General features: G+C 47.3%; 25 protein-coding genes across 25 annotated transcripts in view; 13 read left to right on the top strand and 12 right to left on the bottom strand.

The window, feature by feature from the left end:
* Positions 1-563, top strand: part of EDB91DRAFT_1087646 (uncharacterized protein) — a gene marked incomplete at both ends in the record, with an annotated part of 575 nt that extends 12 nt beyond the window's left edge. The window contains 3 exons of the mRNA XM_041316259.1: positions 1-151; positions 206-232; positions 352-563. The exon at positions 1-151 is cut by the window's left edge and continues 12 nt beyond it. Of these exons, the coding sequence (XP_041170276.1) occupies positions 1-151; positions 206-232; positions 352-563 (390 nt within the window). The remainder of the gene's footprint in view (positions 152-205; positions 233-351) is intronic.
* A 2,495-nt stretch (positions 564-3,058) lies between these two features.
* On the top strand, positions 3,059-3,352 carry EDB91DRAFT_1063078 (uncharacterized protein; the record flags this gene model as incomplete). Its single annotated transcript, XM_041314585.1, has 1 exon — positions 3,059-3,352. A coding segment is annotated over one exon (294 nt), but the record flags the coding sequence as incomplete, so codon positions are not given.
* Positions 3,353-5,940: 2,588 nt separating this feature from the next.
* EDB91DRAFT_1087644 (uncharacterized protein) lies at positions 5,941-7,298 on the bottom strand (the record flags this gene model as incomplete). The annotated part of the gene is made up of 6 exons (XM_041316258.1): positions 5,941-6,049; positions 6,328-6,411; positions 6,529-6,668; positions 6,756-6,842; positions 6,900-7,001; positions 7,059-7,298. The coding sequence occupies 6 exons, from the start codon at positions 7,296-7,298 to the stop codon at positions 5,941-5,943; spliced, it is 762 nt and encodes a 253-aa protein (XP_041170274.1).
* A 7,835-nt stretch (positions 7,299-15,133) lies between these two features.
* Positions 15,134-15,697, top strand: EDB91DRAFT_1255453 (uncharacterized protein; the record flags this gene model as incomplete). Its single annotated transcript, XM_041323990.1, has 1 exon — positions 15,134-15,697. One exon carries the CDS (start codon positions 15,134-15,136, stop codon positions 15,695-15,697), a length of 564 nt encoding a protein of 187 aa, XP_041170273.1.
* A 1,892-nt stretch (positions 15,698-17,589) lies between these two features.
* EDB91DRAFT_1087642 (uncharacterized protein) lies at positions 17,590-18,503 on the top strand (the record flags this gene model as incomplete). Its single annotated transcript, XM_041316257.1, has 2 exons — positions 17,590-17,717; positions 18,179-18,503. 2 exons carry the CDS (start codon positions 17,590-17,592, stop codon positions 18,501-18,503), a joined length of 453 nt encoding a protein of 150 aa, XP_041170272.1.
* Positions 18,504-19,614: 1,111 nt separating this feature from the next.
* EDB91DRAFT_1255451 (uncharacterized protein) lies at positions 19,615-20,919 on the top strand (the record flags this gene model as incomplete). Its single annotated transcript, XM_041323989.1, has 1 exon — positions 19,615-20,919. The coding sequence occupies one exon, from the start codon at positions 19,615-19,617 to the stop codon at positions 20,917-20,919; it is 1,305 nt and encodes a 434-aa protein (XP_041170271.1).
* A 2,802-nt stretch (positions 20,920-23,721) lies between these two features.
* Positions 23,722-23,895, bottom strand: EDB91DRAFT_1019865 (uncharacterized protein; the record flags this gene model as incomplete). Its single annotated transcript, XM_041312547.1, has 1 exon — positions 23,722-23,895. A coding segment is annotated over one exon (174 nt), but the record flags the coding sequence as incomplete, so codon positions are not given.
* A 3-nt stretch (positions 23,896-23,898) lies between these two features.
* EDB91DRAFT_1240016 (uncharacterized protein) lies at positions 23,899-24,825 on the bottom strand (the record flags this gene model as incomplete). Its single annotated transcript, XM_041321945.1, has 5 exons — positions 23,899-23,963; positions 24,018-24,098; positions 24,148-24,334; positions 24,388-24,602; positions 24,651-24,825. 5 exons carry the CDS (start codon positions 24,823-24,825, stop codon positions 23,899-23,901), a joined length of 723 nt encoding a protein of 240 aa, XP_041170269.1.
* Positions 24,826-26,243: 1,418 nt separating this feature from the next.
* EDB91DRAFT_1255449 (uncharacterized protein) lies at positions 26,244-26,987 on the bottom strand (the record flags this gene model as incomplete). The annotated part of the gene is made up of 3 exons (XM_041323988.1): positions 26,244-26,569; positions 26,624-26,861; positions 26,916-26,987. The coding sequence occupies 3 exons, from the start codon at positions 26,985-26,987 to the stop codon at positions 26,244-26,246; spliced, it is 636 nt and encodes a 211-aa protein (XP_041170268.1).
* Positions 26,988-28,017: 1,030 nt separating this feature from the next.
* EDB91DRAFT_1240015 (uncharacterized protein) lies at positions 28,018-30,256 on the bottom strand (the record flags this gene model as incomplete). The annotated part of the gene is made up of 9 exons (XM_041321944.1): positions 28,018-28,058; positions 28,106-28,443; positions 28,495-28,714; positions 28,761-28,868; positions 29,070-29,134; positions 29,186-29,303; positions 29,427-29,523; positions 29,784-29,804; positions 30,050-30,256. 9 exons carry the CDS (start codon positions 30,254-30,256, stop codon positions 28,018-28,020), a joined length of 1,215 nt encoding a protein of 404 aa, XP_041170267.1.
* Positions 30,257-33,040: 2,784 nt separating this feature from the next.
* EDB91DRAFT_1255446 (uncharacterized protein) lies at positions 33,041-33,782 on the top strand (the record flags this gene model as incomplete). Its single annotated transcript, XM_041323987.1, has 4 exons — positions 33,041-33,214; positions 33,270-33,326; positions 33,376-33,441; positions 33,495-33,782. The coding sequence occupies 4 exons, from the start codon at positions 33,041-33,043 to the stop codon at positions 33,780-33,782; spliced, it is 585 nt and encodes a 194-aa protein (XP_041170266.1).
* A 1,239-nt stretch (positions 33,783-35,021) lies between these two features.
* On the bottom strand, positions 35,022-35,778 carry EDB91DRAFT_1255445 (uncharacterized protein; the record flags this gene model as incomplete). Its single annotated transcript, XM_041323986.1, has 3 exons — positions 35,022-35,231; positions 35,279-35,575; positions 35,629-35,778. The coding sequence occupies 3 exons, from the start codon at positions 35,776-35,778 to the stop codon at positions 35,022-35,024; spliced, it is 657 nt and encodes a 218-aa protein (XP_041170265.1).
* Positions 35,779-37,006: 1,228 nt separating this feature from the next.
* Positions 37,007-40,092, bottom strand: EDB91DRAFT_1087637 (uncharacterized protein; the record flags this gene model as incomplete). Its single annotated transcript, XM_041316256.1, has 7 exons — positions 37,007-37,272; positions 37,327-37,726; positions 37,757-38,440; positions 38,562-38,775; positions 39,015-39,137; positions 39,189-39,367; positions 39,424-40,092. The coding sequence occupies 7 exons, from the start codon at positions 40,090-40,092 to the stop codon at positions 37,007-37,009; spliced, it is 2,535 nt and encodes an 844-aa protein (XP_041170264.1).
* Positions 40,093-40,633: 541 nt separating this feature from the next.
* EDB91DRAFT_1087636 (uncharacterized protein) lies at positions 40,634-42,273 on the top strand (the record flags this gene model as incomplete). The annotated part of the gene is made up of 5 exons (XM_041316255.1): positions 40,634-40,861; positions 40,927-41,345; positions 41,401-41,504; positions 41,560-41,733; positions 41,786-42,273. 5 exons carry the CDS (start codon positions 40,634-40,636, stop codon positions 42,271-42,273), a joined length of 1,413 nt encoding a protein of 470 aa, XP_041170263.1.
* A 921-nt stretch (positions 42,274-43,194) lies between these two features.
* EDB91DRAFT_1255441 (uncharacterized protein) lies at positions 43,195-44,080 on the bottom strand (the record flags this gene model as incomplete). The annotated part of the gene is made up of 5 exons (XM_041323985.1): positions 43,195-43,427; positions 43,480-43,590; positions 43,641-43,796; positions 43,847-43,930; positions 43,984-44,080. 5 exons carry the CDS (start codon positions 44,078-44,080, stop codon positions 43,195-43,197), a joined length of 681 nt encoding a protein of 226 aa, XP_041170262.1.
* A 206-nt stretch (positions 44,081-44,286) lies between these two features.
* Positions 44,287-46,779, top strand: EDB91DRAFT_1087634 (uncharacterized protein; the record flags this gene model as incomplete). Its single annotated transcript, XM_041316254.1, has 9 exons — positions 44,287-44,424; positions 44,475-44,542; positions 44,623-45,007; positions 45,055-45,147; positions 45,199-45,212; positions 45,235-45,418; positions 45,727-45,850; positions 45,899-46,459; positions 46,610-46,779. 9 exons carry the CDS (start codon positions 44,287-44,289, stop codon positions 46,777-46,779), a joined length of 1,737 nt encoding a protein of 578 aa, XP_041170261.1.
* A 4,375-nt stretch (positions 46,780-51,154) lies between these two features.
* EDB91DRAFT_1240013 (glycosyl transferase family 90-domain-containing protein) lies at positions 51,155-51,911 on the top strand (the record flags this gene model as incomplete). The annotated part of the gene is made up of 4 exons (XM_041321943.1): positions 51,155-51,286; positions 51,404-51,489; positions 51,590-51,793; positions 51,848-51,911. The coding sequence occupies 4 exons, from the start codon at positions 51,155-51,157 to the stop codon at positions 51,909-51,911; spliced, it is 486 nt and encodes a 161-aa protein (XP_041170260.1).
* A 136-nt stretch (positions 51,912-52,047) lies between these two features.
* Positions 52,048-52,430, top strand: EDB91DRAFT_1171642 (uncharacterized protein). The gene has a single exon (XM_041320226.1). The coding sequence runs from the start codon at positions 52,230-52,232 to the stop codon at positions 52,410-52,412; it is 183 nt and encodes a 60-aa protein (XP_041170259.1). The 5' UTR covers positions 52,048-52,229; the 3' UTR covers positions 52,413-52,430.
* A 925-nt stretch (positions 52,431-53,355) lies between these two features.
* Positions 53,356-53,852, bottom strand: EDB91DRAFT_1171637 (uncharacterized protein; the record flags this gene model as incomplete). The annotated part of the gene is made up of 3 exons (XM_041320225.1): positions 53,356-53,449; positions 53,534-53,752; positions 53,820-53,852. Coding segments are annotated over 3 exons (296 nt in total), but the record flags the coding sequence as incomplete, so codon positions are not given.
* Positions 53,853-54,492: 640 nt separating this feature from the next.
* Positions 54,493-55,157, top strand: EDB91DRAFT_154600 (uncharacterized protein). Its single transcript, XM_041326259.1, has one exon. It carries the CDS (start codon positions 54,597-54,599, stop codon positions 55,089-55,091), a length of 495 nt encoding a protein of 164 aa, XP_041170257.1. The 5' UTR covers positions 54,493-54,596; the 3' UTR covers positions 55,092-55,157.
* A 911-nt stretch (positions 55,158-56,068) lies between these two features.
* Positions 56,069-56,764, bottom strand: EDB91DRAFT_154497 (uncharacterized protein). Its single transcript, XM_041326258.1, has 4 exons — positions 56,678-56,764; positions 56,595-56,622; positions 56,486-56,543; positions 56,069-56,432 (listed from the first exon to the last, which is right to left on the bottom strand). Exons 2-4 carry the CDS (start codon positions 56,610-56,612, stop codon positions 56,185-56,187), a joined length of 324 nt encoding a protein of 107 aa, XP_041170256.1. The 5' UTR covers positions 56,613-56,622; positions 56,678-56,764; the 3' UTR covers positions 56,069-56,184.
* A 97-nt stretch (positions 56,765-56,861) lies between these two features.
* EDB91DRAFT_1063083 (glycosyl transferase family 90-domain-containing protein) lies at positions 56,862-59,262 on the top strand (the record flags this gene model as incomplete). The annotated part of the gene is made up of 6 exons (XM_041314586.1): positions 56,862-57,349; positions 57,517-57,896; positions 57,950-58,638; positions 58,756-58,841; positions 58,941-59,144; positions 59,199-59,262. The coding sequence occupies 6 exons, from the start codon at positions 56,862-56,864 to the stop codon at positions 59,260-59,262; spliced, it is 1,911 nt and encodes a 636-aa protein (XP_041170255.1).
* Positions 59,263-59,398: 136 nt separating this feature from the next.
* On the top strand, positions 59,399-61,081 carry EDB91DRAFT_1171608 (uncharacterized protein). Its single transcript, XM_041320224.1, has 2 exons — positions 59,399-59,630; positions 60,925-61,081. Exons 1-2 carry the CDS (start codon positions 59,581-59,583, stop codon positions 61,055-61,057), a joined length of 183 nt encoding a protein of 60 aa, XP_041170254.1. The 5' UTR covers positions 59,399-59,580; the 3' UTR covers positions 61,058-61,081.
* Positions 61,082-62,096: 1,015 nt separating this feature from the next.
* Positions 62,097-62,632, bottom strand: EDB91DRAFT_1171602 (uncharacterized protein; the record flags this gene model as incomplete). Its single annotated transcript, XM_041320223.1, has 4 exons — positions 62,097-62,279; positions 62,334-62,355; positions 62,424-62,545; positions 62,600-62,632. Coding segments are annotated over 4 exons (329 nt in total), but the record flags the coding sequence as incomplete, so codon positions are not given.
* Positions 62,633-65,557: 2,925 nt separating this feature from the next.
* EDB91DRAFT_154203 (uncharacterized protein) lies at positions 65,558-65,920 on the bottom strand. Its single transcript, XM_041326257.1, has one exon. It carries the CDS (start codon positions 65,848-65,850, stop codon positions 65,638-65,640), a length of 213 nt encoding a protein of 70 aa, XP_041170252.1. The 5' UTR covers positions 65,851-65,920; the 3' UTR covers positions 65,558-65,637.
* Between the last annotated feature and the right edge of the window lie 652 nt (positions 65,921-66,572).

Below are 66,572 nucleotides of genomic sequence, written 5' to 3'. Positions count from 1 at the left end.
CAGGCTGTGTCTCTGAATGCGAGTATATACAACAAGACACGGAAGCAGATGGTGAAGCTTGGCCCAGGGCAACTCCAGCTTCAAAAGTACCAGCCCCTCCTGCAGGAGCAGTTGAAAGTGAGCACTGCAGTCAGTGATCCAAATGCCCAAGGTCAGCAGAATGAGTCCCTCGCCTGGTTCTGGTCTCTTGACATTGATTTATCAGGGCCAAGTGAGTCATGGAATGACGAATGTGAGTTTGGGTATCCATTCCAAATGCAATGATAATTTGACCCAACCAATCTGAAGTTTACTGAGTTCATTTGCTTCAGGCAAAGGCCCTGAGGGATTGATGGATTGAAGAACTTACAGTGGTGGAATGGGAGATGGACTGGACATACAACTTCTTCCTGCAAAAAGCAGCTCAATGGGATAAACATATGAGGGAGTCATTGGAGAACCAGCTTTGGGGTCATACATGTTATGTGGCAAGACAATCTCGAATGGTCTCATTACTTGCACAGGATGCACAGGCCGCTTTTCAGGATCTTACAAAGATGCCAATAGATACCGCAGATGAATAAATATTGACCCCCAAGGATGTCCAGCATCCCTCTGGACAATGTGAATCATTGTGTGGCTTGGCGTTTGGTTGTGTCATGGGAATGATGTCGGAGTTTCAAAATGACATCCATTGATCAGCTGCTCATACATCTACACCCTGATCCACTGTCATTATCATTGACACTCATATTTCTACTCCCTGAACAACTTTTATACTCATTTCCATTGATCTACTGTTCCATTAAACATGCCTGACTCACATCAAACTTCTGCATCATCTCCTCCCAGTGATCTTCAACATCTTGAATATCATCCGATCAGTCTCAGCACAGCAGATATTGCAGCAACATTGTAGATGGCTGCATCCCGCATCCGAGCCTGCATAGCTCAATGTCAGAGGGAGGCAGCTGACATGGACTTGTCTTCCTCTTGAATTGCTGATTTCAAAACCAGGCTTCAGTGGGAGATCTTGGTAAGTCAATGGTGGCTACATTGTAGTCTTTGCTGACATCACCCACAGACCTTTGTGACCCCGATCCTGCATTACTCAGCTGCTTGGAACATCATCTCAGTTATGCCGATCCTGGTGGCTCATATGCTGCTGTTGATTCCCCAGCAAACCTGGACCAAGGTTCTGGACTATGTCTTTGTAGACCACCTTGCTTGGCTTCATGATTGCACAGATCCCGGCGATCCCTCACACATCATATCCAACTATGACACTCCATGGTGGATGCAGCAAACCACAATTCCGACCGAACCATGGCGATGGAACAGGGTGATGGAGTGCTGTGGATTTCACTATGAGCATTGGCTGGTAAGCACCGAGTACAATTTCTGTGACAGTTGATGACTCAAGACATCCAGGGTGGTGTTAAGGATGATGGTCTGATTCTTCCCAAGAGGGTGGATCAAACCTCAGTTCCATCGCTGATGGGACTTTGGTGGATTTGAGAATGCTTGCTGACATTGATCGAGGAGCAGCGGGAGGGCATCCGAGATAAGATGGGTGAGATCAAATTATACACTGGTATGCTGACCTGATTGCAGAAAGCCAGGGAGGTGTGCAACACTGAAATGCAGGGTTGATTATGAGCATGTCAATATGTATATACTGTAGACACTTTCAAATGTACAGAATTACTGTATCCAGCAGATGGTGTGGGCACCAAGGACCCACGTCAATATGTATATCCTGTAGATACTTTCGCATGTAGGACTGAGCCTTCAGTGGGGTTCACTGAGCACCGAGCACCAATGGCCCATGGTCCTAGGTGGTCAGGACACCAAATGTCCACGTGCTCAATACTCGGTGCTTGGTACCCGGTGCTCAGTATTTGGTAGTCAATCCTGACAGCTCATCTGTCAATCCTTTGTGCTCGGTAGTCGGCAGTCGGTCCCTGCTCAGTATCCAGCACTGAGATACTGAATACTCGGTCCTGATGCCTTGGTACTCAGTACCCACTGAATACATGGTACTCGGTCCCAATTCAATACTTGATACACTGGTATTTGGTCCTCAGTCCTCCATCCCAAGATGATGCATCATGTCCACCCTATCTGATCCTCACAATCTCTGACCAGCCACATCTGACATCCGCCTTAACACCGAAGTGTTGCCATCATCCAGTACTCACCATTGGGTTTCCCACCATCAAATACATCCCTCCACCATGAATGTGTCCTCAGACTCCAAGATTGAGATATCCTTCTGGATTGCTTGGGCCCTTACTGTCGCTCATGAGGCGAGTGAATATACAGAACAGAAATTCAATGTGGACAAGACAGGAGGGGACCTGGTCATACCTTCTCCTCACCTAGACACAGATCTGGTGATGGATTGTGATTGATTGGTTGATTGCCTCATCAAAGCATATCACAATCCCAGTGAGTCGGAATGCCAATTTGGATCTTCCATTTGATCATTTAAATGCCTTGATCACAGTTCAGATGCAGATTAATATTGTGAGATACAGCAAATTGATATCCCCGAAGGACACTGGACATAATGAAGAGAGAGAGAAGATGTTGCTTGACAGGTCTCCTCCTGGCAATGAGGGTACTATGTTCATCGACGTACCCACCACAGTCCTTGACGTCACCGGTGCTATCCTCATATGGTATCTCCCAGGTGCACTGACTGACACAACCCAGGCATTTTGTCTCCCTTATTGCCCAATGGTTACAGGATACTGAATATATTACAGGAAGAAATTTGGAAGGCCACCCAATTGCTGACTCCCACACTCAAAAAGATTGTAAAAGTCGCTGGCAGTTGGTGGACTAATGAAGAGTGGTTCGGTGAAGGCTCCAGGAATGGTGACATCACTGCCATATGCATCAATATATCCCCAACTTGGTTTCAACAGGGGCATGAGGTGTGATGCAATGACATGCCGATGTTCTTCAGTATTTAAATTCACCAATCCTGTAGACCATCTCAGACCCAGAGGTATCCGCATCATTGAAGGGTCCACACTCCGAGGAAATTCTCAAAGCTATTGTGAGGCTGGCAGCTATTGCATCAGCTGCACTCAGGGTCATGCATCCTCGACAGTACTGGGCAGGCATGCAAGCCTTTTCAAGCCTCAGTGAGTCAGCTGAAACCAAGAATCTTCCGAACATGTCAGAGACCCTCAAGCTCTGGGCCTCCATCTTCAATACCCTCTCTGTCATTTCTAATTGGCAAACCCCATATCATAGAGACCACTTATCATCTCCCGAGTGGTTTGACATTCTCACAACTGTGGGGAATTATTCTAATGCTCGCATGAGCATGCCAAGCCTTCAGCTGGAGTTCATGAAGTAGCAGGGGATCGGGTTGCTTGGGCATGGTATATGTGGGATTCTGTCCATATTTATGCAGGTGTTCCTTCATGTGGATGGGCCATGATGGATTCAGTAAAGATTCCATTTGGTGAAACATCTAACAGGCCAGGTCATTAGTATATTCATGAATCCCATCCCTCCACAGAAGCGATTGAGCACCAAGCACACAATATTGAGTGTCACATATCAAATATCAACCACCCAGTATTGAGCATTGAGTGCCAAGCATCAGGTAGTAAAATTTCAGTATGGAGAACCAAGGACCAAATTTTGAGCACTGGGTCCTGTGGATCAGGTAGTGAGCATTGAGTATCAAGCACTGAGCACCCCACAGCAAGTCAGTCCTGAGTCCCAAGTCAGTCCCAGGTCCCAGGTCATGATCATGCACCACTAACCACTCAGTCCTAACTACTGAGCACCAAGTACCATATTGTAGCCCATTGGTCTATACACTCAACACTTCCATCAGCCCATCCGTCTATAAAATGTGCAGTTCCGTGGGCCCATCCATTTATATAATTTAAAGCTTCATCAGCCCATCTGTGGATACAATTTGCAGTTTCACTGGCCCATCCATCTATATAATCCACAGGTCCATTGGCCTGTCCATCTATATAATCTAAAGTTCCATGGGCCCATCCATGTACACAATCTACAATTCCATGGGCCCATCCTTGTATACAATTTACACTCTCACCGGCCCATCCATCTATATAATCTACAGTTCCATCAGCCCATCTGTGTATACAATCTACACTTCCATCGGCCCATCTGTGCACACAATCTACAGTTTCATCAGCTCATCTGTCTATATGATTGACAGTTTCATTGGCCCATCCGTCCACACAATTGACAGTTCTATCAGCCCATTCATTGGTATAATCTACAGTTCCATCAGCTGTTCTGTTTATATAATCGACAGTTCTATTGGCCCATCCATTTGTATAATCTACAGATCCATCAGCCCACTAGTCTACATCATTCAAATATCTTGGCCCTCCTATCTCTATCAAATCCCTTACACATAGTGGCTACATTGGCCCATCCATTACCATTGAGTGTTGTTAGGTACCATGCCGGCTCAGGAGGCAGAGGGGTCTGGGCTTGGCTTCAGCTCTTGTGCTGCGCCCTTAGCTGAGTATGTGCCCTGAATTTGGAGCAGGTCCGACGCTGTCCGACGATAGGACAAGTGGTCCACTTTGGTCTGCTTTGAGGGTCGGGAAGTAAGAGCTACTAGCGGCGAGCTGACTAGGAGCGGAGCAGAGAAGGCGGGGAGTGATACGGAGGGTGGATAGGAGTAGGGGGAAGGTTTGGTAGGAGCAGGGAAGGCGGAGGATAATGCGGAGGATGGGGAGAGGGATAAGGGGAATATTGGTAGGGGCAGAGAATTGAGGGGAGCACTTAGAGCACGGCTCTAAGTTAGAGTGGAGGGTCAGAGGGTCGGAGGTGACAACAAGTTGAGACTTGTGTCTAGAGGAGGCAAGGTCCTACTGAGAATTCTCACAGGAGGTAACTGTGAGAAGACAAGTAATATTAAGACTGAGGAAAATATCTAAGTACATGATATGTTATATACTTCTATGTATGAGGCAGTGACCAGGATAACTATGTTGTAAAGCTATGTACCAAGGATATAATTTGTAAGTACTTACACAGGTGAAGACACAAGTCGGAGCGGATATCAATATGTACGCGTCGGATCAGTGATTGAGTGGTAATAGGAATTACTGGTGATCCGGAAGTAAGGGTCCATGTACCGAAGGGGAAAGTATATATCTAAAAGGGGAAAGAGGTCCAGTTGAATGGAGATGTTATGGAAGGGGACCGGTTGAGCGGTTGAGCGGAAACGTAGGAGCGGATGCAGATGATGATCGGACGGAGCAGAGGATGGGTGGAGCGGAGGTGATTGGAAAGTGGAGTGGATATTGATATTAGAGCAGTCGGATCAGGTATATGACACTTACCCCCCGACCCACCAAGCGGACCAAAGTGGTCTGCCTGTCCTATCATCAGACCTGCTCCAAATTTGGGGCACATACTTGGCTAAGGGTGCAGCACAAGAGCTGAAGCCAAGCCCTGACCCCTCTGCTTCTCCGTCTGAGCACAGTCTCTAACAGTATATTAAGACTTCCTCTTAGCCGAAGTATACTAATAAGAAATAACCCCTATCCCCAATAACAAAACATATGTCTGACATGACAACCACCACCGGGCCGCACCACCCAGAATTCCCTCCGTGATGCAGGACTCCTGCCCTCGAGGTGAAGTCCTTCCGACATTGTCACTACCTTCACCAGTTTTTCCCACTGCCGTACTGCCAGTACACATGGCTCCGCCTGGAGCTATTCTGACCTCATCAACCACCCACACCCCAGCACTCCCACCCACACTCACGTCTCCGACAATCAATCCACAGCAGATGACTGCAACCAGACCCCAAACACCCCTAGAGTGCCAGGAGGTTCAGGTGGGTCTGTCGGGTCTGGAGGCCCCAGCAGCTCAGGAGGCCCTGGCAGTCCAGGCAGTCCCCCATCAGACAATGAAGGAGGAGAACCAGATGACGAACCCTCAGGGGGCTCCAATGACGGTGAGTACCAGGGCAATGATGCCCGCGACCTCATTTTCCTCTGCCTTTTGCAGGCAATAAACAACCTCACCCGCAGCTCTCAATGCCGCTCTGCCCCCGAGGAATCCAAGTCAAGGGTTTGCAAGCCCGATACATTCGACAGCTCCGCACCTTCCTTGTCCAGTGCAAGCTCAACTTCCAGAGCCACCCCCACGCTTACTGCTCTGACCAAACAAAGGTCACCTTTGTTCAGTCTTACCTCAAGGGCATGGCCTTGGAATGGTTTGAGCCTGACCTTCTTTCCAACTCCCCCAGAGACTGCCCAAACTGGATGGACAATTACTCCGCCTTCATGTTAGAGTTACAGCCGCTTCTGCTTCCACTCCCACATCTCCTGGATCTCCATGTCCAATCCCACTGCCTCCTCTGCACTCTCTGCGCCAAAGTCACCCCTGCAGCTCCCGCTCCCCTTGCTTGTGGAATTGAAGTGTCTCAGGAGCAGCGCCTGCAAGTGCCCCTGCCCCTCCATAAATTTCTCCATGGTGGAAACTCCCCACTCCATCGCAGCTCAACTCCCCTCAACCACCCACACGCTCTGCTCCAACATCAGGATGCTCCACTCCAGGAATGCATTGGTCCGACTCAACTCGAGGACAATATTGTTGGCAACTTGTACCAAGGCCTGGTTGTCGTATTGGTACTCCTCCTTGTCCTCGCCAGGCATGGTGCCCTGCCCAGAGGATGTGCACCCCATCGGACTTGGGCTCACCTGCCTCTGCTTTCCCTTCCCTCATGGAGAAGGAGTTCCCATGCGCACCCGCTTCTTGCCCTGAGGAACCACGCCAGACTCACCCATCGGATCACACTGCTTCTTCTTGGTACTACAGGAGTCACAAGTGCTGTGCTTCTCCAAGATGGGATAATTCAGCATGAATCAACCAGTCAGAAAAGAAAAACTCACCTTGCCGTCCACCACCTTACCCCAAGTACATTCCGCCCTGGAGGCAAAGCACCACTGGCAGTCAGTGGGCACTTTTCCGACAGGGGCCATTGAGGGAGTACCCTTCAGAACGTCAATCAATAACAAAATAAAAATAAAATAAAAAACTAAACCACTCACCACTGCGCTCACACTCGTTACCTCCTGCAGTACACAGCAGTTCTCTGCAACCTTCTGCCACAGCTCTGCCTGCCACCTCTTCTCCATCTCCTCCTGCATCCTCCACTCTTCCTCCACACGCTGGCGCGCAGCCTCAGCCTCCTCCTCCACAGCCTGTCTCTCCAGCACCATGAGCTGGGCCACCATTTCCTCCGCGAGCTCACAGGTCAACTTCTTGTCTCCGGATGCGTTCTTGGACATAGTGATAGAGTTGAGGGTATTGATACCAGGAAAATGGGAAGTGGGGTTCAGAAAATTTTCCTTACCATTTTTTATACTAGTGCAATTTTCTCAGAACTCTTCTCATCACCTTGTGTTCCAGTTCTTTGGTCCTCTTGGCCTCGAGGGCTCAGCCCTAAGGGGGGGATACTGTCATATACCTGATCCAACCACTCCAACAATGTTAATATCTGCTCCGCCCGACCTCATACTTTCCCCACTTTCCTACCACCTCCACTCCATCCGCCCTCTGCTCCTCCCAGTCGGCTCCCGCATCCACTCCTATGGCTTCACTCGACCACCTTGTCAGTTTCCTTCCACATCATTTCCACTCTACTGTAAACTCCTTCCCCATTTAGGTATACACTTTCCCCATTTGCACATAACACTTACTTCCCAGATCACCAGTACTTTCTATAACCACTTGACTAACTGATCCGATGCGTACATATTGATATCCACTCCAACTTATGTTTTTCACCTGTGTCTACTTACAAATTATGCTCAGTACATAGCCTCATACCAAGGACTAGCTAGTCACTGCCTATATAAAAACATATCCTGTACTTAGCTACCCCCCAGTCTTAATATTACTTGTCTTCCTGCTGTCTCTACTAGTGGGAATTGTCCATAGGACTTTGCTCCCTCTCTGGACACAGGTTTATTTTGTCGTCACCTCCAACCCTCCGCTCCAACATAGAGCCACACTCTAAGTATTCACTCTTACCTCTCCAACCCCACCAATCAATCCCCTTACTCCCCTCCATCCCAATAAACTTCCTCCACCTCCCCCGCTCCGCTCCTAGTCGGATTACCGCTAGTAGCACTTACCTCCTGAACCACCAAGCGGACCAAAGTGGTCTGCCTGTCCTATCATCGGACATTGTCAGACCCACTCCAAATTTGGCGCACGTACTCGGTTAAGGGCACAGCAAAAGAGCTGAAGCCAAGCCCCAACCCCTCCGCTTCTCCGTCCAAGCATGGTCTCTAACACTTACCAACTTCTACCTGCCGTCACATATTTTTTAACCTTCAACCAACCCATTTCCTCTGCTTGACTCTTTCAAAAAATTATATATAACCCTTCAACAAATTGGTCTGGCCCACCACGTTACTCGAACAAACCAAATACACACATAATGACTTCGACTTCTACCTATAATCTCCAATCATGAACATGCACTAGAGCCAGCTCTGTTGGCACACCTGCAGAAGAAAAGAATTTTAAGGTAAGTAATGAGTTCGGCAATCTTGTCCTTAACCTACTATCTAGCATGAAGACCCCGGTGGAGGGCCCAAGCCTAAAGGCTGTGCTGCCCAACTCTGGGGTACCCCCCTTGTCCTCAGTGGGGTGGTCCATGTAAAGTGAGACTGGAAGAGAGACCTTATTCATACCTAAATCCATCTGCTTGTATAGCGACGTGGTTAGTGTGTGTAGCCCCAGGAACAACCATTTGGTTGACCAGGAGAATAACATAGCTGTAGATGCTGTGATAAGCGTAGAACTCGCAGATGGCAATGAGACTAGCTCACCTGCTGAAAAAACGAACAGGAATATGATGTTTGAGACTGCTAACGAAAGAAGTGAGCAGTCCAGTGAAGCTGAGAGTGGTGATGACCACACATGGACCACGGTCCATTGCAAGAGAAAGCCAGGGGCAAAAACACCTGAATCTCTGACCAGTGAACAGAAGAAGGTAATTAGCGAAGCTGAACGAAGACTCACAAAATCAGAATGTTAGAGACTAGAAAAACGAAGAGGCAGTATTAATCAGAATACTACCAGCCCCGAGACCTCAGATGCAGAGTCAAGGGGAGAAGGACCCTCAAAGGGAAAGGGGGTGAACCCTCAGAACTGGGGCGCTATTACCTTGGAAGAGGAGATAGATATAGAGGAGCAAAGGGCGGCTCTAGCATCCTATAAGCTAGCAAAAGGAATGAGAAGGCAGTCCACAACTGTGTCAGACGCAGGCAGAGGAACTGAGACATGCTGGAGAACCACATCAGGGGAAACAACTGGGGGACACCTTTGTTCAAGTGGCCGAAAGGAAGAAGGCCATTGAAGCCGCAGTTGCTAAAGCAGAAGATCGGCTGCTCAAAGAATATGAGAAAAGGATCAAAGAACTTATGAAAAGTAAGAATCAGGCTGAAAAGCCCTATAAGAGGACTTGCCTAGCGGACCCTGTCAAATGGTTAGTAGACAAGGTGGTCAACCCTGCATCAAACAAATGCGAAAGGAGACAAACCCCCCAGGCGATGGAACCAGTTCACCAGGTGGCGCCTAAGTCTTACATAGGTCAGGCTCTGGGGAGAATTGGGAATAGAGATGGAGGAAGCCCAGATCCCTCCAATTCTGAAACAGAAACCTCGTCAAACAGCTTGGATGACTCAAGCACAGACAGTAGCTCAGCCAGTGGCAATGCTACAAGGAAGAGGGATAGGAAAAAATTGAAGAAAAGAAGACCCAAATGGAAGAGTGAGACTACCCTGAAGCCCATCCCACCTACATCATATGATGGCACCATAGACTCTAGGGTGTTCCATAGGTTCATCACTGAAGGAACAGCCTATGTGGAAGATAGTAAGGTGAAGTCGAAAAAGTGTGTCTTTGTGCTTTTGCACTATCTAAAAGGCAAAGTGCATGAGTTTTACATACAGGAGGTGTTGGGGGACCCTTACCATTGGCAGCTTCAGGAATTCTCTACTGAAATGTTCAATTATTGTTTTCCCATAAATTTCAGGACAAAACAAAGAGAGAAGTTGAAATGCTGCTTTCAAAATGACAAACCCGTATGAGACTACATATATGAACTCAACGAGCTCTGGAATATGATTGGGGACATTGACGATTGAGACTGGGTGACTTGTCTATGGACTGGGCTGAACACTGAGATTCAGCAGGAACTCTGGAAAAAGGAGTTAAATCCGGAAATATTTACCTTTAAGGAGGTCCAGGCCACAGCAGAAATCATTGAGATAGCTCACTCTGTCCCTCAAGAAAGAGACAGAGATAGACAAATCAGTCGGGAGGAAAAAACATCCATAACAGTAGGATCCAATGCCGTCACTCCTGTGAGACCCACGTTCAAAGCTAAGAGCAATGGACCTGCAGGGTCGTCTAGAAGACCAAGGGAAAGGCAAGTGAATTGCCTGGATAATAACAGGACCCATAAGCCCAATGGAGGGGGTTTCGACAGAGGAGCTGGCAAGAATGTCAATAGACCAGGAGATGCCTTGAGCCCAGCAGAGCGGGACCATCGCTGGGCAGAGGGCAGATGCTTTATTTGTGGGGAACTAGGACATGTCTCATGACAGTGCCCCAAGAATATACATGTCAAATCGGATGTACCTAACAGACCCCCTGGAATACCCAGCTTTTGGGTTCACATTGCCCAGAGCAATGAAGAGCGAATGAGGAGACTATCAGAAATAACAGAACCTGCCAAGGGGGCTTACCTAGAGGCAGTTGGGATTTTTTCTAGAGGAAACCACTGTTGAAACGATTAGAAAACCCCTAGGGAATGTCAGCCTGTCATACACATTTCAAGACCCTCTGGCCAGGCGGGCAGGGGAACTGTTGGCTGGGATTCAGTATCCTGGGGATCTTAAGGGTGAAGACCAGCAAATACCTTGGGATGACCCAGATTGATTTTGTGTCTGGAATCAGGGAGACGACAAGTATCAGATTGTTGATCACCTGCTCCCAGGAGGCTCAGGGGGCTTCATCGTTCGAAGAACCCAGTTGGAGAACCCTGACTTCTGTATCAACAAAGCATACTGGATATACCAAGGAGTGAGCTTGGGTCATAACAAATGGCAGATGGAGACCAGGGAACGGAAACATACTATCAGAAAACCCCCCATGGGGGACCCCATCAGTGAAAAGGTGATACGATGGCTAGATATGTTCAGCCAACCAACAGAAGATGAATGGAGAAGTTTACCATCACAATGATTCTCCTGTACCCAATTGAAGGGAGGAGATTATGAGGTAGTAGATGCCGCACTTTCATTTCAAGTACAGATAACATGAGGGATGGTCCATCAGAAGAAATGGAACCCTGATCATTGGTATAAATGTCAAGTGTGGTGGGTGGCCCTGCAGCTAAACGATGAGCTGGTGGAGTTTGATTGGTGTCATATCCCATACCTCTGGATCCGGAATTCTGGATCTCCCCCTCTAAAGCCTGGTTCTCCATCCTGTTATTTCGCCTGGCGCTCCACTCTCATCTCTGGACTCACCCCTATCTCCTTTTAGAATAGCTATTGCTCCAGCTACTGGTTATGTCCTTTCCGCTATGCTTACTGATCTATCCATTCTTACTTCATCTCCAACTTCACTGCTTTGATCTGTTATACACTTACTAATAGACTTTCCACATGCTTCGTACATAGCCCTTATTTTGCTGACTGATCTACTTACATGGTACCTACAGTATCTAAACTCCTGTAGTACTCCGGTACTCCTTAGTTTGAATATCATCTTAGTTCTGCTCATTTCTGCTCCTCCGGACTTGAGTCTCACCTCTTGTCTACCTCTGAGTCTTAGGGTTAAACCTTAGGACTAAATCTCCGGCTCTACCTTAGGGTAGTCTAAACTCTGTTCCATTTCTACTCCGGACTTGTCTGTAGTAGCCTTACTCTGTTCTCTCATAATCTTCCAGAGTTCTGCCAAACTCCCCTGATGTCTGACCTCCAGACTTCCCCAGACTTCCGTCGGACTTCCCCTCTGCCCCTCGGAAATTAAGGGCACATACTTGGGTAAGGGGTGCAGCGCATGAGCTGAAGCCGAAGCCCTTTGAGTAGTCTTTCCCTTGAGCACGACCTTAACAATTGGGGCCGATATATGGGACTTACTGGGATGTTTGACCCATTAATGGAACCCCAGCAGACGTTGAGTTGAGCACTGGGAGGAATACTCGACTGCAGAGAGCCAGTGTGAGCGTGCAAGATGATAGATGAATATCAGCTGTGGGAAGGTGTTAGCATTAATGGAGTGCAGGTGCCACAGGGTACCTACCCATCTCTGCAGTGAAATTCCACTACAACGTGAGATTTGGCACAGGCAATACCAAAGCCCGTCATGATAGTGGTGCACATCAACAGATGTCCAGTGTGTGCACTGATTGATACGGGGTCATTAGCTGACCAAACCATCATTGATCTATGAGAGCATAATAAAAATACACGGAAGCTGACATCACCTTTACCTGACATGGAGGGGATATTGCAACATGTGGCTCAGAAACCATATCAATTGTTGATGGATGGGCAGGACACCTATGAACAAATCAGAGTGATACCAGAGCATGTGCCACAGACGGCAATGACAACGCCTGATGGTAACATGGTCAGTCACGTGTTGCAACAAGGTGATTGCAATGCACCAGCAACGTACCAAGTGGTAATGAATCATATATTCAGGGAATATATTGGGATCTTTATGGACGTCTACCTTGACAACATAATAATTTATTCGGACTCGCTGGAGGAACATATTTAACACGTATAGAAGGTGGTGCAAATCCTTGAGTGTGAACAGCTTTTTTTGAGTGAAAAGAAACTGAAATTTCTAGAGCCAGTGATGAGGATCCTGTTGATGGACAATAAGAGTTTGATTTATATTCTAAATCAAAAGAATCTGTCTGGACATCAGGCATGGTGGATGGAGAAGCTGGGTGAATATGATTTTACAGTAGAGTATGTGCCTAGGGTGCACAATGTTCTGCCCAATGCATTGTCCAGGATGTATGACTTTGATGCTGTGGGGATGGTGCATGCTGTCAGCAAATATGTAATGTTCAATGAAAACATGCCACCTACTGACACTTCAGACTTGGTCAGTATGCCAGTCTTGGTGGGCATTGAGGCTGGGACGTCGGGTCCTCAGCGCAGCGCCCATGTTTTGGAATGATGGGGCCATGTGCATCAGGAACCCGTACCTCAGGGTCAGGAACCAGGAGCTGTGGGGATGCCTATGGTGATACTAGCTCCGGGGGTCCTTTCACCTGCTGCACTGGCAGTGGGGTTGGGAGACCCTATGGTGGTAGCGCCTGGTAGGACGGAGTCAAGTGCGGAATTCGCTAGGCTAATGTGTGGACACTTCATGCTGAAGGGCCCAAGGGCAGTTGCAGTGCCACCCCTTACCTCGCAAATGGAGGGGGGGGGGGGTACCAAGCACAGAACCTGAACCTGTAACAAAAGCAGTCAGCAGCAATATGGCAATTGAAGGAATAGCTCACCCAGAAGTAATTCCCGTGACCTACCCACATGAAACAGAATTACTGGAAAATATGAGACACCAGTATGAGGGCGATGTAATGTTCAACAAAGTACTTACCTCTCCCAAAGAGTACCATAACTTTGAAGTAAAAGACAGTTTAATTAGAGTTAAACTGAACGATAGGAAGCCTTTGTGCATACCTGATATCAAGGTTGGTGACCGACAACTCATTGAGGTCATAATCAATCAAGTGCACTCTTTAATGGCCCACCTGGGGTCTGATAAATCCCTATTGTACCTAAGGGAACATGTTTGGTGGAAAACCATGGTACCCGATGTACAAGCCTTTTGTCAGTCCTGTTGAACGTGCCAATGCAGCAAACTGTCAAACCAACGACCATACGGGTTGTTAAACCCATTGAAAGTCCCATCATATCCATGGGAAGCAATAGGGGTTGACTTCATGGAGCCCTTACCTACCTTGTACAATCACAATGGCAAATATGACTCTATAACCGTCATAATTGACTTGTTAACTGCCATGGTTCACTTAGTACCAAGCAGAACCACTTACACTGCTAAGGAAATAGCTGAACTGATGTTCGTGGAAGTATATAAGTATCATGGACTGCCAAAAGCCATAGTCAGCAATTGGGACATACTGTTTACAAGTAATTTTTGGACTCACTTTAACCAGCTCATAGGAGTGACACTGAAGATGTCAAGTGCTTATCACTCACAAACAGATGGGGCAACCGAATGCGCTAATCGAACCATTGGGCAGATGTTGAGATCTTGCATTACCCCTAATCAGAAGGACTGGGTGTCAAGACTTCCCGCTATCAAGTTTGCAATCAATCTCACAAAGTCTGATTCTACAAACATACCTCTATTTGTAGCGAATTACAGACAACTACCTAGAGCCATGATATGGAAAACGGCAGGGTCAGATGAGTACCCAGGAGTAAGGGTATTTGCTCAATGAATGAAGATGGCCACCATGGCCGCCCATGACACCATCTTGGGAGCAAGAGTAAAGCAAACCTTTGATGTGAATAAATGCAGAAGGATATGCCCATTAGTGCTGGGTGATCTCATATATGTATTGACCAAGAACATATCTTTACCCAAAGGGACCGCCTGGAAACTAGAACCCAAATACATTGGTCCTTACCAAATCATCAAAGACTATTGTAATAACACGTTCAAACTTGAACTCCCTTCTCAGCTTAAACAACGGGGTACACCCCATTTTACACTCATCATACCTCAGGATTCATGTTCCTAACAATGATTGATTGTTCCCTGGATGAATGGAAAATCAAGTGGCCAAATTTGAAGATGGCGAGTCAGAATGGGCGATCAATAGAATCCTGTCTCACTCCAGAACCCGCAGTGACGCCCAGTTTGAAATACTCTGGAAAACTGGAGATATTACTTGGTTACCCTATGAACAGATAGCTGAGTTGGAGGCACTAAAGGATTATTTTAGCTTACTCGGGGTCAATAATGTTTCAGATCTTCGGGAAGGGAGTGGGGTCATTCTGTAGAAGAACCCCAGGTGTTGTTAGGGCACCTCTCATTTGACGTCAACATGTATAAAACCCACATCGACAAACCTCCCTCATCATTTCCCCCATTCACTCCTTCCACTATGTTCGGCCTCATTATATCACCTCGCATCCTCCTCATCACAGCTATCATGGTACCACTACTCACTTGTGTCAGCAACTGTCACTTCATCCTTCCCAATGTGCTCGCAGAGGGAGATTTGATGGTTGTAATTGACCTCCTCCACGTGTACCTCAAATACAATGCTCATTTAAGGGCTGGCACTGCTGTGGATTGTGCTATGCCCACAGGGTATGGAGAGTTTGCCCTGGCATTCAACACCATGCAATCTCTTGCCTCTGGTACCTCACAATTCACAGAGGAAAGGACCCACAGCCCTGAAATCACTGGCCCATCACCATCCTTCACCGACTTAGTCAGGGACAACATACCTGCAGAGCCCAACAATCACCCTACTCCTCAGCTTCCTGAGGGCAGACGCTGGATTAACCCCCAGCACATCAAACTCCTAGAAGAAGTGTTGTGGCAGAACCTTGAGACTACCAAGAGAAAGCATGAGTGGCGCAAGTGCACTATCACCAAGTGAAAGGGCAAATGTACCCGTCCAAGCTTCAGCTCCGGGGACAAGTATAACAAATACCTAAGGTTTAAAAGTCCAGTTGTGCAACCAGTCAAAGACTGCAGACCAAACTGTACCGCAACTTTTTAAGACCAAATTTTTGGTCTTGGTTTCCCTTTATTTGACATCTTGCAGTTGCCGGTTGCCTTGTTTGACCTCTAACATCAAACCGATGAAAAGTCAACCACAACCGGTCTATACCAGGACCGGTTGCATGAAACACAAATATTTACCCATGCAAATGAACATGACTTGGATAGTACAGACTACTACAAAATGGTCTCGACTTCGCCAGCTTCATTCTCCCACTGCACCATGCCCTCATCCACAAGAAGGAAATCTTTGTACTCATATAGCAAAACTTCCTCAATAATACCTGAGTTTGCTTGAGCAGAGTCAGCAAGAGACTTGCGCCATGAGAATTTGAGCATCTGTAATTTTTCAAAGTGTTCAGCACCGAGACAGGAGCAATGGTCAGTGGTGGTCTCTGCACCACCTGAAAAAAGTTGTTTGCAGGGTACAGATAATTTCCAGCTTTGTCTGGTGCTATAAAGAGTGGGTGACACAATCTGAGGTGTTGGGCTGGTCTGAGCATTAGCTCAGGGTGGGACGCAAGCAGGTGGAGCTGCTGGGAGGGCGGGAAAACCTGCTTACAAGTTTGATCGTGTTACAACTAGGATAGTTCTTCTTCTGCATTCCAATAAAGGATGATCAAGGCTGAAGCATATCATGAGTTCTAAGATCAAGGGTTCTGGCTAGTTGAGTGTCAAGGGCTCACTAGATCAAGTATTCAGGCTAGTCTGCTGAAAGGCAGCTAGATCAGTGAACTCGAAGTATCAGGAGAGAACCTAGTAGATTCAAGTTAAGGAATACAAGTACAGGAAGCATGATATATATATGTAACAAGAAGGTAGTTTAGGGCCGGTCTGTAGGTAGATGACCCTATCAAGAAAGGTAAGTGAGAATAGGAAGACGATATCAGCCAATCAGAAAAGGAGATGAGAAATGGTATGATGTTGGATCAACCAATTAGGGAATAGTATGAGTAATCATCTGTGTAAGCATAATGAGTAAGCATATAGGTAAGTGTTCATGTGTTGGACGTGTTTATAAGCAGTCATGAGACTCAATGAGTAAGTAAAGAAAGAAAGAGAAAAGAAAATATAGCGCCATTGTAACAGATCGTGCATTGACTCTTGAGTGACAGGCCAAGGTAATCGATAAACTGACATTTGACAATTATATCCCATTGACAACGAGATTAAAACAAAGCAAGAGACTATAGTTCATAATTAAGGGGAGTGGTGGGTGGGAGCAAAGAACGATAGTAAGTACAAGTGAGGATGCACAAGCTATGCCAAACACAATGCTGGTGGATGAACGAAAAATGAATGAAGAAGAAAATTGCACATCCGCTCAGCTGGATGTGTGGTGCTGGGATACTCTGGCAGGCTATGTAACCCGGCACCTGTACATCGCCTGCAAACATGTTGTATAGTAGTTACCGATTTTGCCCTATGTAGACTTCTGGAGCGGTCCTAACCAGTCCTAACCAGTCATACACAGTTATGGACCGGTTGCATCTGCAACCGGTCGGCAACTGACTGCGAACCTCATTGCTACCATGCTCGACCGGTTTCTAAGAGTTCGGTCCAGGTTGCAGTATGCAGTACAAGGTTGAGTTTATGCAGACCGGTTTGGGTCCGGTCTTTTGAAAATTGGTCAAAAGACCAGACTTAACCGGACTTTTTAAACCCTACAAATACCCATACAACCACGGGGAAGGACCCAGTTTCAGTGGGACCAACAGCTCATCCACTCGGACATCCTCCATCCAGACTCCAACTCCTCTGGCCCACATGGAGATCAATGACAAGGAAGATGCCACCTCTGTTGGGGTTCCTGTGCCTAAGGTTTACAACACCAGCAGCAAGGAAACCCTAAGAGCCCTAAGAAGAAGTAAGGGCATTGCATGCCCTGGAGGGGGGTATGTGGTGCTTGCTCCCTAACAACGAAGGACCACCCAGACTTGAGGGATTGATAGAGTTAAGAGACGACCAAGTCTTGGGGCCCGAGCATCGCTGTTTCAAGTGATTGTGCTTTTCTATTTTACCTATCTATTTGTTATCTATTATATCATAAGCTTCATACATCGCGATAGTATTTAGAGTCGTGAAAACTGTACTGAAAGCTACTTAGTATTCTTCCAATCTATCCGGACTGGTATCTGGTTACTTGCGATAGAGTCTCTGAGTTGTGCCATCATCTAAAGTCTTACCAACTTCTACCTGCTGTCACACAAGCTCAGCTGCCTTTCTTCCCTGTTTCTGCCTTGCTTCGGGTACCTTTCCTGCTGCATTTTTTTCTCCTACTCGCTTCATCATCTCCGTGTCAAACTGTCCATTGTAAGGGCCCAAAATGTTGTGTAAACTGACAGTGGTTTTACAGGTGGGCCTATGTCAAAAAACACAATGTCCAGCTACTGGATGAATATGACCAGATCCACCTCAATTTCACACCATTCTGGGGTATAGACCCCATGCCCTTGGAGACAATCCAATGTGATTGGGAGGCACATGTCCACTCATACACCCTTGCTAAATCTAGTCTGCTTGGGCCCTTGCACATTGGAAATGAGACACTACCTGAAGATGAGGCTGCAAGGGATCATTTACTTATTGGCGCCAACCAGCTGATCAATCTCTTGGTTGAGGTCGAAGATGATCCACCAGATATAGGTAGAAGGATGTATCTTTATGGCTCATTATCCTAAAAGTCCGATACATCTTATTCTGTAGTTATCCACTATATTCCAATATGTCATATCCCATACCTCCGGATCCGGAATTCCGAATCTACTTCATTAAAGTCCAGTCCTCCGTCTTACTATTCCGCCCAGGCACTCCACCTTCATCTCCACACTCACCCCTAACTCCTTTTAGATTAGCTATTGCTCTGGTAACTGGTTATGTCCTATTCCGCTATGCTTACTGATCCATCCATTCTTACTTCATTTCCGACTTCACTGCTTTGATCCGTTACACTTACTAATAGACTGTCATATACAGGATCTGAGCACCTCCAATACCACCCATGAACATCCCCACCCCTGGTCCGACCCCCTGTTTCCCCGTCCGCTTCATTCCTCCTTCCCCAACAATGCACGAAGTGCATCTCAGCAGGATTAGCCCTGCTACCTCTGCCCGACTCCATTCCGCTTTTCTGACATTACCCCTATGTCCTCCAACCCCATACCCCTTCCATCCAACCCTATCTGGGGTTCCACTCCTCCGCCCTATTGGTCCACCCAACCCTACTCCTACTCCCTCCGCTTTTCCGACCTGTTTGGTTCCTTCAGTTCCGCTTGTGTTGTCCCACCCGACTATTAATCCGTCCGACCGCCTCACTGGTCCACCCCTAGACTAGGAACCACTCAACTGGTCCTAAGATAGGCCTCATTCAAATACACGTAGATCACATGACTTTTCATGACATTTGCGTTACAATGCCTAAGGATATTTGTAGAAACACTTTTAAGAGAATCCATTCCATCAGATTGTGCGCATGTATGGTGCGGGCAATCTGATGGAACAGAATTCCTTATTTTGCATTTGTGAATGAGTAGTAGTCTTTACAGTGATTGAGGTACTGCTGCCTTGTTACATTGTGGCTGTACAGTGTGACAGCGATGTCAATGCACCAATAACTCGGCATCGCCAAAACCATTATGCCTCGCAAAAGGTCTTCTCGAATTGCAAATTTGAAAGCCTACAATTACAGCAGCCAGAAGAAGAGAAAGTTAAGCCACACAAGTGATGAGAATGTAAGGAAACATCAATTTTTATTGTGCTGGCTGGAGTACTAAGACTAAAATTAAACTAAAGATGGCACCCTTCTCTGAAGCCTACCCTACAAATCCACCACTCTCACACACTGCAAATGGTCCCTTAGCATCAATTAACAATGTAATGGAGTCATGTCTTGCTGGGCCTGAGGACAAGGATGACACATCTCATGATTTTGAGGATGATGAAGAAGTGGACAAAGATGGACTTCCATGGACCCATACCCCAGTCCTCGCTGGCCAATTTATACCTCCCCCAACTGTTGATGAAGCTAGACTTGCATTAGTTGATCTTAAATTGACCCTCCGGCCTCCCCGTCCCACGGGAGGGTACAAGGATCCTAAGCTTGATTTACTTCTTCGCAGTCGTCTTGAAAAAATGCGAATGTTTCTGTGGAACTACACAGATCCAGCCAATAAGTACCCTGGCTGGATGGCAGCCTCGTTGAAAACTGCACATGCTTACAAGAAGGGACCGTGGTTAGCTGGCCGTCTTCGTGAGTGGGTCCGAGCTTATTGCAAGGACAGAAGGGACCTTCCAATGAATGTATATGGGACGTGGAACTCATCCATACTGGAAGATGAAGACTTTTCACAGGAACTACTGCTACATCTACAGGGCATTGGGAAGTATGTTAGAGCAATGGACATAGTGGAATACCTTGATCAAGTGGAGGTAAAATCATGGTTAAAACTAACTAAAACCATATCCCTTGCGACAGCACAGCGCTGGATGAAGCACATCGGATACAGGTGGTCAAAGACTCCGACAGGCCAGTCCATTGATGGACATGAGAGGGTTGATGTGGTGCACTATCGACAAGCAGTCTTCCTCCCCATTTGGGCCGAGTTGCTGTCTCACACACAAATTTATGCGACTGATGGCAATGAGTGCCCTGTCCACCCAGAACTTGAAGGTACCTGCAAAGTCATCATCTGGAATCATGACGAGTCCACCTATTATGCCAACGACTGTCGAAAAATCAGATGGGTTCACAAAAGTAAAACAGCCATACCTCACACCGAAGGAGAGGGTGCCTCGCTGATGGTCGCCGACATGATTAGCCCCGATTATGGATGGCTACATTCTCCCGATGGAACCGAGTCCACGCAGGTCCTGTTTAAGGCCGGAAAGGCATGCGAGGGGTATTTCACATGCGAGGATATCATCAAGCAGGCTTCCAATGCCATTGATATCCTTGAGCGACACTATCCTGATGAGGACCACATTATCGTATTTGACAATGCATTGATGCACCTGAAGCGTGCGGACGATGCACTGTCTGCACGGCATATGCCTAAATTTTCCCCAAGGGATGGGGACAAGTGGGACGGTACAGATTAGGGCGACGGACGGCGGCCCAAAAATTGGGGCGTGGAGGTGAATATAGTTGGCGAAAATGGAAAGGCTGTGCATGGCGCAGATGGTGCGCTGTTGAAAAAAAAGGTTCCGATGGGTGATGGCAAGTTTGCAGATGGATCGCCGCAGTCACTGTATTATCCGGAGGGCCACAAGTGTGCTGGAGTGTTTAAAGGGATGGGAGTGATACTTGAAGAGCAAGGCTATGAGGGGGCACTGAAAATTCTGGCAGAATGCCCAAAATTTCGGTGCGAGAAGGGAGCCACACGTTGCTGCTGTCGAAGAATGCTCTACAATGAGCCTGACTTTGTTGGTGTCAAGTCACTGCTCAAGTCAGCTTGTGAAGCCCGTGGCTTTCATACAATTTTCTTTCCTAAATTTCACTGTGAGCTGAATTTTATCGAGCAATGTTGGGGCTACTCAAAACGGATCTATTGCAAACTTCCCGCGTCGTCGAAAGAAGCCGATCTCGAACAGAATGTCCTTCAGTCTTTGGACTCAGTTCCACTGCTTGCCATTTGCTGGTGAGTCCCTATTTGTGAATCTTGATTCCAAGATGCAGCAGTGTGCTGACACTATGCGACACCAGTTTTTCCACTCGCTCGTTGAGATTCATGGACGCCTATAGAAAAGGACTCGATGGTAGGCAAGCAGCATGGGCCTCGAAGAAGTACCGTGGTCATCGAACTTTACCTGAAACAATTATGCGAGATTTGACAGACACTGGTTTGGTTAGTAACATTCATTAAATTCATACCATCCCTAGTACCGTATGACTCGGAATCCTATCCTTTGGACACTTATGTTGAGAAATGTACAGCGGCGCTCAAAGAAGGTCACACGATGTAACAGAACATCACAAAAATGTCACATCATGTGATGTAGATGGGTTTGGATGCGGCCTATCTTATCCCCGTTTAGCATCATAGTTCCGCTTTTCGGGTACCCGGTAATCCCTATACCCTAGCAATTATTGATCTGTCGTGTACATACTTTTCTCTGAGCCTTATTCTCGTATGTCTCAGTCATCTTCTTATCCTGTACACTCAGCACATAGCCTCCTGCTATGCTATGCTAATTACTTAGAGTATATAAACATATGTACATCTGTCTGTAGATACTCAGTCTGAATATTACCTTTTCTAAGCCCTGCTCTTCTGTTCTTTGACTTGGGCCTGATCCTAAGTCAACTCCTGTTAAAGACCAGCCTAGGGGATTGACTCCCTAGGTCAGCCATCCTCCAATCCTCCAATCCTCCATTCCCCCGTTCCTCCACTCCTCCATTCCCCTGTTCCTCTGTCCCTCCGCTCCTCTGACTTCCCATGCGTCGGAACTAGACCCCGCACTCTCGCATCCATCCCCTCTGTTCTGCTCTACTTCGGACTTCATCCAAGCAGTTCCTTCTGCTCCACTTCTACTGTTGGTTCCGACCACAGTAGTCTCCCACTTCCCTCCTGTCGGGTGGAACAACCCCCGCCCAACTTTCTCGTGCTCACCTAGTAGTCCGTCGGTCCTCCTTCAGAGGACCTCCGCTCCGACATCCTGTCAGAGCTCGTAGAACTCGAGTCGGACTACAATACGAAATTAGGGGCACGTACTCGGGTAAGGGGCGCAGCGTACGAGCTGAAGCCAAGCCCCTCAGACTCCGCTTTACCCCTGAGCATGGTCTTAACATAGACTTTCCACATGCTTTGTACATAGCCCTTACCTTTGCTGACTGATTTACTTACATGATACCTACAGTATATAAACCCCTGTAATACTCCGGAACTCCTCAGTTCAAATATCATCTTAGTTCTGCTCATTCCTGCAATCTCCGGACTTGAGTCTCACCTCTTGTCCACCTCCGAGTCTTAGGGGTTAAACCTTTGGACTAATCCTCTGGCTCTACCTTAGGGTAGTCTAACCTCTGTTCTGTTTCTACTCCAGATTTCCATAGTAGCCTTACTCTGTCCCCACATAGTCTTCCAGAGTTCCGCCAAACTCCACCAACTTCTGTCCTCCGGAATTCCCCGGACTTCCGTCGGACTTCCCCTCTGTCCCCGGAAATTAAGGGCACATACTTGGGTAAGGGGCACAGCACACGAGCTGAAGCCGAAGCCCTTTGAGTAACCTCTCCCTTGAGCACGACCTTAACACAATACATCCTTTGCTGTAATTATCCACTATATTGGACATCTCCATTTGGGAATGTGATGCATTACTTAGTACAGCCACTCCACCTGTGTGACACCATTAATAACCGTATTTAGTAATGGACATGTGATGTGATGTTTGTTACTAACTAGGGGGGTAAGTCTATGCTGCGGTACTTCAGCGAGTTCCACAGCACTCAGCAGTCACTTAGGTAGGGTAGAAAAACCTGTAAGATAAGATATAATAGATATACTAGATAAGGTTTATCTCCCTTATCAGACAAAGCCAAGAATGGCGGCAACTTCCCGATGCTTCTCCCACATGACACCACGTCCTTCAAACCTTCGTGCTCATCATGCCCGACGATGAGCACGAAATACCCTTCAAATTCAACCATTTTCAAGCGGCTCTTTCTCTAACCTTGTCTATATTGACTTATGTAGAGTTTTACATGTAAATGTAAGTATTTTTATAGCTTTACTTGAAGAAAACCATCAAGTTTGGTATACTATGCTACTCGCTGTCACTACTAGTGTCATCATCACTGCTTGAATCAACTATCTCGTTGCTCTTGTGTTGTGAGGCGGCGGTAGTCTTCCTGGCCTTTCTGGCAACATATACGGGTTCCCCTCATGCATGGTGCTCTTGGTTATCCTTCATGTGCACAACACGCTCTTCATCTGTGAGCTTGACCCACTCACAAGACCGGGACTTCAGCGCATCAAGTAATCTCTTCACTTCAGCTCTTCCGCCGACTTTCGAAGGATTCTGAATATGACCGGACAAGGGCCAGTTCACAAGCGCAAAGCCGTGATGCTCAACAATGTTTCATTCATAGTTAGTGTAATTCATCTCAACCTTGCCCTTAATGTTGTTCTCCAAGGCAATTGCCTCTGGAGAATCACGTCAATCATTGAATGCACATCGGAAGACAATGAACCACTTGCCAAGTTCCTCCTGAATCAATGTATGGCAGTCACTGACGAGTTTGTTCAATGGAGGTGGACGAGTAGTTATCATGTGTTCATCTATATCAAATATTAAGTTATGTATTGTGAATTCAAGGAAAAAACTTACTGAGGCCGCTGACAATGAATGACTCGAGCTTGAGACCAAGATGATGAGGTTCTACCTTCAAAACATCTTGGACAAATTTTTCTGCCTTCTGTGTGAAAAAAATCTTCGGTTCAGAGAGGTCTTTGATACTGCCACAAACAGCCATGTAGAAGCCTTCAGCACCCATTCGAGCACAAAGTGCCATCCACTGAGAAAGATATTAATGAATATGAATTTATGAATGATGCAAAGATGACTTACTTCATGGTCCATGGACATAAATGTCACATTCATATCGTGTCGAGTAGCCTTGGGGTTAGTGCGTGCTGCCTGACTTTTTCGTTGCCTCGCTTCAACAACTTCTGCGTTGAGGGCTTGTTTCTCTGCCGGCGTCAGCTGTGAGTGCTCACGAACAAGCTCATCCCTGTTTTCAGCAATGAACTTGGTGAGATTGATCCTATCACCCCTTTCACAACCTTCAATTATATCAGCCGCTTAAATTCAAATGGGGTGCGTAAATTTACCTTCGTTGGCTTCCATATGCTTCACTCTGACAAAAGTGTTCCATGAATTGATGCTTTGCCGCTGACGGAGCATCCAACTCTTCAAGAAGAGTTGGCTCTGTGTCCATTTCAGAGAACTAAAAAGAATCAGCTGGAGGGGATAAAACAATGACCAACTTGAAAACTTACCGCCCATGAGTCTCCGTGATGTGAGCAGCTTCTTCTATGTAGGCAGATTTTGCTTCATCGATTGCAGTCGTCAAAGCTTCTTGCCGGTCACGACAAGCTGCTTTCTGTTCAGCGGATAGTTTTGGGCATGAACGACGAACTCGAACAACTGGTATTCATGGCATTGTGAAAGAAACAGAGCCAAAAAAACGCACCTGCTCTTATGACATTACTAGACTTGCAGCAGCTGAGGTCAGGGAAGAACCAGTAACTGTATTCAACAAAATGATGGAACCAAAATACAGGCCAACTTCGAGGCTAGTGAGAAAACCGAAACTCCGTAACCATATTCAAGAAAACATTGGGGCCAAAACACAAATGAAGTTCCGAGCTAGTGAGAGAACTGATCTGAAAGAAAACATTGGGGTCAAAACACAACGAAGTTCCGAGCTAGCAAGAGAACCAATCTGATCCTGAATCATGTACTAACTGCAAACAACATGATTTTAGTGGGGGCCAAAACACAAACGAAGTTCCGAGCTAGCGAGAGAACCAATCTGATCCTGAATCATGTACTAACTGCGAACAACATGATTTTAGTGTAGTTAGACAAAAAATTAACATAATCACTCACAACATTCATTACTCGTGCATGCCATCACCAAAAGCAGCGGCTGCATCTTCTCCTCTGGAATGTCCAATTTGACCAGGATAGATTGCCATGAGAAAGGTTCATAGCCATCATGTTGGCAAATGCATTTCCAGATCTCGTCCATGGTGATAGGATGCAAGTTGAGGCCTTGAAGAATAGAAGCAATCTCCACACATGCATGCTGAACACTAGCAGTGTCAGGCATGTCAACATGTGGATCCGTCGACAGCAAAAAAATATTATTGGTGATCGAGACACCTTCATTCCCGCTATGTGTCACCATCTCGATTCTCACAGGATTGATCCGATCGGCGGTGTCCTGGTGCCTGTTGGATTTCACACCAGACAAGACCTAATCGGCATAAGTCCAGCACAGCCCAATTATTTAAGAATACGCACAGGTTTACAAGTCTCCCCTGTTTTGATGACGGAAGATGAGCCAGATTGTGAAGCGAGGGAGTGGTTGTGGGTTAACGATACCAAGTTTCGTGTAGAAGTGGGCATTGTGGGAGGTATCGGTGCAGACTTCAAGGGAGGTGACAGCGGTGAAATAATGAAAGGGCATGACACTGGCTGCGGAAGCTTTACGAAGGGAGACGACATAGTGTCGTTAGACTGTGATGACGTGGCAGAGGGGGGCATCATAGTTTGGGTTGGCTGCGAAGTGGTAGATGCTTGTGTTTCACATCTGGGATGGTGACGTTTGTGCTGAGTAATACTAGAGCGAGGAGGTGCAGGGCTAGGAAGGCACTCTGAACTGGTGACTCCATGTGGCTGGGTTCGAGTGGGTACCCTTATGAGTGGTTGGGACAAAGGGCACATTCCTGGGTATCATCTTCAGACAGCGAATGAAGAGAGGAGTGAGTGGAATAAGGCAATGTAATTGTAGAGCACGAGAGAGACGACACCAATGGGCCGATGGAGCTGGTGGAAGAACGCCAGTCTGCTATTACATATTCATCTGCCAGTTGTGGCAAGACAACTGCAGGAGGTAGAGGGTCGGGAAATATGTACGAGTCACTGATATTGGTGTCCGCCAGTCGTTTAGAGAGCACAGTAGACAGAGGACTGTCTGGAATGGGTGAATGCTGGTGTTCAACCTCGTCTAATGCTGCTATCTCTAACAAATCACTTCGTTAGCAAATCCAGTAGAAACAAAGAGAAACCATCATACTTTTAAGCATTGCATCTGGGAGCTGAATGCAGTCCCATCTAAATTTGCGACGGCAAACTATACATGCAAATGAATCTGCAAAGATTGAATACATGTCTTCTAAAATGTGTTTCTCCTTAGCATCCTCGATAGGCTCAGAGGCAAGCAGTGCTGAACGGATACTAGGAAAGAAGGATAAAATGCCATCTTGGTGGTCGAAGTCGAATTCAGCCGTCATCTTGATTTCGATGAAGTGGATCTTGTCAAATGATAGCATGAATGTTTCAACTTAGATTGTAAGATTCAGACCCACCGGTTTGTCGACCTGCAAATCCAAGTAATCAAGGTGGGATATATGGTCATTGTTGAGTTCTAGTGGTAACATTTGACGGTAGTGTGCAGGTGGGAGGTTGAAAACTTGGGGCGTTGAAAGCTCGAGGCAGAGTCAAGTACTTACTACTATGACTCAGAGTTGTAACTCGTAAGTGAGCCTCATGGATTGGAAGCGAGTATGACTTACTACATACTGGTACACAGGCTTGAAGCTGCAGGGTGATATATAGATGTCTGGGCTTCGAGGACATCCTAGCGACAGAATATGAACAATGTTTTGATCCACGATGACTCAGAGGATACTCACTTTCATGTTCTTCAGAATTAGCATATCTATTTATGGAGTTGAACAAGTCTTGAGATCTTGAGAACGCTTGAAATCACATTTCGATGGTCTGTGCTGATCATTTAATTATATACAACAGCGAAGACTCAATATCATGCCGAGTGAAGAGAAAACATTGTTCATTACTAGCTTGATTCATGGGTACATCATAATTCTACTGCTGCACGATATGTGATATGACATTTGCAAGCCTCGAAGCTTCATCATGTAAGTCGCTATCCTCATCATCATCACCCTCATCCTCATTATCCAAATCTGCGATGAGAGCCTGCTCGTGTAGTACGAGTGGTGGCGGCGGTCCACTATAGCCAGTCAGGTTAGCAGTGCTATGCAGACAGATTCGATGGAGATTATTAATGCGGTGTCATTCTGCATATTCCCTCTGCACCTCTGCAGCCAGCATTATCGAGCCCTCATCTCACAAGGAGTCTATTGCCAACAACATCTGCTGGTCCTCAAACTGAATCCATGCTCCAAGGCAACCTATTTCCACGTTCAACCGAGTGATTTCTTCATGTGAGTGCAAGACTTTGAAAAACTTGACCGCCATCTCTCGGTTTTCTGGTACAGCCCATGGTTTCGTCATAAGATTGTGGCGAGAGTACTTTAAGAGCTCAACTTCACTGAGAGATGCATACCCTATGACATCAACATAATCAAGAGTAGGGCGTGGCGGAACTTGGAGTGGTGCCAAGGTGTTGTACTTTTCAAGTGCTGTATGGATAGCTCCAGATCGTCATGTGATAGCTTTAGATATATATTTGCGCATCTTGTATCCTGGTGGAGGCTTGAGATTAAAATGATGATCAAACAAATAAATATACCTGTGCCAGAGAGATTCGCCTTCGACAACTCAAACATGCATTGCACCACTAGGCCTTCTAATTCTTCAACCACCCGCACGAAGTGCCGTTGGCCTGAGTACTCATGTGCTTGATGATAACGAGGGTCTGACACTTCCCAGCATTGATCGATTCCATGCTGGCATTCAAAATCTTCAACAACATTCATTTGTAAACGAAGGCGTCGTAATGCGGCAAGAAGCTCAGCTTCAGCACTTTTTGAAGACTGATGAGCTTGGGAATTGAGACCTGACGATGACGTGAAACTGGCTGGCATGTACATGAGGAATGGGACACCGGTCATGTTGCCATATGTGGCTCTAAACTCATGATTAGGATATATCTTAGTGTGAATCAAGTGGGTCACTTACTCTGCACGCTGGAGCTTTTCGAGCTCTTCAACATATGCTACCGCAATGGCGTCTGACGGAGGTTCAAGGGCAAGGTTTGCAAGGAATTCAGATTCCTCTTCCCTCCATTGAAAGAATGCGTCATCAGTAAGAGATTTGTGCATCTTGAACTCATCAAGCAAAGGAGTGTACTCCTCTATCATGTGAAGCGCTTGGGCATAGTTATTGCGTAAGAAATTACCTGATGACTTTAGCAAAGCGCCGTAATTCAAATCCAAAACACTTACTCAACTCAAGATATTTGTCTTTGTCCCATTGATCAAAATGCAGATCTAGATATTGAACCCAGTGAAAATATGACGCATGTCGAATGATCCCACAGGCACTGTTAGAACCTGAAAAAATTTGTTCGCATGTTTCGAGATCTTCGATGCCGAAACCCTCGAGATACAAAGGGTGATGAGCTAGCTGACAGTGATGGTTATGAGCATAGCCGTGGAATGCATTGATGGCAATGATGAGATCGAGTTCCTGAGCTTTGGCGCCAATTGAACTGGAGGCGACAGTTTTGCATGAAGTACAGTCGATATCATGACCCAGCCCCTGGTCTTTCCCGCAGACATCAAGCATGTGGTTGATAGCAGCAAGGCCATATTTTGCGCTAACGTGAATGTAAATTCAATCATATTGTGATTTGGAAAAAAAAACTAACAGTTCTCCGCTACGCTTCATTTCAGTAATGCACTCCACGAACCCATGCCGGCAAGCCATGATAAAAATACCAGTTTGTTCGAACACCAAAACCTTGTTTTCTTCGACCGACCTGGCAGCTGTCCAATTTTCCGTACAATTGTCATTTCGGTTAAGTGTGCGGTCCACAGGTCAGCTCCGAACATCGTCCTTGAACCGCTCCACTGCAGCATCTGGGAGAAAGAAGTTGCTGACGAAAATACAGGGGTCCATGGATCCAGAGCCATCAATCCGCTTTGCTGAGTGATTCCCGTCCATGCTGTGCAATCTTCGAGGGACAAGTTTCGGTTCATCTGATTGCTGATTTGAATGAATGTCAGTGTGAAGTGCATGCGAAGCGCTAAAAGATTACCTCAAATGTACAACATGGACATGCCCCATTCATGCACCAGTTGCTCGGATCCCTGCCAAGAGCTTGGTTGACTCATGAATGAATGTTATGCAATATATCAAAATAGATGTCGAAGGCTGTTGAGAATTGAGCCCGCAATGATGATGAATATGTTACCTGCAAATGGCCCATCAGTAATGTGAAATTATTTAACTGACACTTGGCTTACATTATGAAGGGCGCACAAAACCTTAGTGATTGTTTGGATGCCGAATGAAGATTGGCGGCGGCATATTTGATGATAGAGTTCCAGGCACTCGAGCCTGATAGCAACAGTTGGCTGGATGGGGGAGCATCCAAGGAAACCATGGCGCAGTAGCACTGCATTTGCCACTTCATTGTCTTGTTGTTGGATGAGTAAATGAGGGGCAAAATCTATGAAACAAAGTGAGAAGGATAGACGCAAGTTGTTCATGACCTACCCATGATGCCCACTCTGCTCACACTGAAAGTATGGTGACTGGGTTCATCAGCACCGTGACGATGATTTTCGGGTCCATGTCTCCAGCATAGATATGCTTCAACAAGAGCAGGTATCTGCTGTGTCCAAGCAGCATTAGCGTGATGGTTGTGCTGAGTATGGGTCCATTTGTCTTGTCGATGTTTTGAAACAGCCCTGCAAATCGTGTTATCAAATATCATTCAAGAGTCAGAGAACTTGCCGTTGTTGAGCTGATGCCTGAAGAAACTTGGAGAACAACGGGCCATCTACAGTTTCTTCGCCATCATCACCTACCCATTGCTTGTAGTCAGTCGTTAGGTCATGGTAGTTGTCATCCATATGGTCAGGTCCTGCCTCTAGGTGGGCCTCCGCGAGCAGCATTTTCGTTCGCAGGGTGTTTTCTGCTATAAAAGTTGAGAGTAGGGGCAACAAATCATTAGAACGTACCTCTCATTTGTTCTGTGCGATGCTGTTCTTCTGCCAAACGCTCATGCCTGATTTGCGTCAAGGAGGTAGTGGTGGTGCGCATGGAATGAGAGTTGTCTAGAACAGTCATCCTGACCTGCAAGGATGTTGACATCTTCTTCGTTCGCCGCATGGCCAGTTGTGTGACAGTGACCAGTGGGAAAGAAGGTAGTGCCTGTTAGTGATTAAGTCTTGATGACTAAGCTATAAAAATACTTACATTTACATGTAAAACTCTACATATGTCAATATAGACAAGGTTAGAGAAAGAGCCGCTTGAAAATGGTTGAATTTGAAGGGTATTTCGTGCCCATCATCAGGCACAATGAGCACGAAGGTTTGAAGGACGTGGTGTCATGTGGGAGAAGCATCGGGAAGTCGCCGCCATTCTCGGCTTTGTCTGATAAGGGAGATAAACCTTATCTTACAGGTTTTTCTACCCTACCTAAGTGACTGCTGAGTGCTGCGGAACTCGCTGAAGTACCGCAGCATAGACCTACCCCCCTAGTTAGTAACAAACATCACATCACATGTCCATTACTAAATAGGGTTATTAATGGTGTCACACAGGTGAGCCACTCACAGGCGCATTTTCAGCCACCTACTGTGGGAACTTCTCCACAACACCCAAAACATAGCCCATTTTGGGTATTCTCCACAATATCAACCTTTCCCACACCCTCCCCATCCACATATTGCAGTAACATATCTCCGTATTATACGAGTGAGCGGACGTGCATAAGAAGGTAGATATATCCTCGACTATGACAGATGGGCCGGGAGTGTTATTATTCCCGATGGAGACGGGTGGGCCCATGTAGGGAATATGTAGAGTAGATGAGTGGGCCGATAGACATGAATATTCAATAGACGGATGGGCCGAGGTAGTTGGATATTATGTAGATGGGTTTACCAAGGTAGATGTGTATCAAATAGCCGGGTATGTCAAGGGTGCTTGTTATCACATAGACGGGTGGGCCCAGATATATATCATATTAGACGGGTGGGCCGACAAATTAAGATTATTTTGTAGACGGGTGGGCCGACATATTGGTATTATTTTGTAGACAGGTGGGCCGAGGGAGTGGTGAAATATTTATCATATATACGGGTGGGCTGAGGGAGCAGTAAAATATTTATTATATATATGGGTGGGCTGAAGGTCGTCGTATATTGCATAGATGGGTAGGCCGATGTGGGGGTATATAATATAGACGGGTGGGCCAAGAGAGCAATTTATTAGATATTATATAGATGGGTGGGCCGAGGTAGTTGGATATCACATATACGGGTGGGCCCAGATACATATCATATAGACATATGGGCCGAGATGGTAGTATATTATATAGACGTATGGGCCGAGGTAGTAGTATATTATATAGACGGGTGGGCTGAGATGGTTGATATCATATCCACGGGCCGGGTAACATCTATTGAGTTCCAGGTAACATCTATCAAGTTCTGGGTAATGTCTATTGATGTCCGGGTAACTAATATCGAGTTCCAGGTAACTAATATCGACTTCCAGGTATTTCATAAATTGAACAAATCACGAAGTACCGAGTACCGAGTTCCGGGCACCGAGTTCCGGGCATCGAGTTTAATTGTTATCATATACATGGGTGGGCCCAGACACATCATGTCGATGGGTGGGCCGAGCCAAGGGTGTTGTATGATATACACGGGTGGGCCCAGATGTATATGATGTTGACAGGTGGGCTGAGGTTATTATATGATATAGATGGGTGGGACTATCAAGTGCCAAGTGCCAAGCTCCGACTACCGAAATTTTAATGAACCGAGCATCATGTACCAAGTTCCGGGACCCGGGACCCGGGTCTCGACACTCGAATATTTGATATCTAGCACCCTTCCAATTATCTGGTATTTCATTGACATACTAACATTGCAATGAATGATAATCCGTCTTTGAAAGCTAAGTTCCAACTACCGAAATTTGAATGAACCAAGCATCATGTACCGAGTTCTGGGATCTGGGAGTCCCAGGTCCCGGGTCCTGACACTCAAATATTTGATATCTCGCACCCTTCCCATTATCCAGTATTTCATTGACATATTAGTATAGCAATGAAATGATAATCCATCTTTGAAAGCTAAAATCAAGGTTCCCTATCTGATCCACCCTATCTCCATCACCTTTAAAGTCTGTGGACATCCGGCATTGACCATCTGATTTCCCAAGATCAACACCATCATGAATGTGTCTTCCACCTCCGATATTGAAATAACCTTCTGGCGCACTTGGGCCTTGACAGTCACTCATGAGGCATGTGAATATACCGAACAGAAATTCATTGCCGAGAAAACAGGAGGAGACCCAGTCATACCTTCTCCTAAGCTAGACACCGATCTGGTGATGGCTTGCGATCGATTGGTGGATTGCCTCATAAAGGCATATAACAATCCCAGTGGGTCTTCCCACAGATTCGCACAGTCCATTTGATGATTCAAATTGCTTCACAGTTCGGATGCAGATTGATATTGTGAGATACAGCAAAATGATCTCCCCGAAGGACACTGGACATAATGAAGAAAGAGAGGCGAGGTTGCTTGAGAGGTGTCCACCTGGCCATGAAGGTACAAAGTTGGTTGACATACCCGTGACAGTTCTCTATGCTACCGGCGCCATCATTGTGTGGTACCTCCCGGATGCCCTGACGGAAACCACCCAGGTGGGTAACATATTTTGTTACTCAATGGATATGGAATATGAAATGGGAACTCCAGAAGGAAATTCTGGCAGCCTCCGATTTGCTCAGTCTGAGCCTTGCAAAAAGTGTAAAGGTTGATGGGAGTTGGCGGACTAATCAGGATTGGTTCAAACCAAGCTCAGGAAAATGATGGCATATCTCCCGGATGCATCAATCTATCTCTGGCTTGGTTTCAACAGGGGCATGAGGTGGGATCTCATGAGATGGCGGTTTCCGATAGTTACACTGACCAATCCGGTAGAATCTGTCGGACCCGGCGGTATCTGCCTCATTGAAGGGACCATTCTCTGAGAATATTCTCAAAGCCATTGCCAGGCCAGCAGCCATCGCATCAGCCACACTCAGGGTGATGCATCCTGAGCAGTACTGGGCTGGGATACGAGCCTTTTTAAGCCTCGGACAATCAGCCAAAAGCAAGAATCTTCCGAGGATGTCAGAGACCCTCCAGTACTGGGCATCCGTGTTTAACACCCTCACCGTCATTTCCAATTGGCAAACCCCCAATCATCGAGACCACATCCATTCCTGAATGCTTCGATATTCTCACCACCGTGGGTAGTTATTCGAATGCTCGCATGAGTATGCCAAGTCTTCAGCTGGAGTTCATGTACGAGCCCGGCTGTATGATTGTGTTTTCAGGAAGGATCGTAAGACATGGGGTTCATGAAGTGGAAGGGGATAGAATTGCTTGGGCATGGTACATGAGGGATTCTGTTCATATTTATGCCGGGATTCCCTCATGTGGATGGGCTCAGATGGATCGCGTACATACTCCATCCTGGCAAGGATAGAACAGGCACATAGCTTAGTACCCATGTGATAGTACCTACTGTCAAATACCAATTACCAATGTTCGAGTGCCAATAATCAAGCATCAAACAGGCAAATGTTCGACATTTGATACCCGGACCTCGGTACTCCACTCCCGGAACTCGGCATTCAGCACTAAACACCCGGAAGCCGGTAATCGGTATACGGTGTTTGGTACTCGACACCCGGACATCGGCACCCGGAGCTCGGTATTCGGTACTCAGTACAGTGATTTGTCCAATTTACAAAATGTGTATTCCAGGTTTCAGTACTCAGCACTCGGTACTTGAGGCCCGGAACTCGGAGCTCGGTAGTCAATGCCCGGCACTCGGCATTTGGCACCCGGATTGCACACCCAGAAGTCAGTAATCGGTATACGGTGTTCGGTACTCAACGCCCAGAACCTGGAACCCGGAGCTTGGTACTCGGTACTCGGGACTCGGGACAGTATGGTGATTTGTCCAATTTACAAAATGTGTATGCTGGGTTTCGGTACTCGACACTCAGTACTCAAGGCCCGGAACTCGGAGCTCGGTAGTCAATGCCCGGCACTCGGCATTCAGCACCCGGATCACACACCTGGAAGTTGGTACTCAACTCCCAGAACCCGGAGCCCGGAGCTCGGTACTCGGTACTCGATACTGTTCGGTGGTCAGTACTCGACACCCGGCACTTGATGCCCCGACCTCAATGGTCAATACCTGGAACTCAATGGTCGATGCTCGGTACCCTGGAACTTGATACACTGAACTTGATACCCGGACGTCGATACTCGGCATTCGGTATTCGGTGTTCGGTGTTCAGTGTTTGGTACTCGACACCCGGACCTTAGTTATGTTAGTTCCTAACCTTGGTGCTCCATGCCCGGTACGCAGAACACGATACCCGGAACTCGACATTGAGTCAAAGATCTGTACAACATACGTCTAAAGGGCATGAACATTTGATACACTAACATTTAATAGGGATCATCCCCTCTGGCTCTCTTCAACCGGGCTAGGGTGTCAGTGTACATATCAATCTCCACCATCTTATCACAGATGCCCTCCTGATGGTCCTGAATCAACAACACCAGGTGTTCCCTAATCCACTTCAGTCCCACCAGTGATGGAGCCAGGGTGCCATCCAGCTGCTCCGGAAGGATGAAACCATTGTCCTCAACACTGCTCTAGATCGGATTAGTGATCTATCAAGGAAGTTGGGTATAATGCTTACTAGCCAATGCTGGTAGTGAAAGTGACAGGAATCTATCACCCGATCCCATTGCCATGGTTGGTTAGGGATTGTAGTGTCCCCCATCCACCATGGAGTATCATAGGAGGATACGATCCAGGAGGGTTCTCCATGATCCCGGACCAGATGAAACTCGGATAAGTGGGATGAAAAGATGTGGTCTGGAACTGCGTTCCATGTGAGCTGAGGAAACAAGTGAAGAATATGAGTGATCGGGGGTGGCATAACCGAAATGATGTTCCTTGCAGCTGAGTACTGCAGAATTGGTGTCACAAAAATCTGTTGGCAATCTCAGCATATTCCCAACCACAGTCACCTGTTTGATGGCTTACAGTGATCTCCCATTGGATTCCGGCTTTAAAGTACATTATCTGAGCCAAAGGAACATTGTTCTTGGCAGCCTCTGTCTGATATTGACTGATACAGGCTTGAACGCGCGATGCAGCCATTGCCAATGTAACTGCAATATCTGCAAGACTCATTGTGGGGGGTTTATATTCAGTGCCGGAATCCTCAGTGGCAGAAGTAGACAGCAGGAGGTGCAAAAGTGGATGCAGGAGGTGCAAAAGTGGATTCAGGAGGTGAATTTAAATCAGACATGGGCAATGCAGGAGTAGGATGCTAGCAATGATAATGAAGGTTTTTTCAGATGGGATCCACTGATGGATTGATAAAATAATTCAAACTCTGACATGGGCTGTTATGATCAGCGTTCACCAAATGGTAAAGGCCTAACACAACCACTAGGACTCGTCAAGGATAAGAGCAATAGATGTTATTGAGAGTGAACGTCTGAGTCTACACTGGGTAGGAATGAAGAGGTTAAGTCTAAGGAGTACTACTGACTACGACCTAGACTATATACTACTATTGGAGCGGAGCTATCTGAGTATGAAAGGTAGTGATATATCTATATAAGATCATAACATTGCACCTAGGGTATAGGGCGTCTTGTCAACCAATCAACTACAAGGAAGGGTCCATAGGGGTTAGGGGTATCGGTAATTAAGCAGGGTTCTCAGGGTACTGCTTCTATTCAGGGTGGACGGAGATTAAGAAGGGTGAGAGAGTTCTGTGACTAGAAGTCTCAAGCGGTGATTAAGGATCTCGATGAGAGATAGGATCTGGAGATGTATCGGGTACAATCGGATCTAGGGGTTCTCCAGGGTCTTCGGTAATGAGCATGCTTCTCTATGAGTGGCGCTTCTGTGATAAGGGTTCAGGGATTTAGCTGTGACTGTGCAACAGGTTCTTATGTAAGGGGTTCGGTGAATGACAGAGGTAACTCTTAACATGTCATGAGAAGTGAAGGTGTGCGATGTGAAGGATGATGACTCTTCAAGAGATAAGGACTCTCGGTTATGGTTCGATCATAGAGGCATGTAGATGCTTATGATGTAACCCGTTGCCTAATCGTAGGACTTCTAAGGATGTGATGAGTTCGGATGTCTAGGGTTACAGATATAGATGGATGACATTGATGTAGTATAGATGTGATGTGAAGATAGTGATCGTTAATCGGTTATCCATCTTATCTTATCAGGGATCTTATCTAATCTAATCTTATCGGATAGGTGACTTAGGGTTCGATAATTGAATTTTAGATGCAGTTGGTAACATTCATGACATTGGCTGACCCGGCCCCTTGCCGAGACTCAATTGTTGGGATCGAATCATATATCAGCAGAACATATTCATAATTCATTCATCTCAGGCATCTATTAACATGCTCTGCAGGTCTTGAAACGCTGCCTGAGCATCCTGCGCCAGTAATGAATACATTTGGGATTGCCTTCCGGAGTAGCAAGCATGACCCGGAAGGTGTTTCACCAATGATTCCCTCATCTGGTCGCCCCATTGCGTTGATTTCCACAAGAAGAAATTACACGTCCACTCCATCTCCAATTCCACCAATATCAGTTCTTCCTTCCATCGATCCCATAGTGCCTTTGCCCAAAGCCAATGAACTCGGTAAACTTCACGCAGGTCCGGTCAGATTGCAGGCATTTGTCAAGCAAGCTGGAACTCACATTCCTCATTCCACGAGTGATCCGGACCCCCCAAATCTACTTCGATAGACCAGAACCAAGCGAGAGACTCATTTCGCTGACCTCGGGCATGAGGATCGCCGACGGCCGTGCTGATTTTGAGCTGCTCCCGAAGCAGGGGTTTATATTTTTCCAGCTGGTCTTGGCCCGGCTCAAGTTTCATCATTTGCTTCCTTGTCTTGGTATATATGCTGGCATGGAGGGACACCACCTGCTGCACTGATGTCACCTGGGACCAAGCTTGGGTTTTCAATGCTTGAGATTTGGCTTGCCTGACTGTTGTTTGGAAGAGTATTGCCTTGTTGCACAAGTGAATTTGGAGGTTGTGAAGGGCATCATTGGCCTGTCCTTCACGAAGCAACAACTCCAGTGGAATAAGATCCTCTGCCATACAATGTTTGGATCAATCTACCCCAAGGTTTGATGGCAATGGGATGACAGTGAGCTCAGGGGAGTTTGTCCATGTATCGGACTTCCTGATGAAATCCTCCGGGTCATCATCGAGATCATCGAGAATGTCTATATTCAAATCGTCAGGGTCGTCATCTGCATCAAATCCCTCTCCCAGATGCGTCAGAGCAGTCTGAGTGAATGCATCTATCTGGCCTTGTAGACGATCACGTTGCCGGGCGATGTCTAATCTCTGAGTCTCAGTAGTTCTTTTTCCTATTCTTCGGACCTCGATGTGCAATGCAATTTGAGCCTCTTCAATTGCCAGACCCATTGATATCCATGTTGCCACAGATCTGCGAGAGGGTGCTGCATGACGGGCATTACCCTCCTGCAGCAGTCTAAGCTCTATCTCCTTTTTGCTCAGTGCTGGGTTCAAAATGAATTCAGACTTCGATCGAGACAGAGTGATCTCACCCTTCTTGATATTAATCTCATATATATCCATCGCAGCTGGATCTTGTATTCTGTTGGACTGAGCGATCCTCTCACTTGCTAACCAGTCTGTCTTTAAGTTGGTCAGTGCGGCTTCGTCGAGTCTGTCGAAAGCCTTTCCACTTTCGGCGATGCCAGTCTTTGCCTGCTTGTATTTCCGGCAAAGGGTCCTCTTCATGCGGATCATCTTGCAAAAGTTGGAATCGTTCATCTGGAAATCAAGACATTCCCCGAGCAGCAGGAGAAATCAGGTTGAGACATGCCCATAGGGTCTCCATGATCTCTCCATCAATGCGACCAATGCCTTCAATGAAATTCGATGCATATCTGACATAGCAGCTATCCTGATGTCCGTGGATGTGCCACAGCCCAATTCCAGGAATGATGGTCAATTCCGGAACCATTGTCAGAAATCGGCCTCGATCCACCCGAACATGCAAGTGCTTGTTGTATTGACAGTTGATGTCATAGAAGGTGACAGCCCTTGTAATCCCATCCATGTTGTGCTGGGCAGCCTCACAAAGTGCGTAGTCCATGTTCATTTGTCTGCAAATGATGCACGGTCAACTCGGGAATGTTGAACGGCATGTCCGGCTTGCCTTTCGCCTTTCTGGAAATCTACCATCGAGTGAGGGACAAAGCAACCGTGTCGGCCACAGGCTACTCCCCTGATGCCGGTGGACTCCAGCTTGTGCCGAGCTGCATTTGCTTGATTGACAGCCCAATGATTGTTGCAGCTCGATTTTTCCACAGTGTCAGCAGCCTCTTCAAGATGCTTTTGATACCTTTCCTTTCCCACCATAAACTCCAACCCATCGGAGAGCCATACTTCATCATATGGCTTGATGGGATGCAGGTGTTCGGCTTTGAAATTTCCGTCCATCACAAATGACCGGGTGTATTTCCAGCTTGGAGTTTTTAATATCGCCGACGTAGATTCGGTAACGAAAGAGACTCACTCATCAAGTGATTCATCCCCTGACAAGGATATGTTAATCCCGGGCTGAGGACATGCCGGGCAGAATAATGCGAGATCTCCGGCATTCGGGTTGTCGGAACTATGCCCGAAGCCATGCCATTTCATAGACTTTAACTGCCTCCACTGTCGAGCGACTCTCATAAGCTCTCTGTATCGGTCCTTTCAACGTGCTTTGTCAATATAATGTGCTTCAGATGATGTAGATATGGTATTACCGGAACGAGGTGGGGAAACACGCTCGAGGTCATTCGCCGAAGCTTGCTGTAATAGTTCATTGCTGAGGTACTGCATTCAAGGTTGTCCAACAGAAAATCATCTAGCACTCTGAAGGTGAACACGGTCTTCGGCTTGTTAAATGATGCAGGGAAAAAGCCATTTCGAAACATTTGAATGTCTGGACTCATGGCATCGGGACAATCACAGCATCGAACCTTGAGGCGATGGACTCCTGACTTGTCAATGATGACCATTGTATTTTCCTTGGGCTGGAACTCGGGTCCCAACACAGAAGGTAGATCTTCAGGTTCAAAGTGGTCTTCTTGTTCATCTTCATCAAACAAATCCCACCTATCCATGACTACCGGACATGGCTTGCCATCATGACCGAGGTGTATGACGAGTCCAACATGAGCCAGACAACTTTGCTTGAAGAATTGACCATTCCATTGACTGATCCAGTGGAAAGGATTGCAATGATGATGACTCCAGCAACAGCCTGTGCAATAGAGAGGCTCCCCAAGACAATCTTGACATTTGAAGACCCCATCCTGATCACAGATGATGCATCTCCTATCTTCTGGCAGAGCTTCTCGATCGAGGAGGTGATGGAGATATGATTCCTGCCTTGGCAGCCATTGCCTGAGGTAGTCATTCTGACTCTGCATTTTTTAATACTTAGCTATTGTTCGAAAGACATTCCAACATTTTACATGAACTTGCCATTGTTTTTGGGAGTTGCAAGGGCTCAAATGACCCTTGGTCTTGCTCGTAAGTATCTTCAGGAAAGTCTTCCCAAGGAGGTGGGGCCTGAACAGGTTCAAGTGTTGGTAATTCCGGGGGAGAGGTAGGCATGGACCTGTAGGCATGTCGACTCGTGCTGGCAAGTGGGACCTTGACCCATGTCTTCCTACCTTTGCTGCCCCTTGCTTCTACCCTGTGGGATTTCTGCAATGGGGTGCAACGACCTATCTTCATTTTATTTTTTAATGTTGCAAGGAAAGCATTAGCTCAGGAAGGTCAAACAAATTGTTATTCCATCATCGTATTATGCAGTTTGGTTGGCTCATTACCAATTCATTTCCATGAATGGTGTTGCATCCGTTATAGGTAGATTAACCAACTGTTAGGCTTTGATCAAAGTTGAACTCGTGACCATTATTCCTTCCACTTTGCTTATCCTCAGCCCATTCTGCAATCTTATTCACCATGGCAAGATCAGGTCATTCCACTCAGTTGACTTCTAGAAGACACAGAACGTGTCCACCACAGTCACAGAAGCTCACGGAAAACGAAATTTCAGAGCTGAAGAACTACCTTCCTGAGTGGACTTCTGCAAAAAGGAGTGAGAAACGGGGAGTTTTCAATGCCATAGCGCGAGTGGCCAGGTTATTTGCTCCTAAGGTCGACCAAGGACAATGGAAAAAGAGGAAGCAGGTGATACATCCTTGTTGTGTTGAAAAACTCGATTTTTCATGTCTGATTCTTCCTCTGCCTCTTAGATGTATAAAACTTGGTTGTTCAACAACAAGAAAAAGAAGGAAAGGAAGGACATGATTAAGTATGGGAGGAAATGGACGCCTAGGCAGGTGATCTATCAGCAGAACAGAGAGGAAGTGCTAAAGAGGATTGAGGACGAGTTCGGGGCAAAGCCAGGAGGTCAAGACATGTTCAAGCATTATCAAGCTGTGGTGAAGAAGGTCATGGCCGATTTGTCCGAGGATGAGTTGGAGAAGGCGAAAGAAACCGCCGAAGAATGGTCCAACAACTTTCCTCCTCCTGAGACGCAGGCGCAAGTCGCCCGTAAGAAGGGACCTGTATATATGGAGCACTTTTCGAACGAGATGTGGAGACAGTGCGGGATGAGAGTGTTTGTGTTGTCGGCTTGGAAGAATGAACACGGAGAGGTGCTGTTCGGGATGTCAGTGAATTTTATCCGTCATCACAGATATTTGGTCTCAACTTATTTCACATAGGCACGATGACAACGAGGCATTAGGGGATGGGGGCAGCTTCATGAAGACTAAGGACTGGGAGGACATAGAGCCGGTTTGGCAGGAGTACGCGCAGGAACAGTTCGGTGAGTGTTCCCGCTGTGGAGAAGAGAATGATTTCATTGATCGTTGGGATCATAGGTGGTGAGGCACGGGATGGAGGGCGACAGGTGAAGGGAGGGCGAAAAAGAATGAAGAAACCGGTGTTCGATCTGGAATTGGATGGGGATGGGATGCCATTGCTTCTGGACATCAGGGAAACAAAACTGGAGGAGAAGAAGGCCATAGTGAGGGCTTTTCTTACAAAGCACTATAGTGAGTCTGGCTTCGTAACTTCCTAAGAGAATCTCTTTAATGTAGGGTACAGGGATCTGTTCTGGGATTGACAAGGCCGTCGTGCCGTGGAGTGCCATCATACAAAGTCAGGATGACTTTGTGGCCAGACAGTATCTTCCGGAGGATGTAAACTTGAAGGAGCCTTCCAAGTTGCAAAATTGGGATACCACCACCTTGCTCAATTTCTGGTATGCTCGTCAGAAAATGGGTGAAGGTCCGATGTTCCTGTTCAAGGCATGGAGGAACAAAGAAGGCGACATGGTAGATTCCGTTGTATCTGAGAAATCACCTCCTCGTCTGAAGCATAAGAGGGTGATGATCTGGAGACCTCAGGAGTCATCAAGCGAATCCGAGAGTGAGGCTGAGGGCCCTGGCGATGTTGAACATGAAGTTCCACTGCCAGCCCTGAAGAGCTTCTGGAGGAAGAAAGATGCGATTGAGGCACCAGCGAGAACAACTCGGAGTAAGTCAGTGCAACAACCATCTGACAGAGTTACTAGAGCAAGGGGCAAAAAGTAATGTACATGTACCATTGTCTCATATGTCACTATCAATGTTATTCAATCGGTATTCAATTTACATGTGATGTTAATGTGGTCAAAGATTCTGTGGTTCACCGAGTAATTTGAACAAATGACCATGTACCGAGTTCCGGGCAATGAGGTCCGGGCAGGTACTTGATTCAGGGAACTCGGTATTTTTTACCCAGAACTCGGAACTCGGAACTCGGCACTTGATGCCTGGACCTCGATTCCCTGGACCTCAATACCCAGAACGTGATATTCGATGTTGGGTACTCTATGCCTGGAACTTGATACCAGGAACTCTTGATCCGGGCAGAGAATACCGAGTTCCGTGTATCAATTACCGAGGTCAAGGCATTGAGGTCCGGGCAGGTACTTGATTCAGGGAACTCAGTATTTGTTACCCGGAACTCGGAACTCGGAACTCAGAACTCGGCACTTGATGCCCGGACCTCAATTCCCGGACCTCAATACCCAGAATGCGATATTCGGTGTTGGGTACTCTATGCCTGGAACTTGATACCCTGGAACTCTTGATCCAGGCAGAGAATACCGAGTTCCGGGTCCAAATACCGAGTTCCGTGTATCGATTACCGAGGTCCAGGCATTGAGGTCTGGGCAGGTACTTGATTCAGGGAACTTGGTATTTGTTACCCGGAACTCGGAACTCGGAACTCAGGCACTCGATGCCCGGACCTCAATACCCAGAACGCGATATTTGGTGTTGGGTACTCTATGCCTGGAAATTGATACCCAGAACTCTTGATAGATTACTTATTCTACATGGCAGTAATGTAATACCTCTGTGTTCCAGTAATTTACATGTGATGTGACTATGTTATCGAAGATTCGGTATTTTACTGAGTTGGTACTTTACATGTGATGGTATTGAAAATTCAGAAGTTTAGTTTTGGTTTCATTCTTCACACTGACGAATCATGGAATCTACCACCTTGAGCATTTCGATGCTTGCCTGTTCAGCTCTTCTCAGCCTCTGTAGCTCAGCATCAGCCCTCCAGAGCTTGTCAGATGTATCCGCCCAAGTGATTCGAAATGGTCGCTCGGCCTCGATGAGTAGTGGTATGGAAGGGGCCGGAAGACCTCCATTAACTTGTTTGTAGCTGCTGAGTCTATCTTGAAGGGATTGCACTGAAATGAAAATAAGAAAAATGATAGACATAGTAGTATACCAGATACTCACATCCGGAGTGTTCAAATGACCCTATTGGCCGGAACTCATGAACCATCGCATGCAAATCTTCATTTGTGACCTCCGGATGTGCTGGATCGCATTCGGCTGGTCTCTCATTCGCTTGTGAGATAAATTAAGTTTCAATCGAAAAATGTGTAGAATTTACTTACATGACATTGAAACTTCAGATGCGACCGGAGACTCACACTGTGCATAGACAGAGCCCAGCTCATCATCACAATAAATCAGATCCTCATCAGGCCCAAGGTACAAGTCCAGGTCGATGTACTGAACCGGTTGATCGTATTGAGCCGGAGGTAATTGATCTGTACGAGTTTAGTGAGCATGCATGGTAATATCCAAGTGATAAATGTACTGGGGATTGCAGCCAACACGCCCGGACCACTGGAAGACACGGAATCATCTTCTATGTCATCATCCGGCCCAAGGTATAAATCATCTATGGCATGTAAGATAAAAACATAGATAAGGGATAGTACAAATAGATCTTACCTGTTGATGTCCCGGACTGTGTTGAATCATCTACGTCCATTGAATAATACTCGGTCGCCGGAGGATCGTTAAATCTGACTGTTGGATGTGAATTCATCTTGTGAGGGACGGAAGTACCGATAATTGATTGTATACTTGAAGTTCAACTGAAGTCCGGCAAATTCCGAAAGTTGAACCATAGCCAAACAAAGCCAAATAAATCAACAAAGTTTTACATGGCCGTTCAACTGCCTGTTTTCCCTCTGAAACTTCATCAATTTCACATCTGATTCAAAGATTTACACATCTTTCTCATCATTCAACATGTCCACTCCAGCTGAAACCTCTTTTGCCGAACTTAAGGCAATCACTAGGCAGATTGTTGACATTGTCCGCGCGGCTCGGCTCCTCCCACCCGGCAACAGCCACTTGGCTCTGAAAGCACAAGTCACTGAACTGGTGGTATGTGGTTTTTCCTTTTTTTCTTTTCATTTTCTCTAATGTCCGGGCAGGCTAAGGCCGTCCGGGACCATGAGGCTTCACCTTGCATTCTGGGCATAGTCTTGTCCTGCTCCAAGGAGTTACTTCGCATTCAGGCAGTTGTCCCCCCAGGATTCGCCCAACTGGCACAGCATCGGCCATAACGATCTTCGCCTCCAGAGGCACAGCTGGCGCCACAAGGTCTCCTGCATGGGAGGCTTTAGGCGACCAGACATTCAATCTTCCGGTCGATGCCCCCAAATCCCCTGACACTGTCGCGGTCGACCTTCCCTCCCCACCTGCCGTCGCTGGCAGCATTGCCGGCCCATCGTCCAGCACCATCGACGAGTCCCGGGAGAAGCGTGAGGATAAGGGTAAGGGTAAGGCGTTAGATGCTGACCCGGAACCTGAGGCGGACGGGAGTAGGAAGAGGAAATCGCCCCTGATTTCGGGACCCTCCTCCCAACCGCCGAAATCTGCGATGAAGAGTCGCAAGAGGGCAAAGTCAGCTCGGGTTGTGAAGTCAGCCGAGTTTGTGGAGTCCGAGGACGAACCTGTGGACAAGGTATGTCATTCTGTTTGTTGTTTTCGTTGTCACTCATTATTTTGCAGCCGGCTGCCCAAGGAGGGCCGGTCGTCTTACTTCATCGTCTCACCTCAGTCTCGCCCCGGATCCCCAAGAAGAGACCTTTCGGCCCTGCGAAGGTATGTCTAATTTATGCCCGCATCACTCCTGGTCATCTGTAACGTCGTCAGGTAATTGCCGGAAGGTGTGCGGACGTCGCCGGGCAGACCGACTCGACGTCCAACACCCCCGTGGTCACCCCGGTGGTGGCACCAACTGTCATTGATGGCCCTGCTGGAAGCCCTCCAGAGGTTCGTCGAGCACTCGGACTCGGCGTCCAATACCCCCGTGGTCACCCCGGACGTGGCACCAACTGTCATCGATACAGATGACATTCTCATTCCCGGACCGGTGAGTACTTTGAAAATTGACTGGGCGTCCTTCAACTAACTGAACAAACAGAACAACCCATGCTGGGCTTGTAACAATGCAGAGTTGCCCTGCACAACCCGGTTCGACAAGAGACTGGGAAAGGCCTTCTCTCCTGTGTTTTCTGCAACACAAAGAAGGTAAAGTGTTTTTCCTGTCACCCTCGGAAGTCCACCGAAACGGTCGCTGGGGTAAGTCGACCACCCGGAAGGCCAGGTCCCGGACACCTTCCAAAGCTCCATCCACCTCCCAACCAAAGGCCCGGACCCGCAGCCAATCTCGTGGTGTAGCTGGAGCTGCCAGGAACTGCCAGTGGGTCTGCTGCGACCACGCCTAAGACGCGCGGTCGCAGCAAGACAATAACTGCTGTCAAGGCACCCGCCCCACCACCTACACCCTCACCTGCACCAGCTCGTAAGTCTTTCGAATTTCTCATCATCATCTTATCTTATTCCTTTGTAGCAATTGTGTCTTCAAGTGCCCGCGTGCCTCGTGCAGCTCTCGACGTCCCTATGCCGGACCTCCATTCCATGGCAAGAAGTATTCGCGATAGTGCCGAACACATCAAGGCTCTCGAGGATCTTGTTGCCGAGCAGGGCAGCCATATCAATACCCTCAGCAGGCTCCATGAGAGCCTTCAATGCCAAACCATGGAACCCCATCCCTCATTTCCCCTTCCCACCACTCTGGCAATTGCAACGTCTTTGTTGCTTGATCAATCCGTCGCTGGAACAACGTCACCCTCCCAATCCGCACTCCCTCCTCTCATCAATATTTTGATTGCAGTGGAGCCCACACCCTCGAAAATTGAGGATCCCTCTGCCATCGAGGGTCTTTCATTTGAGCCGAGCCAAGTTCAACCAGCCCCGGACCTATCACCTACTCCCTCAACTGCCGGAGCAATTTTGGTGCCAGATGATCCATGCAACCTTGTCCCGGAATACAATTCTGGTGATGAGATGGATGTTGAGGTGAAGGTTGAAGTTGAAGGTGGTGATGAGGGTCATCTGGTCAAGGTTGAAGGTGAAGGTGATGATGAGGGTCATCTGGGCGAGGTTGAAATGTCTACATAATTTGGTAGTTAGATTTCTGTAAATGTTCTTGAAATGCATTGTACCTCTGCTATACTCAAAGAATGAAATCGAGTTCCGGGTAACTAATACTGACATCCAGGTAACTCACACCAACGTCCGGTAACTGATATCGACATCCGGGTAACATCCATTGACATCTGGGCAACTGGTATCGAGTTCTGGGCATCGAGCACCAAGTTCCAGGCAGCTAATACCGACATCCGGGTAACTGATATGGAGTTCCAGGGATGTCTTAAATTGGACAAATGACCGAGTACCGAGTTCCAGGCATCGAGTTCCGAGTTCCAGGCATCAAGCACTGAAACACAAAACTAAAATCCAAGAGTGTGAAGTACCGAGTTCCGAGTTCCGGGCATCGAGTTCCGAGGTCCGGGCATTGAGTTCCGAGTACCAAGTTCCGAGGTCCGGGCATTGAGTTCTGAGTACCGAGTACCGAGTACCAAGTTCCGGGCATCGAGTTCTGAGTTCCAGGCATCGAGTTCCGAGGTCCGGGCATCGAGTTCCGAGGTCCAGGCACCGAGTTCCGGGCATCGAGCACCGAAATACAACTCAGTGCCCGGAACTCGGAACTCGGAACTCAGTACTTCACACTCTTGGATTTTAGTTTCGTGTTTCAGTGCTTGATGCCCGGAACTCGGAACTCGATGCCTCGAACTCGGTACTCGGTCATTTGTCCAATTTAAGACATCCCCGGAACTCCATATCAGTTACCCGGATGTCAATATCAGTTACCCGGACGTCAATGGATGTTACCTGGACATCGGTGTCAGTTACCCGGACATCAGGATTAGTTACCCGGAACTTGGTACTCGGTATTAGGTACTTGGTGATTTGTCTAATTTACGAAATGTTGTATTCAGGCTTTTGTGTTTCTCGTTTCGGTGGTCGATGATAGGTGTATGCACTCATACAGTGGGTATGTACTGGTGCCTACATCAGCACACTGATTAGTATGTTATCCAACTATCTCAGCCCACTGATGTTTATAACACTCATTCTTCTGGGCCCACCCGTCTATATGATATCAACCATCTCGGCCCACCCATCTATATAATATACTACTACCTTGGCCCATACATCTATATAATATACTACCACCTCAGGCCCATATGTCTATATGATACGTATCTGGGCCCACCCGTATATGTGATATCCAACTACCTCGGCCCACCCGTCTATATAATATCTAATAAATCACTCTCTTGGCCCACCTGTTTATATGATAACAATTACCTCGGCCCACCCATCTACATGATATACCCCTAAGTCAGCCCACCCGTCTACACAATATACTACTACCTCAGCCCACCTGTCTATGTAATATACCCTACGCTGGCCCACCTGTCTATATAATATACTACTACCTTGGCCCACCCGTCTATATCATATATAATAAACTGCTCCTCCGGCCCACCCATCTATATAATATACTACTACCCTCGGCCCACCAGTCTATGTAATATACCCTACGTCGGCCCACCTGTCTATATCATATATAATAAACTGCTCCTCTGGCCCACCTGTTTATATAATAATACCACTACATTGGCCCACCCGTCTATATAATATACATCTCTCTTCAGCCCACCTGTCTATAATATACATGTCCATCCTACTCTACATATTACCTAGATGGGCCCACCCGTATTCATTGGTAATAATATCCCTCCCGGCCCATCCGTTAACATTGAGGATATCTTCATCATTGGCCCATGGTCTGCTGGCCCGTGTTATACGGGATATTATGCACATCAGTTGCCTCATATAATACGGAGTTTGTCACTGAAGGGGCTCCCCCATCCATCCCTGGCTCACCAACCACATCACAATTAGATACAACTTGCATTTATGTAGTAGTATAGGTTATATACACATAATAGAATATAATAGACCGCTTTTTCTCTTTATTTTGCACCAATACCTGGTACAGAGCCTCTGCAAGTGTGACATAATAGAAAACATATCAAAAACTGTTTCGCATTTTTGCCCCTCTGGTATTGGGGTACCCTAGCGTGTTTAGAATATGTTTGTAAACATATATGTACCTATCCCAGCCCTTATTTTACCTCCTAGAGCGCCCTATATCATGTACTGTGCTGTACTACCATAAAATAGAAAATAGCTACACATTTTTTGAGCTTTAGGTATATAGACTTGTAAATATGATCCCCAACATCCCTTCTATAGTATATGCAACATATAAGGAGCCTAGGTCAACAGGATCAGTCCCTGTGGTGCTATGTGCTTACCCTCTCCTAGTGGTTCACCCCATGGGAAATTTTTTCCTGCAGCTCCAGCCCTCCAGGTTGGTAGGGTGCCTGTTCCTACTGATATCTAGAATATATAAATCACATAGCTGTATGAGAATAGCAACAGAATCCTTCTCTAGAATGGAATATCTCCTCTTGGCTATACTACTGCATATTTTCGCATTTTTAAGGTTTTGCCATTGCACAAACTATCCAAACTGTTTATAGTTAACTTCTAGTACATATATCAAGTCGTTTTATGGCATTCCTCCGCTCGTCCGACTTCCCGTGCGTCGGAACCAAACCCCACACTCTCACATCCATCCCCTCCGTTCTGCTCTGCATCGGACTTTGTCCAAGCAGTCCCTTCCGCTCCGCTTCTACTGTTGGTTCCGACCACAGTAGTCTCCTGCCTCCCTCCTGTCAGGCGGAACAACCCCCACCCGACTTTCCCGCGCTCACCTAGTAGTCTGCCAGTCCTCCTTCAGAGGACCCCCGTTCCGACATCCTGTCAGAACTCATAGAACTCGTGTCGGACTACACTCCGAAATTAGGGGCACGTACTTGGGTAAGGGCGCAGCACACGAGCTGAAGCCAAGCCCCTCAGACTCCGCTTTACCCTTGAGCACGGTCTTAACAAGAAGTTCCCACAGTAGGTGGCTGAAAATGCGAACATGTGGGCTTATACAGTGTACAACCACTGGTTGACACACCATCATTCCTTGACACACTCGGCCATAACTCATTAAATTCATGTTTGATCAACCTTGTGATTCTGTAGTTAGGTCTATAGGTACATCTAGTAGGCATGGAATTTTTTTTGACCAATCTCACTGAGCAATGTTTCATATATGAATGGATTCTTACCAAAATGTGGCTCAAAATGGAGCATCAACTTTGTAAAGTCAGGTGTACTGGGCAATACAGGTTATCATGTTGCTACAAAAACTACATCAGTCAGTAGGTGACACATTCACCAAAGTGTAGACCATAAATTGTGGCAAAAGCATTGATATTTCGCTGTGTCCGAACGTAGATTATGCAGAGGCCACTGAAGCGTGACACAGCAAGGCACTTAGGGACATGGGAACCAAAAACACATCAATTTGTATTGACGCATCAACAATGAATGTGCTTTGGCATCAAGCTCAGCTGTTACCCTCGAGGATATGACACAGGATGATGAAACAGAGTCTGAGGATTCAGGAGAAGAATTTGAGAGCTAGCGAGGTTTGTGTCGAAGTGGATCGTGTGTGTGATAGCGTTATCGCAGTGATATGTCACGCTGGTCACAGGTGTGTCAACGATAGGTTTCATGTGACATTACTTGCCCAAGCTCAAATACACTCCCATACATTATTATCGTCAATTATTAAAATTCTAGTACCTCAGTCGTATATATTGAACTATTTATTATCATTCTAGCGCTTAGAAACTGCGATTTTCGAGGTGTTTGGTGTACAGGAGGGCAATTGACACTTGCTGTGTCAACCAGTGGTTGTACACTGTATATATATACAGCAAGATTTGTAATTTAGGAATGTAGGATTATGGATACATTCCCCATGGACAGTGGACAATTAGAGTAGATGATGTATCGGACTTTTTGGCTAATAGTCCATAAAAGATATATCTATATGACACTATCGGCTGGATGATCTGCCCACATTTAGGGCGGTGTTCAGCCCTCATGATAACCCTAACGTGTTTATCACACACGATATGAGAAGAGCCGTAGAAGCGGGCGAAAGGGGAGAATGTATGATTTCCGTTTCCGTCGCAAGTGCCTTAACCAACATTTCATCATTTTAGATATCGATCCTCTTAATGAAGATCCGGCACCATTCACCAGCGGCTGGATCCATGCATGTCCCTTGGACTCCGTCGCACGAAACCCACTCCGGTCCCCATCCACCACTCAAAAAGCAAAAACCTTCATCTACGACCACCTCCAAGCAATGGACCCCTGCGCACATCCCTCCCACCTTTCCCAACATGGCCAATTCCTCGCTCACGGCACAGGACCCTCCGCCAACCCCTTCCCTGTCCCGCAATTCAGTTACTGCTCCAGTCCTCTACACGCTGATATCCGAGTACCCGTACCTTTATCATGGGTGGATGACGTCGAAGGCGAAAGAGATGAAGAAGGTGCATGGGAGAAAAATGAAGATGAGCGGCTTCTTTAGAGGGGGCTTAATACGGGCGTTCATCATGCGAGCGATAGACCTCAGGCTTGGAGGGATTCGCAGAGGGATCGATTAGTGGAGATTGCGCAGAGGACAGATGGGAGCATTAAGGTGTTGATCATGGACGATCATGGGGATGGGGAGGGGATGGAGGTGGAAGAAATGAAGAAGGCGAGGATGAACCCTGCGATGCTCGATATTGCGTTTGCGGGGAGTCCTAGCCAGTGCGAGCCTGAAACATGTAGGGAGTTGGAGGAGGGGTTTGAGTGGAGGAGGAGGATGAGTGTTAGGGATGCGGGAAAATGTATGTATGTGCTTGATGTGAGTTTACATTTTTGGGTTCTACGTTGGTTTTGGCTCTTTACAGAAGCGCTACAATCAGTTTCTTGTAGCTTTCTCGTTGTTTCTGCGGAGCGGCTCACGTGTTTGTTTCGCTAGGTGGATGGCAATGGGTGGTCGAGTCGGTTTAAACGGCTTATCACGACCAACTCGCTCGTGTTCAAGTCTACGGTATATCCTGAATGGTTCGTTCCCTCCCTTCTCTCGCTCCAGTCTAACTCAACCTCACTACTTTTATGTTCCTGCTCCTCTCGTATTCCTACTCTCGTGTCCCACCCCAAACAGGTTCACAGACCGCCTCTCCCCTTGGGTTCACTACATTCCTATCCAAATCGACTACTCCGACCTCTACGACGCCCTCCTCTTCTTTCGCGGTGACCCCTCAGGCCGAGGATCTCATGAAGAGCTTGGAGCGAAGATCGCGAGGAGTGGGAGGGAGTGGAGTAGGGCGTTTTGGAGGAAGGAGGATATGACTGCTTATTTGTTTAGGTGAGTGCAGTTTGCGACCCTTTCAATACACACAAAGTCAACCGTAGTCTTCAGGTTATTCCTCGAGTATGCAAGAGTTATGAGCGAGGATAGAGACTCGCTTAATTTCGAGTTGTAAGATTTGTTGTTTGGATTATTAGGTGGGTTCGCGTCGTTTTTGGGTAGTTTTACGAGTTTTACGATTCGTGTCAGACATACCACGCGCACTCTTTGCTTCATACAGGATGCATGATTCCTACCTCCAATACGCTTTGTACCGCATACTACGCATTCGATCCCTACGCATACCACGCACGATCTCTATCGCATACAACACAGATTCTCACATCAGACACGACGCACGACTTCATACCGCACGCTTAAGTGCTGCTTTCACGACGATGGGCCTAGGCGCTGGGGACGGGGTGCGATATACCCTACCCTACTCGCTGCATACATGCACCGCTTCACTATTCTATATTGCATACCCCTATACGTATACTTCGTCTATTGCGATGGACGTGTAATTATTGATGTACATAGTATTACACGCTGGATACGTGAATTGTTGTTTCAATGTTACTTGATTTACATGTGTGCTACTGCGTTAAACTATGGCACGACGCTGAAACCAACTTGATCAGCACCAACTTGACGAGCAATTAAAATAGCTACCATGTCTTAAATTCGAGCCTTCTATCCACGACATATGTTTGCCAGCCACTGATCCGTATATTTCTTATCACGGCGGCCAGAAGGTTCTCTGGGCCCCACGGCAGGTGTTAATTTACTGGCGTGCTGTTTTACTTGTCCTCATTCTGTTCTTTCCAGTCCTTTCATGGTGTACCCTCGTCAACTGTAGGATGTTCTGAGTCGAGCACCACACGTATATACACAGTGCTACATGTTGAAGTGAGATGTGACAAGACGGTGAGGAACGTTAACTTCGTTAAGCCAGCATGCAAGTATGACAAATGGACACAACTACAAGGATGAATGGACACAGCCACTGGTTCAGGACAGTTTGAATAAAATCGATGTATCTAGATAGATACAAACATGGCTATGATAATGTGAATTGTTTTGTTTGAACGGCGCGGCATGGCCCACTTCCACCTCCCGATAATGAGATAAAAAGAAGATACGAGCACACAATTTTAATTATAACAACCTTGCATGAACTCCGAGTCTTCTACAGCATGAATGAGTGATGCTGAGGAGTATAGCGCCTGGAGTACGAGATTGTCGAGTGTCGAGGGAAGAAGAGAGAAAGTGTTGTTGAATGACACTTCTAGTGCGGAAAATAATTATGCACTGTCTTGACCCTCGAGGGACTAAAACAATTGCTGAAGGGACGATCTCATCAATTATCAACCGATCAACATCGACGATTCTGTCCGCGACGCCGCCGATACTTGTGCGCTGAATAAGCTGAGCGCGCGGGAACCATTGAACGCAGCGTTCTGGACGAATCCAGATGACGGAGAACAACATCAGGAAAAACCAATCAAGAAGAAACGACTGTCTTGACACCCCCCTCCCCCCACTGAAATTGGATCTGATCTATGATAATTCGATGACATGCACTTCCCGCAATTCGTCGGCCCTTTGTATCGGAGGCCTTGGAAGCGGATCACTGAGTTGTGACGGCGTTCATTTGGCCACGCTCTTGGACTTCTATGAACGTGCGCGTGAGGTTTCACGAGGAGTCCTGGTGTTTGATATCAGCAACTCAAGAGAATCAGTGCGAGAGGCAGCGACGGACTGAGGGCGTGATGCAAAAACTCCTGCGCAACGAGACCAAAGTGGAATTCGACGCTGAACACGATCGACTGGTATGTCTTGCCGTTCTTACCTTGTTTGGTGGGATCGTTTCACCACCCCTATAACGCCATATCTCCACCTCGAGCACGGAAAGGGTCGATAAATTCGTGAGATTGGTCCAATACTCGCGCGGAAAACGGTATGGATTCGTTGACCCTGACGCACTGCAAATGTGCACGTTCGTAAAGTCAGCCCACGTTCCAAAATGTCACTAGATGCGCACAATCTAAAGTGGCAGTCTGCTGGCATTGCATCTGTTTGAAAGTGTAGATAGGTTCTTCCTTCATCGCCACAGATGTCAATATTCAGCACATAAAAGCAAGCCGTCTTCCTACTGTCCCCTTCAGATTGATTTGAACCATATCACATACTCCCTCACAAACATTGAACAATGCGTTTTACCTTCGTCCTCCTTCTTGCTGCTGCTTTGACAGCATCAATCTCTGCAGCATCCACACTTGCCAGTGACCCTGCCGACATTGAACCACAGGGATGCCCTACCGCTTGCGTCACTAATAAACAATGCAAACACTGCGCGATTAAGCTGTGTGTGAGTATGAGTGGTTTGCATCCTGTATTGAACCACATGACTCACTGGTGTGGCAGTACCTCTTTTTATGCGAGGCCAAGCCTGGCCCCAATGCGTGAGTTACTAGTAGCGAGTTATAGGGGGAGGACTCTGAATCGGAGGACATCGGGAGCAACCAAGCTTGAAAGAAGTGGAGACATAGCAGAGAATTATCTTGTATCTGGCTGAGACAGAATGGAAAGAGAAAATGACTGCTGAACATTGAGGTGGGGCAGACATTAAGAACATGACGTGACGACTTTGAAGCTAAGGAGCTTGACGTGGCTACGCCACACTTGTCCGTGGTAGTATATGCCAGGCTAAGTGCCTCAACGCCATCTGCTAAACCAATGAAGAAGAATCACCCCAAAGGTGTTCAAACGCATACAATATGCTACCCGTCACGCACCTCAACTCTCACAGCACAAATTTATGTCCCTACCTCCCAAGCCTCATTGTCTGCTGTGGCTGATGAGATGTGTTCCTTGGCACGTGTGGCCCGCCTGTTCTTGCCGAGCAGCAGTATATCGAGTGAAGACATTTACGGCCATAACTCCTCGTCCTCGTCTGCATCTTCGTCTTCCTCTTTATCTATTATATAAGTATTGCCCAGGCCATCAGGTGAATCGAGTAAAAGGGCCAGATGCGGGAGGACGTTTCTCATCTGTGCCGAACGGCGTAAGACTTGAGGTGCGGGTAGTGAGAGGGATTGAAGATCTCCCAGTAAGATATGTGTTTGAACTCCCTGTGGTGTGTACACTCGAGCCTCTCTCAGCAATGCATGAACTTGAATATAGGTATAGGACTCGAGCTGCCTGGAGGTGGTTTATGTACAACATTGCGGGAAAGAGGGTGACTGCTTGCGGTGCGGATGCACTTGGCGGTTACAGCAGGCGCTTTTGTCTGGGTGTCTGTCTGCAACACTAGTCGTTGACTTGCCAAGTTAGCGCACGTTGGGTGCTTTGTCCCGCGTTGTGCACTTGCTTGCTGTGTTTCTTTTATTTTTCCTGCACGAGGGACACGGAGAGAGAGCGAGTGCGCGCTGTATCCATGAGGGATCAAGACATTTGATAGAGGAAGGTGTGATCAAGTTTGGCTTCTCTTTCTTCCTCAAGCTTCTGAACGGCTTGGTGTTGTTGTTGGCACTTCGACAGGCGGTAACGTGGTGCACAGTTCAGGAAGAAAGAGCTTGACGAAATGAAGGAGAAACTGCCAAAATGCGTATAGAAGCACTTAAGGTAACGAGCACTTACCAATCCGCTGGAGATCTCCATTTGTCCACATTCCCCGACTCTATGAAGTAGGGAGGGTTCTGTCAGCTCCAAACGGCCAGGCACCTGTATGCAAATGTGCGCGTGAACTTATTTCCTAATTCATGACCTCACAATGGACGATTATTTTCATGTGCGCGTGAAAAGTTTCCCCTTTTCTGAAAATGGGCCAGAAGCCTAGATTCGCTCACTCAGGACAAGGGACATGATAGCAAGGAGACCATAGTGTGCAAGGCGGAAGATGAAGGAAGATGGCAAAGGGAGAATCGAAAACCGGGATGGAAAAGGAGAGTCGCAAATCAATTGACAAACCTCCAGTTATCGACACGGTTCAAACTGCGAGCCGCATAATACACCGTACCGTCTTAACTTTGACATGTCACTTGCTATACGTCAGGCAAGCACTCGCGGGTTGCAACAAGAACATGGCAAGTTATGTACCGCATGTACCACAGTTATCACAGATGCCAATTACTCACTGGGATTTTCGCCTGAACAACCAGGCTTACTGCCCATAACGGTCAAAGGTCACAGGGACAAGTTGGAATGTGAGTTAAACGAGCAACCTGTCGCACGTCTATGTTATTCTAAGAAACTGATAAGTACCGAACATGTCTCATAAGCAGGGCGCAGAGTTGAATATTCAGAAATCTGGTCTACCCTCGAGAGATGCCGGTACACTGATAAAACTTCGAGAACGACTCTGTGACCACTTCAATGGGATGGGCACATCCCGCCTGAATCCTCCATCAACAAATGTACGCACTGTCAGCTGTCTTCGAACGGACCGCGACAGGAGTGTAGTAAGCGGGGTGTTCCCGAGCCTTGTCGGGGACCTGCAACTTGTCCGATGTGGAAATTCGGGGGAATACGTCCTGTGAAACTTTGATCTGTAACTCTGGGCGGTAGACTTGCGGGGGTCGGGCTTGTGAAGTGTGTGCGCTTCCATCGTGGTAATAACGTGCGTTCAGTAGAGCCATATAGGAGTTCACATATACTAAGGGCGTCGAATAAGCTTTTTGCGTGCAATACGGAGCTACCAAAGCGTACATTTGGACAGTAGCCACTCGATTGCAAGGTAGATGAAGTTGTTTGGCATTGCTGCGCCCTGCAGGAGGCGATAAGCCATGGCATTGTAAATGCCATAAGGGATACTCACTGTGATTATGCACGCCATCGATAGCACACTGAAAGTTGGGAATCAGTGGCAGGATGGCGAAAGAAACGATACGAAACGCATACCTTGTCAAGCATCCTGTATTGATAATGTCTCTCACGAGCGTCTGAAGTGTCCTATCTGTTCTACAATACTATCTATCAGTCAAAGAAGAAGAAACACTAGGAAAAGCCATACTTAGTGATTCATATATAATTGCATCAAATAAAGGTCCAATGGTATGTCTCAGTTTGACGTTTGACGCTCCCCATGTTTGCTCTCCGAGTCGCTCGCAAATCTGTGCGAAGTTACACCTTCCTCGTGATCTTTGGATGTACCCTCATCGCTTTCACCCTAGCCCCGATATCCATCACTAAATCAATTGGCACACCACTTAATACTAACTTTTCGGCGTACCTGCCTCTATCATATCAAGCGCATTGGCATGCACCAATTGTAGATTATCCTGCAGATCCCCCACGGTCACCTCATCTCGAATCCGACTCCTGGAGTTTAGAGTCTGATTCCCTCTACCCAGAACCTCTACTACGCCCCATACCACGCCCTGCCCATACTTTCCGCCCAGACGGTTTACTAGAAGTGAACCCAGACGGTCGACATCCCATCCTCGACCTTATCGCACGTGCCGAACAAGAGTGGGACGCCAAGCTCGCTCATGTCAGTCAAACACTACCCGAGGCAGTCCATGAGTACCGTCGCAGATACGCGAGGGCTCCTCCGCCAGGTTTTGATAAATGGTACGTCTCAGACAAGCTTAGCCGCCTTTCTTCCCTGTTTCCGCCTTGTTTCGGGTACCTTTCCTGCCTCATTTTTCTCCTACTCGCTTCATCATCTCCGTCACTCCGTGTCAAACTGTCCATCGTAAGGGCCCAAAATGTCGTGTAAACTGACAGCGGTTTTACAGGTGGGCCTACGTCAAAAAACACAACGTCCAGCTACCAGATGAATATGACCAGATCCACCTCGATCTCGCACCATTCTGGGGTATAGACCCCGTGCCCTTGGAGGCGATCCAACGCGATTGGGAGGCACACGTCCACTCATACACCCTCGCTAAATCTAGTCCGCTTGGGCCCTTGCACGTCGGAAATGAGACACTGCCTGAAGACGAGGCTGCAAGGGATCGTTTACTTATCGGCGCCAACCAGCTGATCGATCTCTTGGTTGAGGTCGAAGATGATCTGCCCACATTTAGGGCGGTGTTCAGCCCTCATGATAACCCTAACGTGTTTATCACACACGATATGAGAAGAAGAGCCGTAGAGGCGGGTGAAAGGGGCGAATGTATGATTTCCGTTTCCGTCGCAAGTGCCTTAACCGACATTTCATTATTTCAGATATCGATCCTCTTAATGAAGATCCAGCACCATTCACCAACGGCTGGATCCATGCATGTCCCTTGGACTCCGTCGCACGAAACCCACTCCGGTCCCCATCCACCACCCAAAAAGCAAAAACCTTCATCTACGACCACCTCCAAGCAATGGACCCCTGCGCACATCCCTCCCACCTTTCCCAACATGGTCAATTCCTCGCTCACGGCACAGGACCCTCCGCCAACCCCTTCCCTGTCCCGCAATTCAGTTACTGCTCCAGTCCTCTACACGCTGATATCCGAGTACCCGTACCTTTATCATGGGTGGATGACGTCGAAGGCGAAAGAGATGAAGAAGGTGCGTGGGAGAAAAAGGAAGATGAGCGGCTTCTTTGGAGGGGGCTTAATACGGGCATTCATCATGCGAGCGATAGACCTTGGAGGGATTCGCAGAAGGATCGGTTGGTGGAAATTGCGCAGAGGACAGATGGGAGCGTTGAGGTGTTGGTCATGGACGATCATGGGGATGGGGAGGGGATGGAGGTGGAAGAAATGAAGAAGGCGAGGATGAACCCTGCGATGCTCGATATTGCGTTTGCGGGGAGTCCTAGTCAGTGTGAGCCTGAAACATGTAGGGAGTTGGAGGAGGGGTTTGAGTGGAGGAGGAGGATGAGCGTTAGGGATGCGGGGAGATATAAGTATGTGCTTGATGTGAGTTTGCATTTTTGGGTTCTACGTTGGTTTTGGCTCTTTACAAAAGCGCTACAATCGGTTTCTTGTCGGTTTCTCGTTGTTTCTGCGGAGCGGCTCACGTGTTTGTTTCGCTAGATGGATGGCAATGGGTGGTCGAGTCGGTTTAAACGGCTTATCACGACCAACTCGCTCGTGTTCAAGTCTACGGTATATCCTGAATGGTTCGTTCCCCCCTTCTCTCGCTCCAGTCTAACTCAACCTCACTATTTTTATGTTCCTGCTCCTCTTGTATTCCTACTCTCGTGTCCCACCCCAAACAGGTTCACAGACCGTCTCTCCCCTTGGGTTCACTACATCCCCATCCAAATCGACTACTCCGACCTCTACGACGCCCTCCTCTTCTTCCGCGGTGACCCCTCAGGCCGAGGAGCTCATGCAGACCTTGGAGCGAAGATTGCGAGGAGCGGGAGGGAGTGGAGTAGGGCGTTTTGGAGGAAGGAGGATATGACTGCTTATTTGTTTAGGTGAGTGCAGTTTGCGACCCTTTCAATACACGCAAAGCCAACCGTAGTCTTCAGGTTATTCCTCGAGTATGCAAGAGTTATGAGCGAGGATAGAGACTCGCTTAATTTCGAGTTGTAAGATTTGTTGTTTGGACTATTAGGTGGGTTCGCGTCGTTTATGGGTAGTTTGACGAGTTTGACGATTCGTGTCAGACATACCACGCGCACTCTTTGCTTCATATAGGATGCATGATTCCTACCTCCAATACGCTTTGTACCGCATACTACGCATTCGATCTCTACGCATACCACGCACGATCTTTACCGCATACAACACAGATTCTCACATCAGACACGACGCACGACTTCATACCGCACTCTTAAGTGCTACTTACACGACGATGGGCCTAGGCGCTGGGGACGGGGTGCGATATACGCTACCCTACTCGCTACATACATGCACCGCGTCATTATTCTATATTGCATACCCCTATACGTATACTTCGTCTATTGGGATTAGTGCTGCCGTGGTCCGGTTCCGTTCGGTTCAGAGGTGGTTGGACGAGAACCAAGAACCGGACCAAGGTTCGGTTCTAGGTATTTCAATGAACCTTAGACCGAACCTTTGCGAACGGTTCGCAGCGGTCAGGTTCGGTTTTTTCTCGGTCTGAACGCGAACCGAACGCGAAAAAATTACAGCCAGGAAAAAAAAACATAGGCAAGATATTTGTACTCGTAGTTACATGTCCAATGAAGCCGCATGTCCCTCAGCCTCTACTTCTGCAGAAAGGTGCCCATTCCTATATGCTCCCTTCAGTAGTTGTAGTGCAGTGAACGTGTCAGTCGCGAGTGCATTGCGTCGGATAGTCGAAGTGATTCCTCCGCTTGAGAATGCTTGTTCGGAAGGAACGGCGCTGCCTTGAATGGGTAGATAGTCTCGCGCGATGCGCGCGAGTGTAGGGTATTGCAGCGAGTGAAGCTATTAAGTAGATTTAGCTAGTAGCGAAAAAACAAGTCAAAAAGAAAACTTACCCCCCACCAGGCCACAATGTCATCAGTCTCCTCTAGTGGCGAAGACAAGTACATGTTGAGCTCTTGACGAGGATTGTGAGTAAGGTGGTCTGATGTCTTGCGCGTCCTAATAGCCTCGCGCATCCAATCGTGGAAATGGGGACGGCATCATCAGGATCGTTGTAAAAAACGATGTCTTTGGCATCCTTTAGAGACCCGTCTGGGTTGAGGGCACACTGTGCTTCAGGTTCAGACATTGTACCGGTAGTCGAAATATATCACTCACCTTGCTCCCTTTATATGTGAATACCCAATCTCCTACTAACTCGTAGTATGCATTGACAGATCCTAAAAAAATATATCAATATATCAGATCAATCAGTTTATTGCGCTTGATTTGATGGAAAAGTCGTACCTCGAGCTTGATTGGACAGGTAGGCTTTATCGGACAGCAGGGTGTGCGGGATGCGAACCTCCGGACAGGATAAGTCGAAAAAAGTCTTGAGAATGCCAAAGGTCAAAGTGACCATGGCGAATCTTGAGGATCGAGAAGTCAAAATGACCATAAGCGTGTGCTTGAGCCTTGAAGGCGTTGCAAGGAAGATTCGGTTCCGGGTTCGGAACGGTTCGGGAAGGTCCGAACCTATAGATGAACCGCACAGGAGTTAGCGGACCACGAACCTCGTTCCGGTTCGGTCCGTGCAAAATGCTGGACCATGGACCGAACCAAGGACGAACCTGACCAATGGTCAGGTTCGAACCACGGTTCGGGACTGGACCACGGCAGCACTAATTGGGATGTACGTGTAATTATTGATGTACATAGTATTACACGCTGGATACGTGAATTGTTGTTTCAATGCTACTTAATTTACATGTGTGCTACTGCGTTAAACTATGGCACAACGCTGAAACCAACTTGATCAGCACCAATTTGACGACCAGGTTTCCGGTACCGCTGATCTGAGCCAGCGAAGCGAATGTGAAGGCAAAAGGCTAGGAGGAAGCCTTTGATATTGTTTACCATGTTCCGCGATCCAGACATGTGTCGGACTAAGTTCACCCATCTCAATGCTGATTTGCAACGACTCACTGAAAATAACTGTCATGTCTTAGATTCGAGCCTTCTATCCACGACATATGTTTGCCAGCCACTGATCTGTATATTTCTTATCACAGCGGTCAGAAAGTTCTCTGGGCCCCACGGCAGGTGTTAATTTACTGGCGTGCTGTTTTGCTTGTCCTCATTCTATTCTTTCCAATCCTTTCATGGTGTACCCTCGTCAACTGTAGGATGTTCTAAGTCGAGCACCACACGTATATACATAGTGCTACATTTTCAAGTGAGATGTGACAAGACGGTGAGGAACGTTAACTTCGTTAAGCCAGCATGCAAGTATGACAAATGGACACAACTACAAGGATGAATGGACACAGCCACTGGTTCAGGACAGTTTGAATAAAATCGATGTATCTAGATAGATACAAACATGGCTATGATAATGTGAATTGTTTTGTTTGAACGGCGCGGCATGGCCCACTTCCACCTCCCGATAATGAGATAAAAAGAAGATACGAGCACACAATTTTAATTATAACGACCTTGCATGAACTCCGAGTCTTCTACAGCATGAATGAGTGATGCTGAAGAGTATAGCGCCTGGAGTACGAGATTGTCGAGTGTCGAGGGAAGAAGAGAGAAAGTGTTGTTGAATGACACTTCTAGTGCGGAAACAAATTATGCACTGTCTTGACTCTTGAGGGACTAAAGCAATTGCTAAAGGGGCGATCTCATTAATGATCAACCGATCAACATCGACGATTCTGTCCGCGACGCCGCCGATACATATGCGCTGAATAAGCTGAGCGCGCGGGAACCATTGAACGCAGCGTTCTGGACGAATCCAGATGACGGAAAACAACATCAGGAAAAACCAATCAAGAAGAAACGACTATCTTGAAACCCCCCCCCCCCACTGGAATTGAATCTAATCTATGACAATTTGATGACATACATGCACTTCCCGCAATTCGTAGGCCCTTGGCATCGGAGGCCTTGGAAGCGGATCACTGAATTGTGACGACATTCATTCGGCCACGCTCTTGGACTTCTATGAACGTGCGCGTGAGGGTCCATGAAGAATTCTGGTGTGTGATATCAGCAACTCAAGAGAATCAGTGCGAGAGGCAGCGACGGACTGAGGGCGTGATGCAAAAACTCCTGCGCAACGAGACCAAAGTAGAATTCGACGCTGAACACGATCGACTGGTATGTCTTGTCGTTCTTACCTTGTTTAGTGGGACCGTTTCACCACCTCTATAGCGCCATATCTCCACCTCGAGCACGGAAATGGTCGATAAATTCGTGAGATTGGACCAATACTCGCGCGAAAAACCTTGACCCTGACGCACTGCAAATGTTTCGTAAAGTCAGCCCACGTTCCAAAATGTCACTAGATGCGTACAATCTAAAGCGGCAGTCTGCTGGCATTGCATCTGTTTGAAAGGGTAGATAGGTTCTTCCTTCATCGCCACGGATGTCAATATTCAGCACATAATAGCAAGCCGTCTTCCTACTGTCCCCTTCAGATAGATTTGAACCCATATCACATCCTCCCTCACAAACATTGAACAATGCGTTTTACCTTCGTCCTCCTTCTTGCTGCTGCTTTGACAGCATCAATCTCTGCAGCATCCACACCTGCCAGTGACCTTGCCGACATTGAATCACAGGGATGCCCTACCAATTGCGACTATGATAGCTAATGCAGACACTGCAAGAATAAATCGTGTGTGAGTATGAGTAGTTTGCGTCCTGTATTGAACCACATGACTCACTGGCGTGGTAGTTCCTCTATTCATGCGAGGTCAATTAGTGTGGCAGTGAGTTGTGTTGCTGCCTTCACATAGGTGCAGTATGATTGATAGCACGACGCGTGAGTTACTAGTAGTGAGTTATAGGGGGGGACTCTGAATCGGAGGACATCGGGAGCAACCAAGCTTGAAAGAAGTGGAGACATAGCAGAGAATTATTTTGTATCTGGCCGAGGCAGAATGGAGAGAGAAAATGACTGCTGAACACTGACGTGAGGCAGACATCAAGAACATGACGTGACGACTTTGAAGCTATATCGGGTTAGACGTGTAACCAGTCTGGACTACGTCTTTGAGATGTTAAGAGCTTGACGTGGCTACGCCATACTTGTCCATGGTAGTATACGGCAGGCTAAGTGCCTCTACGACATCTGCTAAACCAACGAAGAACAATTACCCCAAAGGTGTTAAAACGCATACAATACACTACCCGTCACGCACCTCAACTCTCGCAGCACAAATTGATGTCCCTACCTTCCAAGCCTCATTTTCTGCTGTGGTTGATGAAATGCGTTCCTTGGCACGCGCGACCCGCCCATTCTTGCCGAGCGGCAGTATATCGGGCGAAGACATTTGTAGCCATAACTCCTCGTCCTCGTCCGCATCTTCGTCTTTGTCTGTTATATAAGTATTGCCCAAGCTGTCAGGTGAATCAAGTAAAAGGGCCAGATGCGAGAGAACGTTTCTCGTCTGTGCCGAACGGCGTAAGACTTGAGCTGTGGGTAGTGGGAGGGATTGAAGTTCTCCCAGTAGGATATGTATTTAAACTCCCTGCGGTGTATACATTCGAGATTCTCTCGGTGATTAGTGCTGCCGTGGTCCAGTCCCGAACCGTGGTTCGAACCTGACCATTGGTCAGGTTCGTCCTTGGTTCGGTCCATGGTCCAGCATTTTGCACGGACCGAACCGGAACGAGGTTCGTGGTCCGCTAACTCCTGTGCGGTTCATCTATAGGTTCGGACCTTCCCGAACCGTTCCGAACCCGGAACCGAATCTTCCTTGCAACGCCTTCAAGGCTCAAGCACACGCTTATGGTCATTTTGACTTCTCGATCCTCAAGATTCGCCATGGTCACTTTGACCTTTGGCATTCTCAAGACTTTTTTCGACTTATCCTGTCCGGAGGTTCGCATCCCGCACACCCTGCTGTCCGATAAAGCCTACCTGTCCAATCAAGCTCGAGGTACGACTTTTCCATCAAATCAAGCGCAATAAACTGATTGATCTGATATATTGATATATTTTTTTAGGATCTGTCAATGCATACTACGAGTTAGTAGGAGATTGGGTATTCACATATAAAGGGAGCAAGGTGAGTGATATATTTCGACTACCGGTACAATGTCTGAACCTGAAGCACAGTGTGCCCTCAACCCAGACGGGTCTCTAAAGGATGCCAAAGACATCGTTTTTTACAACGATCCTGATGATGCCGTCCCCATTTCCACGATTGGATGCGCGAGGCTATTAGGACGCGCAAGACATCAGACCACCTTACTCACAATCCTCGTCAAGAGCTCAACATGTACTTGTCTTCGCCACTAGAGGAGACTGATGACATTGTGGCCTGGTGGGGGGTAAGTTTTCTTTTTGACTTGTTTTTTCGCTACTAGCTAAATCTACTTAATAGCTTCACTCGCTGCAATACCCTACACTCGCGCGCATCGCGCGAGACTATCTACCCATTCAAGGCAGCGCCGTTCCTTCCGAACAAGCATTCTCAAGCGGAGGAATCACTTCGACTATCCGACGCAATGCACTCGCGACTGACACGTTCACTGCACTACAACTACTGAAGGGAGCATATAGGAATGGGCACCTTTCTGCAGAAGTAGAGGCTGAGGGACATGCGGCTTCATTGGACATGTAACTACGAGTACAAATATCTTGCCTATGTTTTTTTTTCCTGGCTGTAATTTTTTCGCGTTCGGTTCGCGTTCAGACCGAGAAAAAACCGAACCTGACCGCTGCGAACCGTTCGCAAAGGTTCGGTCTAAGGTTCATTGAAATACCTAGAACCGAACCTTGGTCCGGTTCTTGGTTCTCGTCCAACCACCTCTGAACCGAACGGAACCGGACCACGGCAGCACTATCGGTGATGCGTGACCTTGAGCTCCTGAATATAGGTATAGAACTCGAGCTGTCTGGAGGTGGTTTATGCACGGCATTGCGGGGACGAGGATGGTTACTTGCGGTGCGGATACGTTTGGCGGTTACAGCAGGCGCTATTGTCCTGGCGTCTATCTGCAACACCAGTCGTCGACTTGCCGGGTTAGCGCACTGTGTGCTTTGTCCTGCGTTGCGCACTCGCTTGTTGTTGTTTCACTTTGTTCCTGGTGCGGTAGCGAACGATGAATGGTGGGGAGAAGAACCGGGGAGGGATTCGTCTGTAGAGGATCCGTTCATCGGAAAGGGGAAAGTTGGGAAAGAGCCTAGAGCGGAGGAGGGTGCATTTCTCTTGGGGCTTTGATCTGAACCTAAAACAATTGGTCTCGTTGTTGGTCAATACCCACAGAGGTTCAACTACGTCTTCTGTATCCGGTCACGTTCATTCTTGTGGAGAGCTCCGTGCGTCGTTTCAGTGCGCGATGTATCCATGAGGGATATAAGCTGCCATATTGAGAGTTTGTTCAGGAGGGATCGAGACGTTCGATAGAGGAAGATGTGATCAAGTTTGGCTTCTCTTTCTTCCTCATGCTTCTGAGAGCGACTTGGTGTTGCTGGTGGCACTTCGACAGCGGTAACGTGGTGCACGGTGGAGGAAGGAGGAGCTTGACGAAATGAAGGAGAATCTGAATTGAAACTCCCAAAATGCGTATAGAAGCAATTACAGCTCTTTGCATAAAGGATGGCACCGGCGTGAAATTTTGCTCATTGTACACTCACACCCCCTGTAATTCATTATCATCATGCCGTTTATAACTATTCCTGCCTCCAAAAAACACAAGAGCCTGCTAGAGCATGACAGTGACCTTGATTCCAATGGGTCCGATGAGGACGATATTCGAATGAAAGAACTTTTGGAGGAAGAGGAACCTGACTCTGACTCTGACGGCGAAGATAACGAGCCTGAGCAGTCCCAGCCCACAAAGATCCTTACACCACCTTGAGTTTCTTGTAGCTCACATCAGCACGTTCGAGCTTGCGGAAAATTGTCGTGAAATGGACAGATATGAATTGGTTTGTCGCAAGGAGGTGCATGAGCTCATCCAAATGGAGTCGGATTGCCGCAAGTTTCACATCACGACTGATCTTGCGAAATCCCATGTTGCGAAGATGATAATATAAGGGTAGTATGAGCGTACACGAGCAAAATTTCACTAAGCCTAACATTTCTTAATTGAACGAAAATTTCACGCCAGTGCCATCCTTTATGCAAAGAGCTGTAAGGTAACGAGCACTTACCAATCCGCTGGAGATCTCCATTTGTCCTCTAGCATCACATTAATCATTATATAATGTCTTCTCAGTTGGGGTGTTCACTGCGATCCGCGCTGGCATCGGTTTTCTACTACCTCAATTGAGCATACCACAGTATACCCTACTCTGCTTCGCTCGCACCACC

Source organism: Suillus paluster (genome assembly GCF_016628075.1).
Source record: "Suillus paluster strain FC165 chromosome Unknown EDB91scaffold_140, whole genome shotgun sequence".
Lineage (NCBI taxonomy): Eukaryota > Fungi > Basidiomycota > Agaricomycetes > Boletales > Suillaceae > Suillus > Suillus paluster.
Note: the sequence above shows the minus strand (reverse complement) of the source record. Positions and strands in the feature narration are given on the sequence as shown.

Coding starts and splice junctions, on each gene's coding strand:
- EDB91DRAFT_1171642 (XM_041320226.1), top strand. CDS start 52,230: ATGCACCGCTTCACTATTCTATATTGCATACCCCTATACGTATACTTC.
- EDB91DRAFT_154497 (XM_041326258.1), bottom strand. Junction 56,433..56,485: donor CGAGTGGCTACTGTCCAAAT/GTACGCTTTGGT, acceptor CGACGCCCTTAG/TATATGTGAACTCCTATATG.
- EDB91DRAFT_154600 (XM_041326259.1), top strand. CDS start 54,597: ATGTCCCTACCTCCCAAGCCTCATTGTCTGCTGTGGCTGATGAGATGT.
- EDB91DRAFT_154203 (XM_041326257.1), bottom strand. CDS start 65,850: ATGCAAAGAGCTGTAATTGCTTCTATACGCATTTTGGGAGTTTCAATT.
- EDB91DRAFT_1171608 (XM_041320224.1), top strand. CDS start 59,581: ATGCACCGCGTCATTATTCTATATTGCATACCCCTATACGTATACTTC. Junction 59,631..60,924: donor CCCCTATACGTATACTTCGT/CTATTGGGATTA, acceptor CCACGGCAGCAC/TAATTGGGATGTACGTGTAA.